This window comes from Apium graveolens, chromosome 1 (genome assembly GCF_009905375.1).
Source record: "Apium graveolens cultivar Ventura chromosome 1, ASM990537v1, whole genome shotgun sequence".
Taxonomy (NCBI): Eukaryota; Viridiplantae; Streptophyta; class Magnoliopsida; order Apiales; family Apiaceae; genus Apium; species Apium graveolens.
In genome coordinates, this window is record NC_133647.1 from 151,015,969 (window position 1) to 151,088,057 (window position 72,089).

Below are 72,089 nucleotides of genomic sequence, written 5' to 3' on the forward strand. Positions count from 1 at the left end.
TATTCATGGTGAGCCAATTATTCCTAAGGATGAGGCAGTAGACTGAGATAGTTTATCAATTCCTGAGCTAAACTTACCCATTTTCAAGCCAAAGAAGACAAAGACAAGAGCAAGCAAGAAAGTGAAGCCTGTGATTCTCAAATCCAAGACCTCAATCAAAGCTAAGTCTACAGTCAACAAGGGAGACATGTTGTTCATCTGTGACATCAAGGAGTTTTCTAAAATAAACCTTTACTTAGATGAATTGGAAAAAGTTAGAGGAATTGATGCTCACAGACATCTCCCTGAAAGGCTAATATTCAAATACAAGGGTGGAAGAGAGTTCATATGGCCACTTCACAGGATTCTCCAAGAAAGCCAATATGTTCTTATTAAAGTCTACTCATCCTTCAAAAAGAACTTTGGATACAATATGACTGCAAGAAGAATAGTTCTAAAGAGGATTGAGGAACTAAGGATTACTTGTAATAACTCGAATTTTTGAGACCTTGTAAAACGTTTAATGAATAGTAACCCTGACAGACGGGAAATTTTTTTGAGCCCACACTATATAGTGCATGAGAAAATGAGTTTCGGAATTGATATTACGACTATACTTACCAAATGAGTGTATGTAAATGCTATTAGTTTTCGAAGAAAACGAACTTTGAAAAACGACCGTATTTACGACTTATCGAGGATTACGGGAATCACAATATAATTACGAGATTAAAATCCTACGGATTTATACTCAAGTAGGATAAATAAAAATATAAGAAATAAATACGAAAGGAATTACATTGCGAACCATTTACGAGTAAGTATTACGGAGAACGTTTAAGTAACCGAGCGAACGCGTAAACGATTAATTAAACGTAACGCACTAACTAAACCATGGTAAGGAAGTAACCATGGTTACTTCATCAAATAGTGAACTAACCATAGGATGACCAAGCTAGCTAGAAAATAGTGTGCTAAGGAGCTAACCTTGTAGTTTAGCTTGTAAGCTAGCAAGCTACAAAGATATGTCAATGGATTTGGCAACAAAGAATAAACCTAGAATGCTATCCTAGGAAGAATAAAATCAAGTTGCAAAGATATCAAGTCACCTTCCAAGAAGCAACCATCCAAGCATCCAAGAGAAGCAACCAAGTACTATAAATACCCCGCCACCCCCATTTTTTCTTCCATTCGGCTATTTTGAAGAAAAGAAGGAATTGGAATTCAAAACTCCAAGTTCAAGCTCTTGTAAAATCACCCAATTAATTTCCAAGCCTCCTAGCAACTAAACTAAGGTAAGAAAAATCTTTCATCACTTTTTATCAAGGTTTAATGGGTGGAATAAATTCAAGAAACTCACTAGTGAATAGTGTGAATAGTAACCTCTCCTTGATTTCTTGATTTCAATGGTGGTTTTAGGTTCTAAAAATCATACCAAGCACTTCCAAGCCTCCACCATCCTCAAGAACACATCTCAAGCTTTCAAGAAAGGTAAAAATCTTTGGCCTAACTTTATTTAAGGTTCATTTTTAAGATCCATTTAGTAGGTGTTAGTAAACCTAGCTTACTAAGTGTTATTGATGAAATCTTGATGATTAAGTAAGTAGATTTAAGGTTGGTTGTTGTTGCCTCAAGAACATGATGTTCTTGAGAGTAGTTTGTGTGTTGATGATGATATGATGATTGTTGGTGGTTGTGTTGATAGTTAATGTTAGAAAATGGAAAGTTTGAGGCATGTTTTAGACATGTTCTTGATGTAATTTCCTAAAACTAATTGTTGGAAGTAGTTCCTTGTTATGAGGACTTAAACTTTCATGTTTGGATCTAAGTCATTTTCTTAGTGTAATCCATAAAGAAATTGAGTTTAAGTTAGTAGCTTGAAATGTTTAATTAAAATATTTACTGACTTATTATATTGTTTTAATGTGAATATTGTATCCGTTGATGAACAGTGTGGATTATCCGTTGAAGTTCAATTTGGATTATCCGTTGATGCTCAATGTGGATTATCCGTTGAAGTTCAATTTTGATTATCCGTTGAAGTACAATGTGGATTATCCGTTGATGCACAATGTGGATTATCCGTTGATGTACAATGTGGATTATCCATTGATGCACAAAATGGATTATCCATTGACGGAATTGCTGAGTGCATTATCCATTGATGCTAAGTGTAAATCCTGATGGGCTAAATCCTGATACCGACTGTTACGTTTCTGGAAATATTCATTAAATGGAATTTAAGTCTGAATATTTATTTTAATTAATGTAATATATTCAGTTATGTTTTGGGATGTAATATATATACTGAACAAAACATTGTGGAATATAGAGGTTGATTGACGTTGTAATATACATACGTAAAAACCCTAGCTATCATCTTCTTCCTCTTTTTCTCTCCTCCAAACTTATACAGATTAGCATATGTTTTATGGCGACTGAGGTCTGATCGCTGTTTGTACATCGAGTTGCTGTGAACCGGTGTGCTGTTGCTATTTTATCCTGGGAGGGTTATTGCGGTCTCTGAACACAGTAAGTGAGGGCAATAAACTCTTCAAGAACAGCCTCTTTCTCTCGAGGGATTGGTGACTCAGTTGTGATTGAAAGCTTCTTTACGCTAAGCTTTCTTTCCCTTCTTAATTTTCTTTTACAGTTGCTGATTATATTTTATTTACGACCTTCGTGTTTTGTTTTCATTATTGGTACTATTGCCTTGTTCTTGTTATTGATTATATAACTGTCTCATTGTGTTAGTATAGTAGTTATATACTCTTGTTGATACTTTCCCTACAATCTTGAAGAGTTTATTTGTTATATAGCTATTTAACGAGATGGTTAACGAAACTGATACTCCTGTTGGTTAGAGTCCTGTTATTGTTGGTTCTGGTTCTGGAGTTACTGCGTCCACCATAGATTGGACCAAGTACAGATTTCCACAACCTATTGATATATCGGGCATGCCGGATAAATTCAGTGGGGGGCTTCTTTTTCTCGCTGGCAGAAAAAGATGAAGCTCTGGTTAACTGTTAAGGGTCTATGGCCGGTGGTACAGTATAATCCTCCTATTGTGGATCAAGAAAAGCCTGAATCTATGACTGTTTATGCGCTATGGGCTGAGAAGGATGGGGTGGCTAGGGCTGCCATTCTGGCTGCTTTAGCGAACACTCTGTTTGATGTTTATTCATCGGATGCTTATAGTGCTAAGCAGTTGTGGGAAAAGCTGGACCAAACCCATAATACTGATTCTCAATGTCTTGAGAAGTATTCTGTGGCGAGGTTTCTTGAGTTCAAGCTGGTGGATACCAGGTCCATGACTGAGCAAGTACATGAGTTTGAGATGTTGGTGCATGCTTTGGGTGAGTCTGGAATGGACTTATCTGAGAAGTTTAAGGTGATGGCTGTGATTAAAAAACTCCCTAAGTCTTGGGAGGAGTTTGCTCTCTCCCTGAAAAGACAGAAAGGAGAGATTACATGGACAAACCTTATGTTGGACATCTCTGTGCAGGAACAACACAAGTCCAAACAAGGACATGTGATACCTGTTGAACATGGGAGTAGTTCAAAGGCGAACGTAGTGACTGTTGGGCAGAAAAGGAAATCTGTCGGTAAGAAGGATAACACTAACACGAAAAATGACAAGAACAAGGCTAAGAAACCAAAGACAAACAAACCTTGTTGGTCTTGTGGACAGGCTGGTCATTGGAGTAAAGACTGTCCTGTGAAGAAAGCAAAGAAAGCTGGAGTGGTAGCTCAAGCAAACACTGTGCTTGGACTTGCAACTACTAGTGGGCCTGTGGCTAACATGGTTGTTGGTGAGGTTGTTGCCTCTGAAGCCAACAACGGGTATGTTAACTACAACCCTGAACTACTTTCCACTTATCTGTCTAATGAATGGTTGATTGATACTGGAGCTAATGTGCATATTTGTGCTGATATTACTCTGTTTGTATCTTATCAACAGACTCATGGAGTGACAGTGACGATAGGGAATGCTAGTGCTGCTCAAGTGCTTGGAATAGGAAACGTGGACCTGAAGTTTGCTTCTGGGCGGATTCTATCTCTCACTAGAGTGCATCATGTTCCCTCTATTCGTAGAAATATTATTAGTGGAAGCATTTTAGTTAAAAATGGCTTTGAACATTCTCTCAAATGTAATAAAGTAGTTATTACACATACTGGTTCTTTTTATGGCAAGGGTTACTTGTCTGACGGTTTATTTTTAATAAATTTGGAGCCTGTTTTGGGCAGTTTTATTAATGATAGTGTTGCACCATCTGTTAATTGTGTAGAATCATCTGATTTGTGGCACTTACGACTTGGTCATTTAAATTTTGGTGCTCTAAAGAATATGATGAATTTAGAGTTGATTCCAAAGCATGCCATTGATAAGAAAACTAAATGTCAAGTATGTGTGACTGCTAAATTAACAAGGAAACCATTTCATAATGTTGTTAGGGATTCTGACTTGTTAAATTTAGTACACACAGACATATGTGAATTTGGTGGTGTGTTGACTAAGGATCATTGTAGATATTTCATTACCTTTATAGATGATTGTAGTAGATATTGTTATGTTTATTTGCTTAAACATAAAGATGAAGCACTAGATAAATTCATTATGTTTAAAAATGAAGCTGAAACACAAACTGGCAAAGTACTTAAAAGGTTGAGGTCAGATAGAGGTGGTGAGTATACGAGTACCTCATTTAATGAATTTTGCGCAAGCAATGGTATAGTTCATGAGGTGACTCCTCCATACACACCTGAGTCTAATGGGGTGGCAGAGCGAAAGAACATAACTTTTAAAGATATGATTAACAGTATGCTGATTAATTCGGGGTTGCCTAAGTACATGTGGGGAGAGGCTCTGAATACGGCTAGCCATATTCTGAACAGAGTCCTCTGAAACACATGGATAAGACTCCTTATGAATTATGGAGAAAGCGTAAAACTAGTTTGAGTTATCTTCGTGTGTGGGGGTGCCTTGCCAAGATGCTTGTCCCTGAACACAAGAGAAAGAAACTAGGACCGAAAACTGTTGATTGTGTCTTTCTGGGCTATCTTGAAACCACAATTGCTATGAGATTTTTGGTTTTAAAATCTGACATAGATGGTATTGTGGCGAATACGATCGTTGAGTTTCGTGATGCAACATTCTTTGAGGATGTGTTCCCTATGAAGACTGGTATACCACAAGATACTTCTGATGATGATCCCACTCGCACATCGAGTTCCATTCCCGATCATGTGAAAAGGATGACGAATGTGGGGGCGGATCCTAGTAGTAGCTCTACTCCTAACGAAGTAGAGGAACCTAGAAGGAGTAAGCGTGCAAGGCTAGTCAAGGACTGTGGAAGTGATTACATCACTTACAATGTCGAGGACGAATCTTTAACTTTCCGTCAGGCCATGGATTCTTCGGAGTCAAGGCACTGGAAAGGCGCTGTGAAAAGTGAGATGGACTCTATTGTTTCTAATGGAACATGGGAGTTAGTCGATCTCCCTCCTGGGTGTTCTACTATAGGATGTAAGTGGATTTTCGAGAGGAAGTTAAACCCTGATGGTTCAATAGATAAGTACAAGGCTAGGCTAGTTGCTAAGGGCTTTAGGCAAAGAGAAGGAATTGACTATTTTGATACATACTCTCCTGTTGCTAGAATGACAACAATCAGATTGCTTATTGCATTGGCTTCCGTACATGGTCTTATCATCCATCAGATGGATGTAAAGACAGCTTTTCTTCATGGTGACATTGAAGAAGAGATTTATATGGATCAGCCTGAGGGATTTGTTGCTTCTGGTAACGAGAGGAAAGTATGTAAGTTAGTCAAATCCATTTATGGCCTAAAACAAGCTCCTATAGACTGGCACAAGAAGTTTGATGAAACTGTTTTGAGCTTTGAGTTTTTAGTTAATGAAAGTGACAAGTGCGTCTACTATAAGGTTAGAGGAAATGAATGTGTGATTGTGTGCCTATATGTGGATGATATTTTGTTGTTTGGAACCAATATTGAGATTATTAACGAGACAAAGAGTTTCTTAAAAAGGCATTTTGAGATGAAGGATATGGGTGAAGCTAGTGTGATTCTTGGGATCAAGTTGACTCGATCAACCGATGGAATAACCTTGACACAATCTCATTATATAGAGTAATCTATACTTGAGAGGTATGGTTATTCAAATTGTAGAATCGCTTGTACTCCATTCGATCCTAAAGTTGGCCTTATCAAGAATAGTTCAGGTATTCCTGTGTCTCAGTTAAGGTATTCTCAGATTATTGGGAGTTTGCAATATCTTGCTAATGTGACTAGACCAGATATTTCTTATTCTGTGTCTAAGTTAGCTAGATATACAAGCTGTCCAAACAAGACTCATTGGGAGGCACTGGATAGAGTTCTTAGATATCTCAAGGGAACAATTTCTCTTGGTTTGCATTACCGGAGATTTCCGGGGGTACTCGAGGGGTACAGTGATGCAAGTTGGATAGCTAAGAAATCCGGGTCCAATGGAGTGACTGGATATGTGTTTACCTTTGCGGGTGGAGCAGTGTCCTGGAAGTCTTCTAGACAGACTTTGATTACTCGGTCTACTTTTGAGGCTGAGTTGTGTGCACTTGATGCCACAGGGACGGAGGCTGAATGGTTACATGGACTCATGAGCATGTTACCTGTAGTAAGCAAGCCGCTTCCTGTCATTTCTGTTCATTGTGATAGCCGTACAACTATCGACAAAGTTAGAAGTGTTAAGTATAATGCTAAAACAAAGAGACACATCCAAGTTAGGCTTAAGTCTATAAGGGGTCTTGTGTCTGATAGGATTATTGCTATAGAGTTCATAGGAACTCAGAATAATATAGCTGATCCGCTGACTAAAGAGCTTGAGCATGCTGTAGTCCTTAAGTCTAGGTTGGGGATGGGACTGATAACCCATCATAATTCATCAACAGCGGGAACCCAATACACCTGAGAGGAGATCCCTCGAAGTGTATTCAATGTGGTAATAACAAGTTGTAAGGATGAATTGGTAGTATCTCTACCATATACATTTAGATACTTATGTATCTAAGTTTATCCCCTGTAAACCTTTAGAGGTACTTAGACTGCTAGTTAGCAAGAGTTTTAAACAAACTCTGATTGTAACAGTTTTGTTCAAACCCGGGAGGGTACCGACTCTGAAAAGCAAGTCATGATAAAATCTGATATGCAATTCTGTATGGATTTGTGGGGGATTGTTAGAAAATGGAAAGTTTGAGGCATGTTTTAGACATGTTCTTGATGTAATTTCCTAAAACTAATTGTTGGAAGTAGTTCCTTGTTATGAGGACTTAAACTTTCATGTTTGGATCTAAGTCATTTTCTTAGTGTAATCCATAAAGAAATTGAGTTTAAGTTAGTAGCTTGAAATGTTTAATTAAAATATTTACTGACTTATTATATTGTTTTAATGTGAATATTGTATCCGTTGATGAACAGTGTGGATTATCCGTTGAAGTTCAATTTGGATTATCCGTTGATGCTCAATGTGGATTATCCGTTGAAGTTCAATTTTGATTATCCGTTGAAGTACAATGCGGATTATCCGTTGATGCACAATGTGGATTATCCGTTGATGTACAATGTGGATTATCCATTGATGCATAAAATGGATTATCCATTGATGGAATCGCTGAGTGCATTATCCATTGATGCTAAGTGTAAATCCTGATGGGCTAAATCCTGATGGGCTAAATCCTGATACTGACTGTTACGTTTCTGGAAATATTCATTAAATGGAATTTAAGTCAGAATATTTATTTTAATTAATGTAATATATTCAGTTATGTTTTGGGATGTAATATATATACTGAACAAAACATTGTGGAATATAGAGGTTGATTGACGTTGAAATATACATACGTAAAAACCCTAGCTATCATCTTCTTCCTCTTTTTCTCTCCTCCAAACTTATACAGATTAGCATATGTTTTATGGCGACTGAGGTCTGATCGCTGTTTGTACATCGAGTTGCTGTGAACCGGTGTGTTGTTGCTGTTTTATCCTGGGAGGGTTATTGCGGTCTCTGAACACAGTAAGTGAGGGCAATAAACTCTTCAAGAACAGCCTCTTCCTCTCGAGGGATTGGTGACTCAGCTGTGATTGAAAGCTTCTTTACGCTAAGCTTTCTTTCCCTTCTTAATTTTCTTTTACAGTTGCTGATTATATTTTATTTACGACCTTCGTGTTTTGTTTTCATTATTGGTACTATTGCCTTGTTCTTGTTATTGATTATATAACTGTCTCATTGTGTTAGTATAGTAGTTATATACTCTTGTTGATACTTTCCCTACAGTTAAGGCGTAAACGAAACCCCGATCGTAAACGTAACTTCGTTAAAATCAACAAACCGTAACTTCAAGTTTCTGCAGAAAGTCCCGAAGTTGTAAACTGTAGACTCTTGAAAAATAAGTTTTGTTTAGGATAGACAATGTTATAAGGATCGTTTAGGCGCTTGAATCTCTTGATTCCGATTTACGAATCAAAAGTTATGGTCGTTTTAGTAAAGGTGATTTACGCGACAAAAACTGCTGCGAATTACGAACTTTGAAAATATAAAGGATAGACTTAAAAGTATTCATAAATCATGAAATTTTTACAGAGAGTAACATATTGAGTTTCCTAACTGTCATAAAAATTTCAAGTGAAAATAATGATTTTTCAAGTTTATAAAAATGTCGGAGCCGAGACCGCGCGAGTAGAAACCGTAAGAATCTTTAAGCGGAGCCAACAATGATAATGAGAATGAACTCAAGATACTTAGGAAAATGAAGTGACCATAAAGTGATTATGACTTAAAAGAAATGTTGAGGGTAGTATGAGTTGAGAGGGTGTATAATGAGTAGCACATGAGTGCGAGTTACCGTAAGTTAGGACAGAACCTAACGAAATGAAATATGTTTATGGTTATAGATTTCCGAGCGGAACCTAGAGCATCCTCCACCTCGAGATACCCAGGCAAGTTTACAAACCTAACTCCATTTTTACTGTTGTGTTTTGAAAGGATTTTTTTACTATCATCGCTTAAATACCATGTTTGCCATGATGCGTAGTTGTTGAATTTTCGCATTATGTAGCGATGTTGTACAATAGGTATATATTGTGAAATGTTATTTCGCTTTAAGCGTGACATATTATATAAGACCGAGGGTCGGTCAGGATTTAAGATAAAACCCGGAAATCATTCCGGAGATATTATAGGACGGGTATAAGTCCATAATAGTACGTTTTAAAGGGACTCATCGTCCATTTACGAAACATTAAAACACCTCGAACTTTTAAAACGATTTCCCAACGAGCATATTCCCTCAACTATATTTTATTGATTTGGATAATAAAAATTATATACGTATCCCTTTATTATAGGAGTAGTATACTTCAACGTTTATTTATTCAAATCCGATTAATCATTATAGATTATTAATTATGTAAACACAAACTAGTTGAGGAATATTATTTAAATAAACCTTTTAGAGAGTAAACTCATTCGAGGTATGATTAATATCAATTATCATTTAATTAATTATAGACTATTATTTAATTAATTATTATTTATTAAAGGATTGTCGTTGATTTAAAGATCATAGATCCTGATATAAAACATACTTTCTGATTTAGAAGTATTATTCGAATAATTTCAGATCGTCGGAGAATATTATCCCGACTTATTATTATATTGAATATAGTTTCGAGAAGAAACTTTTCCCCTTATTAATTATCTGTTGACAACGGTCAACTCACATCCTTAGTACTTTCTCCGAAATTCTCGGAAGTACGTATATACATATATATACACTTATATCTTAAAGAGATAAACTATTTCTATCAACAAGAAAAATGCTTGGGGAACTTCGATGTGGTTCGAGTTCTCGAGATTGATAGAATTCTTTTAAAGGACAATGGAGGGGTAGACTCTGGTACTATGTGTGCTAGATGGGCTACCAAAGGTACCGCAGGCGAAGGTACTCAGTGTACTCAGGAACTTGTGAAGTATGTGCATACCCGAAAATGGGACACGTAGCCCGAATGCGGCTAGGGTGATACCCGAGAGATGACGGTTTCGTCCTTTTACTAGTAAAGAAGGTTACTTCCGTAGTACGATTGATCATCGTATGCGGTGGCTCCAGCGAATATCCAAATTCTTCCAATTGGAATTGAGATGCAATACCGTAACCCAAACCTAGGTGCTGGGATTACTACTAAGGTATTCGCAGGTTATAAAAACCCCTTAAAGAATTGTTTTTGTAAGAAGGTGTGTGACACCAAGGAAAAAGTATTTTCGAATAAAACATATATATAATATATGATGTTATCATACAGTCATTTTCATACTGTACATTATTATGCTGAGCATTATAGCTCACACTTGTTTTCTTAAATTGACACAACACAATAGTGAATCAAGATGCCTGCCATGAGAACCACATCCAGGAAACGGGTAGGAAATGGTCAGCTCTTCCGTAGATTGTTTGGTGTTGTACCTCAGGTAGTCAGAATAAGCTGGATTAGTTTTCAGTTGTTTAGAGTTCGACTTATTTATAAGTATGGTTTATGTAAGATAAGAAATAAGAAACGTATATTTGGTCGGCGGACTAACCTTACCTAAAGGTCACTCCCCGGTAAGACTAATTATATTTGGGTTGTAATAAAATTTCTTAAGTAATGATGGTTCATTTCCAAGACAATAACCTGTAAGTGTGTGTGTGTGTGTGTTAAGTGTGGGGTCGTGAAGCGTGAGTATGTACATATTATAGTGTGAGTTGTGCAAGTTTAGATGGCGTGGCTTCCGAGACTCCTGACCCCGGGTTTTGGGGCGCCACATTACTAGAGCCAAAGATGCACTTCCAAAAACTCTATCTATTCCCTTTACAGGAAAAAGAGTGCATCTAAGGCCCTATTGGCTGATGGAATTCATATAAAGGTGTTAGAAGATTCTTCAGATTGGAGGACCAATTGAGTAACTCAAGCAATGAGACTCTTTTGGAAGTGCAGGAAATGTTAAATCTCTTAGAACTGATGAACTTGAATTCCACAGACAACTTCAGAATTAAATTGAAGAAAACAACAGAAGGCTTGGGAAGAAATCCAGACAATCAAGGAAATAGATCTATCTGCTCAGACTAGAGGAGCATCTTGATAACAATTGTGAGCAATTTCTTTGTGTACTTTGCATTGTTCAATTTTCAGCACTTTGTAGCACTTATCAGTTTTATCTACTATTTTTCAATCTGTAATTTTAGGATGTTTTGTTATCATTAAGTTTCTCTTAATTTATGGCTACAATTCCAGTAGACATAAATTGGGGGAGATTGTTAGGAATATGTTGTGTACTTGATGATAAGCTAAACAAAATACCTTAGTAGATTTAACTTAGTGAAATTTGTAGCACCCGACAGATGATCGATTATAGTCCCGACGGATGATTCAATATAATCCCGACGGATGACTAATTGATATCCACCGGGTGAGTAGCTTATATAACAATAAGTACTGTAGCACATTTCTGCAAACAACTTTGTATAGATTCTGTAGCAGCTTATGAATCATGTAGACAACTAGTAGATGTGCAGAATAGGTTGATTAAATGTAAATGTAAGACATCTTGTAATTCTGCACAAATAAAATGGAGTCAAGTGATAAATGGCTACCCGACGGATGATCAACAAAGCTACCCGACGGATGATCAACAAGGCTACCCGACGGATCACAAGCATGTACCCGACGGATGATCAATTCAAATATCTGTTGGCAGTGACAACACAGTCACATGCATTGGGTGGTTGCAAAAGGAATGTGGCAGCCTGTTTAGCAGGGTTTTGAGAACAAAGAAGCATTACCATTTCCATGCTATTATGAAGATATTCAAAGATGCTGGAATAGAGTAGTGAAGTAGCATGGAGTTAGACTTGATAGGTTTTGTTTTATTATCCTGTCTTATTACCATGTAAACTTGGTGATATATAAACCAAGTGTAGCTAGTAGAACAAACAACTAAGCAAACACATTTTTAGCAGAGAAATATTTGTAAGCTGTATTCTGTAGAATTTCTCTGTAGTTTGTTTGTTCACTTGTACAAGTAGCTGTGAGATATTCAAGCTTCACAGGGTTCTCTTGATATATATATATATATATATGTATATATATATATCTAGTGGATACATTCAAATCCACCAGAAAGTTTTAAAGACTTGTGTTTTGATTTATATAATTCTTTCATTCCGCACTTTGCAAATCAAACACTGAGATATAAATTGAGTTAGAACCATTTTTCATAAATCCCAAAAAGTAGCCAGAATTATATTCAACCCCCTCTTCTGTAATTCTTGTTGTATTGTTAGGGAATAACAAAAATCATATAACAACATATAAATTGGTGGAAAAATATCAAAATTATCTATACTTTATTTTAGACATATAAAAATCAAAATTCTCAAATTTTATCACATATAGGCATCAAACACAGATACCAATTACACATAAATCACCAAAAATTCACATAATAATCACATAATATTTATTTATTGATAAAAATAATTACATGTCATATCCCGGATCTTACAGCTGGTACCCGTCGTGTCATCGTGTTCCCAAATAAAGGTATCCATTATTTTTGTTAGAGAATCAATCAAGTCAGACTCTATTGGTGTCACGTCCTGTCCAATAAGGAACTTCATGTCCCCTATCATCAACTTACATTAAACAAGTTTTTTAGAATAATCATGACAACTAGTGGGTGTTTTGGCTTGTGTCATCATGTTTTTTGTTTTCTTTCATGTAAATATTGTATTCGACTCGGGTTAGAGCTGTTGGACACCTCTGAAAATGTCACTAACTTTTACTGAGTCGTCGCATTGATCTTCATGTAAATATATAATTCTATCAAGCTGATGAAGTCGGACACAGTCATTGGGTGCACATCATGTCGGTAGGTGGACATGTTATAAAAATATGTATGTCTTTGCATAAAATTGATGTTTTCCTCTTATCGCTTGTCGCTAAAATAGCCTCATGCCCATACTCACGAAAGACAATATCCTTTCGACTTGTGTGTCATCGACTTCTTACTAAAATGATAGTAATTTTCAAATCTTCATGTCCATATTCTTCAAATCAGATTTGAACAATAACAATGGCTTGCATATCTTTCATTGTTGTAATTCCTCTTTTGTAATCTCATTTTTTGTAAATTAGGAACCTTAAGGTCGATGATAAAAATCTCCTCATTTTGGTTTGTTTTTCATCATCGTAGATGTCGTCAACATCTAGTCGTCGTACCACGCTTTGTATTATCAACCTTTTCATTTTTGATAATTTCAAGGAGTCAAGCTTCGTCTTGAGTGCCTCCTTTTCTGAATAAATAAATTCCATGTCATATTAAATCAATTCAATATATGAAACCATGTCCCAATTCATATCCACGTCATTACGTTGATTTGTCGTCGTACCCTAATATGTAGAATTGTCATCCATGTTAAAATCTAGACTCCTAGCTAATTTCCCGCAGATGGCGCCAATTTTTTTTACCAAAATTTGCGGGATAAAAGTTAAGTCTAATATGATTTAGTGTTTAAGTAATTAAAGCAAGAAATTAAAGATAAGAACGATAAACGTAATCAACACAAGCAAATGGTGACGCGGAAAACCCCCGTGAAAGGGTAAAAACCGCGGGTGGGATGATACCCAACCGAAATAATTCCAATATAACAATGTCAAGATGATTACAAGCTATTACTTGAAGATACAATACAAGTATTATGAAAAATATGCTCCCAATGCCAAGTTCTTGTGTATAGTTGTGGAGGTTGAGTATTAGTGATGTTGTAACTTATGTATGTGACGTAGAATTTGTATAATTATATAAAATATATGAATTATGTTGAATAATATATAGAGTACCGTGGCTAGATGAGAAAATGAAGAGAGTAGTGGTAGAAGATGAAGTTATAGAATTGTAGTCTAAGTAGAAGTGTGTAGTGAAATTGTAGATAATGAAAAAATAGTGTTTTATCTCATCTCCACCACTTATGTACGTTTTTTATTGTTCTCCCACGTTCTTCACTCATTCCTATAGTTTAGGGATAAGGAATAACCCCTCCTAACTTTTAGGAACGTTTTAAGACTAATTCTTCATGCATTTCTGTTCCCCTCGAGTACCTTCACGTCATGTCTTAATCAAAGTGTCGATCATCAGCTTTGTGTATAGCTTAAATATATCATGTGGAGAATGATTAATTAGCTTGTAATATGATGATATATTACTCCCCTGACTTTCATAAACACATACCTTAATTATAGGAGTCATATTCTCCATGATCCAATCTTTTAAGGATAAAATTGTTATCACATCCTATTTTTTAGGACGTTTGATGACCAATTCTTGAAACTGTTACGTTAACATCCACGAGCTCTGCTTCTATCATATCCACTCAAGTTGATGTCGAGTACTAACGTGTGTGTCCCTTGTATCAGCAACAACTCTTCATGTCGATAATATAGTCGTCATGTTTAGAAATCTTCATGTCATGGTGGATGAAATTCTGGCCACAACAACCATACATCTATAACCGAAAATGAATATGACATACATCTATAACCGAAAATGAATATGTAAATTGAACAAATAAAATTATATCATATTTATTAGGAATATTTATATGATATAGGAGACGGAAAAAAATGATACACAACTCATTTAAGATATTCTAGTAGTTACGTGAAAATATATGAGAAGAGATGTAAATACATATCAAACTTAAAAATAATATATAAAATTATGGGTGATATATTAATGAATCGGGTTGGGTTGGTTTAGGGTAAAAATATTTGTAACCCGTACTCAACCCATTTATGTCAGGTTGACTAAGAAACAACCCATTTATAATTCGGTTTACGCTGGGTCGGGTTTTTCGTGTTAAAAAAGGGTTGAGTTGGGTCAATTTAATCGGTTTACTCAACCCATGTGTATCCTTAAATACAGGGACATACACATACATACTCGTATATTCTTATTTGTCATCAATATAAATTGGTCATCAAACATACTGAATTCACGAATATTATATTAATTCAATGATATAAAATATTAAATAAACTATTTATACAGATATATACGATTCATACTTCACTATTAATCATTCTATGCCATATATTATATACTCTCACCGTCCCATAGGTTGTTAAAATCGTTGTTAGACACATTGATTAAAAAAAGTTGTTGAAGAAAAATTAAGAAAGCGGAGGTAAATTTTGGAGCTAGTATAAAAATAATATGTTATTTTAGGAAATGTTAACAATATGTTGGAACATTCTAAAATAGAAAATTATTGGAATAAAGAGTATCATATATCTTCGGTGATTAAACTCACAATACGAACATCAATTGTCTATATAGCATGACTAATCAATCACATTTCTAATACATAAATATATTAAATAATTATTTTATATTTAGAGTGATTGATATATATCATGCATATATAATCACGTATATTTATTTACTTCATAAACATTAATATATTATAAATATTATTTAATTATGGAGTGACAAAAAATATATACTAAAATAATTTATTACTTACTCTAAATGCATGATTGGAATATATTGCAGAGGTAACAGATTAATCGGACATCTCATGTGACCTTAATCTAGTTTAACTAGGAGCATAATAAGTCTTGTTTGTCCACCGAACAACTGGGTTTTACTACACACTTTAGCTCCACGTGTCATTTCACCTGTTCACGCTCCTCTGGGCCCAAACATCCGTATCCGACCCGTATTATAAACACAAATTACTACAACAATGTCTCTCCTCTAACGTCTCTCCGTCGGCGATCAACACCCAGCATATATACACACAAAATTGTATCTAATTTATCTCCAATTCAATTTTGGTTCACGCTTCAATTCTAACCGTCAGATTAACCTCGTGATCGATATTATCGAGGTAGTTCAATTGCCGAGCTTAATTGATCAAAATATAAGATAGTTACAACTTCAATTTGTGAAATGTAGTTTACTTAGTTGCTGATTTTGTGTTGTTTTGGTTCAGGTGATTGTGGAACTTAGGTCTCTTTTGATTTGCGTGAAAAAGTAAAGTGATGTCAGGACCTCTGGATCGATTTGCTAGACCTTGTTAGTTTACTTTCTTTCGTGATTTTTATAGTTTGATGTAATTATACTCTGTATGTTTGTATGTATCGGTTCGGTGAGGTTAATTGTATGAAATTGTGCTGTTTTATTGTTGGAAATGGAGTTTTGTTGTGTATGTTTGGTTTAATTGATGTGAAAGTGGAGCGTATTATAGTAGTTACTGAAAGAATTTATTTCGGAATAGTTGCGATTTTTTCATTTATTTGGAAATTGAATTCGAAGTAGGGGTTAGTTAGGTCCGCTGGTACTTTATACTTTGATTTAGATGATTTTGTTTGTTCAAGTAGGATTCGTTTGTAGTTGATTTAGGCCAAGTGTAAGTGACTCGAGATTTAGTAAGTACAGGAAGAAGATTAATTAAGAGAGTATATCTATCATCGAACTCATGGAGCCATGTAGCCTTTGTAGACTTGGTTTCTCATAAATGTCCCTTCAAACTCGTTCGTGGTTCTCCATACTGTTATAGTATACAGTGTAGAATGTAGTATAAGATATTTCTGGTGTCACAAAATATATTGCCAGAGTTTTGTACGCGGTTATGCATGTTTACTTGTACTTATCCAAGGTCAATAGAATAATTTTGTAGCAGCTAGCGTTCTTCCTACGATATTATTGTAATTTGTCGACATTTTGAATATGTCTCAGTTTACTACAAATTTTATCTTCAAAAAGCTGTTGCTTATATAGTGTTAATATAGATAAACTTTTGCTGCTTCTTGTAATTTCGTGTTTTGTAAGCAAGTTCAAAGTTTTAGCTATATAATATTTTTGGACTATTTGATAGGTTTTGAGGGGTCCTCTGCTAATGAGGAGAGAAGAGAAAGAAAGTCTGACTATGAATGCTCAGAGGATGAAAGAAGGACGAGAATTGGTTCTTTAAAAAAGAAAGCACTAAATGCATCTTCCAAGTTTAAGCATTCTCTCAAGAAAAAGGGCAGTAGACGAAAGAGTGATGGCCGAGTTAGTTCTATTTCTATTGAAGATATACGGGATGTTGAGGAGCTACAAGCCGTGGATGCATTTCGCCAAGTACTTGTTCTAGATGAACTGCTGCCTGAACAATATGATGATTATCATATGATGTTGAGGTACTCATATATACTTTATTTTGTTAAGTTTTGGATGTATGGAACACGTATTATTTTACTTAAATAATATTTATGTTGGAAAATTATGTTATAATGTCAAGACTGCATTGAACTTGATAGTACAGACTTCTGTGGTTGGTTGTTGCCTCTAGAGGTGTTACGATTAATTTATTTACAGAATATGAAGCACATGTTAGTCAGTGCTCTTACTATCTACTGTTACTGATATTTTGAAGATCTCCTCTCATGTTTTGTTACATTATTCAAGAACAAAATGTGCTTCTTATTTGTCCCTTATACATAGAAAGTGGAGACAATGCATATATGATTTCACATTGATGTCCGAGACATTATTTGTTTCCAATAAATTTGAAGTTGCTGTCGGAAATTTCCCACAATGTATCACCAGTGATTGAGAAAGGACATTAGATTGCGATTTTCTGTAGCAGGACGAAGGGACGGGCTGTCCCCGCTCTTGGATAATTAGACAATCACCCATTTAATTTGTTTTTATATTCATCCTAAGGATTCACTCACATGCTAAGGAGCTTTTATCCTAGATGTGCGGTGTACAATTTTTCCCATCCACAATTTTTAAATCTTTAGCATGTATCCCATCCACGTTTTATTTGTCTTTGCGGGCCTGATAGTCCAGTTTTTATTGGCACCACAGAGCTTTTTATCGCTTCATTTTATACATCATTGATATAATATAACACCCTAAGAAGGTGTGAAAACCATGCAAACTAACAGTAAATTGATGGTAAGACACAGAAGAGCTGAGGTACCTTGCATGGTTAATACACTTCTAACTTAATAATTTTTAAATTCACCCCCTTCCTTTAGCATTTTCTGGTTCAGCATTGGTAATATCTGGAGAATGCAGAGAGTGTTTAAAGTGGGACAACGGGAGTAGCTTTTAAGTAAATGCCATATTATTTTTTAGTGTAACTTTTGTACTGGAAAACCAGTACTTAGTTCATCTTAGTATCTTCATGGGAGCTTGTCTTAAAAAGGTTTTTTTAATTATTGATGTCATGTTTATGTTGATGGTGTTTCTGCTATGCTCTTTGCTGTTTTATCTTTGATGCCTTGTGCATAATATAATTTTTTTTCTTTCGGCTGAATTCCTTATTAATCTTGTTTGCAATGACAGGATATCACATTGCCTGGCCTGCCTTTTCCTTGTATAAAACTATATTTTGTGGAACAAAGTTCATCCTCCATTTCTTTTCCTGTATTAGTTACATCGAATAAAATCTGCAAAGATTGCGAAGAATCTAAATATCTTTACAATTTCATTATGAGCGACATCCTGCATCCTTTGTATGACCATATGCCAAGTATAACATGGGAGGAAATCTTTACATAGTATATTTGTGAAATGTACTTGCAACTCATTTGTGGCAAATTTGCAAAAAACTGAGATGGGTCATGTTATCTATCTCCATTGTTCTAAATAATCAGGATTTCAGTACTTAAGTTGGACAAATCTAGAACTGTGACTTTACATGTCCAATTTCTTTTGCCAATTTGTGGGTTGCTAACTTTATATATATATAAAATGTATATATTCAGATTTTTAAAGGCGAGGAAATTTGACATTGAAAAGGCGAAGCACATGTGGGCTGAGATGATTCAGTGGAGGAAGGATTTTGGGGCCGACACAATTTTGGAGGTATATCGACCTAGATTTTCCTCATCTTTGCTTTTTGTCTACCCTTGTCAGGATGTTGAACCGTGAAGTACAATTTTCATCATATGGAATCTGTATTGCCACTTTGCTTATTGTTTCTACATTAACACTTTCACTTTGTTAATATTGTACCAGGATTTTGAATTTCACGAGTTAAATGAAGTTTTAAAGTATTACCCTCAAGGTAATCACGGTGTAGACAAAGAGGGAAGACCTGTATACATGGAAAGATTAGGAAAAGTTGAGCCTAACAAACTTATGCAAGTAACAACTATGGATCGATACATAAAATACCATGTAAGGGAGTTTGAGAAAACTTTCAGAATTAAGTTTCCAGCATGTTCCATTGCTGCAAAAAGGCATATTGATTCAAGCACGACAATATTAGATGTTCAGGGCGTGGTAAGAGTTCCTCAACACTACCTCTTTTTTCATTTACTGATCTCTTGATGTGTAGTATCATTGTACATATGGATTTGTAATCTTGATATATTTACTGTTAAATGATGAAGGGGTTGAAGAATTTCACGAAGGTGGCACGGGAACTCGTTATGCGGCTTCAGAAAATAGATGGCGACAACTACCCTGAAGTAATTATTTATTAGATGAAAACAAACACACACACACGCATACATTACACACCCATTTTGTTTTCTCTGTAAAGCAAGCAGGTGAGATACCGCTAGGTCTAGAGGTCCTTGGTGACTATCATTTTTCATTCAGTTACATGTGCTTAATATATTATGCTAAAATTTTTAATGCAAGGAGCCCATCTCTGTTGTCTAATTTTATTAACTTACTACTTTTTTTTGGGCAGTCGCTACATCAAATGTTTATCATCAATGCTGGTCCTGGTTTTAGACTGCTCTGGAGTACTGTCAAGTCATTTCTGGATCCCAAGACTACTTCAAAGATTCATGTAATTTGAAATACATACTTCCCCAAGTTTAGAAAATTGCTTTTCAATTCTTCAGCTCTCCACCACCCTTGACCTAATTACTCTTGTTTTTGAGTTATAGGTTCTTGGAAACAAGTATCAAAACAAATTACTTGAGATTATAGACGCCAGGTAAGTCACTTGAGTCATCCATCCTCAAATTAATTAAAATAATTGATTCTGTATTTATTTGCATTTACCTTTCTGGAGTATCTCTATGTAGTTTCATATCTCAGGAGTGTTTTTTTTCCAATTCTACAGTGAATTACCAGAATTTCTCGGTGGTACCTGTACTTGTGCAGATCAAGGGGGATGTCTTCGTTCTGATAAAGGACCATGGAAAAACCCTGATATCTTAAAGGTTTTCCACTAGTCTGAGTACACGAGTTTTTTTTATACTTCCCATTATAGCCTGTTGGTATTTACAGTGAAGTCTCATAAAATATAATATCTTTTGACTTGTACTGAAGTCTTATAAAAGATTTTTCAGTTTTTCTAGTTATAAAATTCCATCTTGATATATATGATGCAGATGGTTCTTAGAGGGGAAGCCGGACGTGCCAGACAGGTTGTTAAAGTCTTGAATAGCGAGGGAAAGGTTGTTGCTTATGTTAAGCCTCACTACCCAATGGTATGATTTATTTCTTTTATATTGCATTTTCAAAATACAGACGTTGCATCTTCTTTCAGTTAAGGTAATTCATTCATTCTCTTTTTTTCTATTAAAGCAGGTAAAAGGCAGTGATACATCCACTGCTGAGTCAGGATCTGAAGCTGAAGATATTGCTTCTCCAAAAGCAATGAGGAGTTACTCACATCTTCGATTGACTCCTGTTCGTGAAGAGGTAAATTTTTAAATTTAATCTTTTAATGGGTGTAAGGATTTTTAATTTTAAGGAAAACAAGGCAGCACGCTTTGTATAAACAGTTTTATTTTGGAGTACTAAAACTGTCTCACTGGGATAAATTAGCAAGTTAAGTTTGGATAATTTAGACAATTGCAGTTTTCTTCTCTTGTCCTAGTTTTCTTCTTTGTACTAAAATGTTTTGTTGGAAAACACAAAAATAGGCCAAAGTACTAGGATCGGCTATTCATTCTAGTACCTTCTTGGGATATGATGAATATGTACCCATGGTTGACAAGGCTGTTGATGCTGAATGGAAGAAGCAATCATCCTTTAAAAAGCCGGCCTCTTCTAAAGGTTGGAATTAAACTGACTGACATTAAATATAGCGCTCTAAGTGTTTACATGCTATTGTAAAAAAACAAATTAAAACATTGTTTCAGCTACAGTCTACTCCGCATTATTATTCACTGGTATTGAGCTTGTTAAAATAGGTTTTAATGATGTTTTTCTGATTGGTTAAGGTACGCCAGTGCCTACACCTGCACCAACTGCCTCTCAGAAGACCCCAGAAGGATATCATGCAAGGATCAAAGCAATGCTGATGACTTTTTTCATGACCCTTTACACACTCTTTTACTCGGTCTCCAGGCATGTTAAAAATGTACATCCCAGAATATTTTCCCTTAAGAACCAAAATGCTCAGGAATTTGCCAATGATCCAATGGCCAAAATTGAACTATACCCCCATTCTCCAACTTCGAAATTTACAGAGACAGAGATGCTCTCGTCTGTTCTAAAAAGACTAGGTGAACTTGAAGAAAAGATGGATACACTCAAGGCAAAGCCCTCTGAGATGCCACATGAGAAAGAGGAATTACTCAATGCTGCCGTTTGCCGTGTAGATGCTCTAGAAGCAGAGTTAATTGCTACTAAAAAGGTGAATTTTATCGCTACTAGAAAGGTGAAATCAGTAATGAAAAAATAGAAATTCTCCCTTCTCATGCTACTACTGGTTGCTGTCCAAATTTTCCTGGAGCTGTCCTTGAGTGTATAATGACGTGGATGACTAATAACCAATATACCATATATATGCCTTTAATTTGGAATTCTAGTTGTAACACTAAATTGCATGGTTGTTAATATTTAAAATCTTTATACTTTGGTACTTATTTTGTAAATGCATCCTATACACACACATCCATCATGTTTTATTTGTAGGAATGCTTTTATAGCTTTCCACCATTGCTTTTTCGTATTGGATGTTTGTTTTCTATGAGTTCAGAAATTATTCAAATCTAGAGTCTAGGGGGCTTTGAATTTTTTAGGATGGATTTGAAAATTAAATCCTGCCTGGCTCGTGAATTTTGCCTTAAAATATTTGCAAAGTTATGTTGGTAGCAATTTTTCATCTTCGAGCATTTAAGGTTTACAAATACTTTTATCAGAAGGACCTCGTATTCTCGTTGTTGAATTAGATTTGGTATTCTATTGAGTCATTACTTCTTCCTGGACAGGCTCTTCATGAAGCTTGGATGAGGCAAGAGGAATTGCTTGCTTATATAGATAGTCAAGAAGAAACTAAGTTCCGGGTAAGTTATTATTTCTTAAATTCCCCCCCCCCCCCCTGGTCCCCCCCTCTTCCGCTCTCTCCCCACTTTATAAAATGCATACCTGCTTGCACACTTAATAGAGTTTTTTTGGCATGCATGAGCAGAAGAAAAAGTCTTGCTGGTAAAAGCTGGAAGTATCCTGTTCAAGGATGTGCTTGGCTCATGTATGTCGATATGGTTTGACTGACACCTATCCAGTTCCTGTTTCTATACACGTTTAATCTTGCTGAGGATTTTTCCTGCCGATGTAGGCCGGCACTGTGATGAAGTACATTACTTGTATAAATTGAATGTGTGTACCTAATGTTTGTACCAATCCATAAGTTAATGTATTCTTTTTTGCTTGGAGCAAAATGTCGTGTTGTTTAGTACTGGTGCTCTACTTGAAACACATCTCCTATTTGTTTTATTTTTATATTATCTTTGTGCCGGTGTTTTCCTTTTTCCGGTGAACTAGATACGCAGTGATCAGTCTGAGTTGGGTATATGAGTTGATTTTATCTAGCTTGTTCACGCGAACAGCCTCGAACTCGGGATGGTAAGGGCTCGGTCCGGCGTTCATCTAAAACTCGAGTTCGAACACAAAAAGTGTCGGTCCTCGAGCCGAGCTATATGTGTGGGTCTCGAGCTCAGTCTGTTAACTCGATTTTTTTTTGACATATATCATGAATATTTTCCTTAATTTTTAGCAGTTTAGGAGTAAATTTACGATCTATAATTGCAATATCCAACCCAAACATGCAAATATGAGTTGGGCTTGCATCAAATACGGTTCAATTTAGTTGGGTCAAGAGAAATTGAATTTATTTATTTGTCTGTAAAAGTTTATTTTTCAAAGAGTTGTTTGTGTCCGGTTCGGTTCGTCTTATAATTGTTCGATAAAAACTCGTATTGGAAAAAAATATCGGTTCGGTTTGTATTAAATTTAATCGTTCTGAAATATACTTTTGAACTCTGCTTATAGATTATTCCAGGGCTAGGCAGAGCTTGGTGTGATTTAATTGCTAGTGTTGGCTCAACGGTTTCAGACTTTCAGTACTACTCACAAGGAATTCCAAACATATGGCATTGGTTTAGACGGAACCAAAAGTGCCGAAGGATTGAAGTAACTCTATGTGCCTGGCTTTGGCTCATTAATTTTGGCTGCTAAGGATTTAGGTACTGCGAGTGCTTCGTGTTGGCTCTAAAATACCTTTACAATGCGCTAGCTTTTCATAAGCTTGTGAGAAGAATATCATTCATAATCAATCTCTGGGATCCTGATGTTACAGCTTGGCTAAAAAATTTAGTGGTGTCAAAATTTGTCGAAAACTTCGTACAGTTGTAAAACAGCGGTCAAGTACGTATTTTTCCTATATGAAAGCTTTGTAAAATTTGGTTGGGAATCAAAAATTTTGCCATACTTTTTCGCACTATAAAAACCTGTTGCTTACAATTACAACATTCTACAAACTACTACTGACATTACTGGACTTAATGCTAGAAAGCAAAAAATTTCTTTTTCTTCTTTTTCTTCTCGAGGTACGCTAGAAATTCTTCTTGCTGAGCATGAGAATCCTCCAGAGCCTGCAAAGGTACCAAGATGAAGGTTTTAAAAATTAGAGAAAAAAATTAGTAGAAGCAATACGCATTTTCATCTATTTGCTACCTTCTTGGTATCTGTAAGCTCTTGCTCTAATTTATCAATGCGAGATATTGCAGCATTTAGTAAATTTTGCGTCTCTGGAGCCACTTTCGCTGGTTTGCGACTTAGAGCTGCGAGTTTTTCTTCCAGTTCTTTCACCCGCTTTACTATTGATTCTTCAGAGAACTTTCCAGAAGTTGACTGATTTTCGATCATCAGGCGATTCTGTACTTTCATAGAGGGTTGACTTTGGGGCATGTTGCGGGTCATTCGTACCATAGTTACGATGCCCATAACAAACGTCATCATCCCGGTAAAAATCTGGTTGCTCGTTCTATCAGGCTTCAAAGGATCACAAATGAAACAGAGAATTTTCACTTACAGAAGGAATAGAGAAAGAAGGAAAATATAATTCATAGAGAAACATTAAACAGCCTTCATAAACCTCCGATAAAGTCTGATAGAGAAGTATAAATTTTCAGTCCTAACTTGTAGCGATTGGAGTAAAGTAATTATTTTGCTTCTTTTTTCTTCTTCCCTATATTTGCTTGTAGATCATACTCAGTTTTTAAGTACATTTTACTCCTGTTAAAGCAATAATTTTTGGAGGTATTCATAGCTTGAAAGGCTTCCTTGGCCGAGATATTTGTGATAACCCTTCTATTATGACTAATAGTGTATTTTCAATATTATATTTCAACTTTTCTGAAAGAATATTATTTAAATTATTGTGAGCTAAATAAGATAGATGAATATTTTGCCGCCCAAAATAGTACTTCTTTTTGACATAACAAATAACAAGAGAAAATTGGTATACCTGTATGGCTATCTTGTCATTGGTCCTTACTTTTTGCCAGCCTGAATCGCCGCCTTTATTATCAGCCGAGGGTGTGGTATTCTTGCGTTCACGTATGCTAGAACGTCTACTGGTTAACTGCTTGGGCTGCAGAGGAACATATATGCTATCATAGTAGAGAAGAAGATATTATATTTGCAATTGTCCTCACAGAAAAGGTAACAGTTACTACGAATATGACATTGCAGTCTTTTGTATGTTGCACACTAAATAAAAAGCCTAAAATATGTTGTGAATATTACAAAATTAATGTTCTCGTTAAGTTGACAAAATACAATTATAATGGTTCGTTTTTATAAGTCCTAATCCTACCTCTCTTTTTTTTACAGCAAGTTCGTATCCTACCTAAGCATGAGCATCATAAAACATACTAAAATAAAGAGAAGTTCTTAATTTTGATCTAAAGTCGCATATGAAGAGGGGATTACTTGAGTTGCTTCTTCATCGACAGTAGAGGGCCGTGGTTGTGGAGAAGGCGGTGGTAGTTCACTTTGATCCTTTGAATTCGTGGATTTTTCTGTTTCTATCTGGAAAGAAACACTCTACAATGAGGAAAAAAGAAATTATGCCAGTTGTAGGAGAAACTGCAGTAAAAGTATGTTAACTGAAAAGCGATATTCCAGCAAGATAGATACCTTTCGATTAGATTGATCTTCCTCAGATGTTTTTTCATCAATAGCTGGCTTTGCAGCTTTAGCGTTACACTTGTGAGCGCCACTACGTACCAGCTTGTTCATTACAATACGAAAATAAGTTCAGTATATATAACTATAAAAATATGAAAGACATATAAGACATAAAAAAATTGGATCAAACAGAAACTATAGAGAAACCTTTATTATTTCTGGATCTTGCCATGGTCCCTTATCGGAATTCATACAACCACCTTTATCTGCACATGTACACGTACCACCCAAAATTTCGGGGAGCTGGCTGATACAGATGCAGGAAAATGAAGTTTGTGAGGCACCGAAAGAAGAACAAGTTGACAATGGGTTCACTGTTGGCAAATTATATATGGTATACCATTTCAAAATATAGATTTTTCCTTCTTCCAAAGAGAGCAGTACTATGATGCAAGATTATTTGATAAAATTCTAATCATCATTACGCTCGCTTGTATTATTGAGAAGTAAAAACAGTTAAAAGAGTTGTATTATAGAATTCAATATGTGTATACGCTTATTATATATTAAGAAATTCATATTACTTTATCAAATACTGGAACATATGAAGTTGCAGGAGGTATGTCGAACAGAAAACATGTACCTGTCATCAATTATCTCGAGCAATTTGCTTTGATATTTGTTTCCAAGAACCTGGTCAATCAAACTGAAGGGTTAAGTAGACGATCTTACCACATTAGTACATATATTAAGCACATGATATAGACTTGCATGAATCTTGGATGTGGTCTTTGGATCAAGAAATGATTTTATAGTGTTCCATAGAAGCCTAAATCCGGAGCCAGCATTAATGATGAACATGCGGCACAGTGTCTGCAGTGAACAAAAAGGGAGTAAAAAACTGGCCCCGGTACAAGACCGATAGACCTAGGAACTATTGGCAGGTATTAACCAAAATGAGTACCTCAGGATAATTGTTACCATCGACTGCCTGAATACGCATAATAAGATCTCTGGCTTGTTTGCTTAAGCTTTTCAATCCCTGTACCATCAATCTTGTTACTACTGAACTCGTATTATATAGCATACTAGCTCTGCATTATGCCTTTTTATGTTGAGATCACATTAAAAGAAAACTTTAATTTTTTTTAATAACTTCCAAGACATAAGCAACCACTTTGAAACAATGATTCTATTTCATATAATTGGTTCTTGTATGATAATTCTCACATACCACTCCTTGTACATCAAGAATAGTTGTGCTCTGATCAATTTGCTTCTTTGCACTAATAGTACAGGCTGGGAACTTGTCGATAAAGGTCCTCTCAAACTCCTGTACATGGTACTGAAGATAGCGCTCAAGGGTTGTGGCTTGCAGAATCTTGGTAGCATCAACTTTACCCAGCAATTCGATATAAACTGGCCTTCCATCCTTATCAACACCGTGATGTCCTTGAGGATAATGTTGAATGACCTCATCTTTTTCCTTGAATTCAAAATCCTAACATAATCATTGATAAACAGAGTTTTCAGATGCATACAAGAGGCTTTTAAAAAAAAAAGATCCATTATACACCAACAATCAAGCGCAGTGAATACGTACCTCGGTAATTGTGTCAGCACCAAATTCCTTTCTCCACTGGAGCATATCAGACCACATTTGCTTTGTCTTCTCCAAGTCAAATTTTCTGGCCCTCAAAAACCTGTATACAATGAAAGTTCTCACCCCATCAATTATCTTAATTTTTAAATAGATAACGTAATGTATCAGAACAATCAATCATTGTGTCACAATAAATATAAAAATCAACCTTAGCATCATGTGATAATCATCGTGTTTTGATGGTAACAATTCCTCCAAGATAAGTGCTTGGCGAAATGCATCAACTGACTGCACTTCCTCTGGGTCATGCTCATCAACAATCGCAATAGACGCAACTCTGCTGTTTCTCCTTCCCTTCTTGGCGAAAGAACCCCTAAACTTAGTAGATGCACTAATTGCTATTTCCTTGAGAGACGCAAGCCTCGCCTTCCTGTCATCTTCACTAGTTTCATTGTCATTCTTTTCCTGACCTGTTTTCCGATTGCAGATGTAAATTATCTCCTCAAAGCAAAACATACAAACTAGATTACTGTACATTTACCACTACAATCCAGAACATATCAATAGTTCACAAGATTTATAATCTTGAAAAATGTAGTCTAAACTATCTGTACTAATTTACCATATCTAAACAATATCTTTACTTTTATTTTAGAGATCAATACCACACGTTAAGCGGAATACAAAACCAGAAAGTACTTTGGATTCTAGTAGATTTTCCATAATTCAGAGAAATAATATGAGTTGAGGAAGAGTAAATTGATAGAATGAATACTAACTTGTAACTTGAGGCTTTTGAACTGGTTCAGACATTATGTCCCTCAAGACTGCAAGTTGCAAGTTTGATCACACCCGAGTTTTGCCCTTGCAGAGTTCCTACACCTTGTACAAGGGGATGCAGTAAGGATAAAACCAAACATTACGATTTTCATCTGCAAGATACCATCTAATTGTAAATAAAACTATCAAAGCAAACAAAAGAAAATCTGCAAAGAAGCTAATTACATAACACATATAAACATAACTTTCTATAATCTTTAAGATAATACATCCTATACTTGTTAGATCCTGTGCTAGTTGCTAAATAACGAAATGATAAAACTTATACAAAACAAAATGCGAAAGCATAAGAATTCAGAAATTTCATTAGCCTTTGTCTAAATGCAGAACAAGCTTCAGCATTACAGACATCATATATTTAATCAAATTTTAATTACAAGTGGCCATCAAAAATCCACATTTTAAGATGAAAAACCAAAAACTACCCATCTCAAATGCTTCAAGGAACATTCTAAAGAATTACATAATGTAATTGCATCTCACACATTAATCAAAACCATAATTTCTTCTGCAGAAACACATGATTCTAGCCACACAAACCAAAAGAAATTAAAAAAAAAAGATTTAATTTAACAAATAATGTAAATTAACATGCATGACAGAAATTAAAAAAAAAACAAGACTTTGTATGATCTTACCTGTTATAGATGCAGGGCTTTGAGGCAATCAGTTTCAACGCATCACCAGAATTATAGATATAAATGCATCATAAACATATAAAAATTGATAAAAAAAAATAAAGAAGAAAAGTAAAATGGAATTGGCCAAACAATCCTCTAAATTTAGACAGAAAGAAGGAGAAGAGATATGAACGGAGAAATGGACGAGGGCTACACAACACTAGCATTTGTCTTACAATATTAGAAAACAGGTAATTAGCTGAAATATTACATATTTTACATGCAGTATGATTTTAGTGAGAGAGAATTACAGGAAAATTGAGCGAATTGTTAGCAAATCCATTCAAGTTCCACACGTGTTTCCAAGGAAGTGAACTACAATGGCCACTATGTTGTCAGTTGTTTCTTCTTTGCAGTGAAAAACGCATTTCACTTTTATTTGCTTTTAGGTTGGTGCATGTTTTTTATTTCGAAAGTAACGTAAGTTATTAATATCATTTATTACTAACTAACAATATTGCACCTGCTTCACGGAAGAAATTAATAAATTAATTTAATATGGGAAATAATTTCGTTTCATTTATATATTTTTTTATCAGATCACTTTCACCTAGAAAAATCTTACGGGTTCAAATCATGAGTCGTGTCCTTACACTTAGATTATGTAGTTTTCACGAATCGTAACGAAGTTGTGATTCCGAATCGTAACGTAGTTGTGATTACGTTATAACAAAACAACAATTACAGTTATGTTATGAACAGACTCGGGTCGTTCAACATACATTTATCTGTATTTCAAAATTGATAACTAATATGGTTAATTGAACTCGTATAGTTAATATATTTCGACAAATATAGTGGATAAAAAATATTGTTTACCTTTTCATGAAAAAAATGAAATTTAACATTTTAAATATATAATGAAAAGGTTCAGTCTCAATTATATAAATGTTTTTGAAAATTAAAATTATGTATTTTAACCGGTTAGTACTTTATATATAGTGAAAAGACTGAGTCTCGGTTATATAAAAGTTTTTAAAAAATAAAACTATGTATTTTATTATAATTTATTAAATATTGGTGACTTAAATAAACTATTATATTTATTTATTGTTATATAAGTGAATCATAATAAATCTTTATTATATTATATAAGCACCTAGAAATATATCATAAGGGTTTAGAAACCTAACCGGTCCCCTTCCTTAATTTGATACTTTTTACATAACAGAACCGGATCAATCTACAACTCCGGTACGACAACGAAGCACGGGCATGGAGGTAATTCCGATTAATTGATTTATGAGTTGTTTACATGACTTCAATTCTTTCACAATATTAGTATTCTTTTAGTTTATTAGATCAATATACACAACTAATTGGATCAGTACATTGAAATTATAGAATTGCAATTTTAAATTCTTAAGTTATATGACTATCTTTACATTGTTTCTGAAATCTCTGCTATAATAAGATTGCAAGGCTTCTGCTTTAATAAGAATTATATTGATATGGTTTAATTGAATTGGTTCTACTTTAATAAGATTGTGAGGCTTCTACATTGTATACTTTAATAAAATTTTTATTAATTAGAACTAAATACGCACAACTTTTTCAATCATAACAGGCAAATACAATGTTGAAAAAAAAATGGGCTGCTGTTGATAATGGGAAAAGTAGACGAATGTCAAGCTTTATTTCCGCAAAAATTGATTTCGACAACATGGGCACGTTTGTAAATTGTTATTCCCAGTGGACTAACAATGAGATTTACAGAAGGGGGTTGAATGTAAATCTCAAAACTTTTCAAGTTTTGAGCAGTTTGTAAGACTAAGTGTTTGAGTGATCAAATGTGTGTGAATTGCTTGGAGCTGATGCAGACAAATATATATTCAAACACAAATGTAATGAACACAAAGAACTTAAAAACTTTTCTGGTGGATTTGTTGTTCCACCAGAGATGTGTTGTTTCTGGAAATCTGTGATTCAAAACTAAATCACAGCTGCTTCCTAGTACAAACTAGATGATTTTCTCTCTTGATATTTCTAAACAGCTCAGGAAAAATTCATATCTAATTACTAGCTACTACTTGGTTTATATAACACCAAGTTTACAAGTGAAGACAAAGATAAAGTACAATAAGACAATAGTTCTCCACTTGTTTCTGTTCCATTTTTATCCAGTGTAATATGGAATTATCTGTTGACTTTCCATTTTGAACCAGACTAAAAACGGCTGCTTTTTCTGCTGTTCCTGAAATAGGCTACCACATCTCTGTCAATCCATGTGCCTCTGTCAGCTTTGTTAACTGTCACTATCAACTGCTATGAGACTGAGCATCCGTTGAAGCTTTCATCCGTTGATGGCTTTATCCGTTGATGCTCTAGCAGTGCATCCGTTGAAGCTTTCATCCGTTGATGGCTTTATCCGTTGATGCTCTAGCAGTGCATCCGTTGAAGCTTTCATCCGTTGATGGCTTTATCCGTTGATGCTCTAGCAGTTGAAGCTTTATCCGTTGAAGCGTTAGAGACATCCGTTGAAGCTTTGTTTCTCATCCGTTGAAGGTTTTCAATATCCGTTGACACTTCTTCACTTATACAAAATTACAAGGCATGAAATATTTACAATTAGCCCTCCTATTTGTACATCCATTAGTAGTCAACATGACTGATTATCTCCTAACAACATCTAAGAATTACAGCTTGAAACCAGAGAGTGAGATGTGCTACAATACCAAACTTATTGCTAAGTAAGACTACTCCTTCAACGGATAGCCAAGATGGTCTTATCCGTTGAGGCTACAAACACTAGATTTCTACTTAAGTGTTTTGCTGAACTTATCATCAAACTAATACACATATTCCTAACAATCTCCCCCTATTTATGTCTACTAGAACTGTAGGCATAAATTTGGGTTTAGCTTGATGATAACAAAACACTTAACAAATATATAAACTGTAACAAAGCAGAAATTCAAAAGTGCTGCAAAAGTGTATATGCTGAGATGAAATTGAAGAAATACATTGTTTCCAAGGGTGCTCCTTTAGCCTGAGCAAATTACTTTCTTTTCCTTTGATCCCTGGTTTTCTTTCCTAGCCTCCTGTCATTTTCCTCTATTTGAAGTTGAAGTTGTCTGTAGAATTCAGCTTCATCTTCTTCATTGATATCTAACTTAGATTGCATATCCTTGAGAGTTTCATTACTGGCAATCTTTAGCTGATCTTCAATTCTGAAAAATCTTCTGACTCCTTTGTTGTCTCTGAACTCCATCAACCAATGAGGTGATTTGTAAATTGTAATACCTCTCTCTTGAATGAGTAAAGTTCTAGGCAAGGCATTGGGCTCCCTCCAAGTTTTCCTTATATTGGCAATCTTGTTGAGAATCTCAGTCCTGGCAGTTCTGGTAAAGCCATAATCCTTATGTATGGTTGAGTAGACTCTAATCAAGGTAGAGCAGCCTTCATTCAGAATTCTGTGAAGAGGCCATGTTCTTTCCCCAGCTCCTTTGTATTTGAACACTAGTCTTTCTGGTAGCTGTCTGTAGGCAGCTATTCCCCTTACATCCTCCAGCTCATCCAGATAGAGTTCAATGTCTGAAAATTCTTTTATGTCACAGATGTGAACATAATCATCTTTAGAGGTTTGAGGTTTAGGCTTAGGCTTCTGTATGAATTTGATTGAGGCTTTAGAGGGTGTTGATTTGATTCTTCTTTTCTGCTTCTTTGATGGTGGAGAAGAGGTTAGGAAGGTGGGCAATTTGATGGTGTCCCAATCAATTGGTTCCTCCTTGGGAATGATTGTTTCACCATGAATGTTCATGAAGGGGTCAGGTACAATGGGTTCAGGAATAGAGGGTAGTCGTTTTGATATTGATTGGGTTTCTTCAGTCTTATCTACCTTCTTTCTCTTTGCATTGACCTTCTTTCTTTTCCCTTTCTGCCATTCTTCCTTACTTCTTTCCTCCATCTCAGTACCATCCATGTCCCCCATAGCTTCATCTTCACCTTTGTCTTCAATTTCTTTCTGTTCTTCAGCCTGACTTGATTTTAGCTATTTTTCAAGCTTTGCTTGTGCTCTTTTGTCAGCCTTTAGCTGTTTGGCTTCTTCCTTCAACCTTTTGGTTTCTTCCCTCTTGGCTATTGAGAATTTGGGATGTCCTTGCATCACACATATGCTCTTTCCCTCTCTGAAGATAATAGCCATGTTTCTCCTTACAGCCTCATCCATGGTCTCTTTGAGATATGCAATACTTCTACCTAAAAGCATGTCCTCATCAGCTTTTGGAAGAGGAAAATCCACCTCTTTTAGAGGATTCTTTGTAGAGTCCTTATTGGATATGTTGTTGGGCTTGAGAACCATAGGTTGCAGATCTTTGGAAGAAGTTTCTCCATCCTTATGCCTCCCTACTGGCTTGAGTTCCATAATAATTGATTCCACTTTTGTGCTATGCTTCACAGATTGTGATTGAGAAGTTGTAGAACCAAATATTAGTTACATCTTTTCATCAATCTTCTTCCTTTGCTCTTTGACTTCAGCTGCTGCTATCTGGATTAGATCAATTCCATCTAGCTTTCCTTTGACTTGAATTGGTGGAGAAGTTGTGATGACAGGAACTAGCACTTGAGAAATCTGAACTGTTGTAGATGGCTCTCCTTCCCCTTCCCCTTTATTCTCCCCCTTTTTGTTATCATCAAGGGTAGGGGTCAAGCCTTGTGCTTGTGCCAGCTGCATGAGTAGATTTGTTTGAGTTTGTTGATTCTGAAGAATGGTGACCATAAAGTCTTCAATGATTTGAACCCTATCTTCCAATCTGGCCAGCCTCTTGTCAGCATCAGATGCCTTCCTCAGTCTCCCCAACAAATCTTGCATAGTACCATAGGGTATAACTGAATCCAATTTCTCAGCATTATAGGATTTCAGATCAGCAATGTCCAGCTTGAGCTTATCCACACTTAGATTTTGCTGGTAATACTGCAACTGCAAGAGATGCAGAGATTCCAGATGAGCTTGAAGAATTGCCTTGGTACCAGCATCCTGAGTCTCCTGAATGGCCTGCTGAATTGTCATGACTTGTTTGACCAAAGTGACACCAAACTCTCCTGGTGTTGATGGTTTTGCCCATGCCCATGCAGGAAGATTAGGAACAGAACTTGGTCCTGCTACTCCCCCTAAGTTCATGCTCTCATTCAAAGAATTAGAGTCATCATCATTAGAATTTACTCCAAATTCTTCAGATGGCTCACCAGCTTGAGAAGGCAGCCTGTTGACAGCAGCTTTGTCTCTGAGAAGAGATTCTGAAGTGTGTACAATGTGTAGTGTCTGTTCTGCCTCCACATTGCCCTGTGCAGCCAATAATTGATAGGCTGAAACAGGGTAAGTAAAAATGTCAGCATCCAAGGAAATGTTATCAATTACAGCTTTGTAGTGTTGCTGAAATTGTCTTTCCTTATCTGCATCATCCACTTTCATTAACTCACTAGCAATGGCTGGATCCACCCTTATAGCTTCTGTACCTGCCTTTCTCTCAATTTCTCTCTGTTCTTGCATCAGGGGCTCCCCCTGGCTCACACACACCCTCACACCCTCACCTTCACCTTCTAAGGTGGCACTCCTCTCACTTACTTTTGCCATGCCGGAAGAAATAGCATGCATTTGGTGACTCTCAACCTCTCCTTTTGCCTGGGAGCAACCCAGCCTCTCACTCAAAAAATCACTCCCTTCCCTCAAGCTTAAAAGTGATTGTACAGTTGCCATGTCCTCTACAGTTGGAGTTGTTTCGGTTAAGTGTGTAGAGGCCATCAACGGATAGGGAGTATCCGTTGAAGTAGAAACTGATGGTATCAACGGATAACTGCTGTTAAGCTTATCCGTTGAAGAACAACCACTTGTCAACGGATGAGAGATATCCGTTGAAGAAGGAAATGATGTAGAGATAGAAAGTGATATAATTGTTGAATCTGTGTGGATTGATTTTAAGTGTGGTGACACAGATTTTGCAACTACATCTGAAAGAATTGGCTGATGATCCAACAGATCATCTAAAAGATGATGATCACCAGGTTTTGAGTGGGGCTCCTCCCTGAGTTTTAATGAGGGAGAATCAGGAATTGATGTGAATATCATATCCACATCCAGAGAGGGTGTTGGAGAGTTTGAGGAATGGTGTGTTTCTATATTGAGAGAATGGGGCTGTGATTCCACATTTGCTGGAATCACATCAAGCTGAATTTGAGAAGGCACAAATACTGGTGGATGTATCTGTGCTGTGTGTGTCCCTTGTGTCGAAACTAGGGTTTTGGCCTTCTTCTTCCTTGAAAAGGCTTGAATTGGTGAATGTGTAGCTTCAGTGTCCCTCCCTCTTTTGTTCTGTGTCCCTGGTTGGGGACTATTTTCAATAGTTGCATCCTTTTGGGAGGATACAACTAGGGATGTGCTGGACTCCTTTTGAACCACTACAGTCTTTTGAGAGACTGTGGCTTGGCTGGTTTGGGTACCACTCACCTCTCCCACCTTATCCTGGGGGGCTTTTTGATGTTCACCCCTCCCCTCACCACTCACACCCTGTTCACTCCCTTCAGGGTTTATGGTAGTTGTTACAACTGTTGTCTTTTGAGAAACAACAGAGGTAGGTTTTTTTGACTTGACTTTGGAAACTTTAGATTTGGTGGCTTTGGTAGGAGCCTGTTTGGACAATGACACAGGTTCCATACCCACACTAGAAGGCAAAGAAACATTGGGGTTGGAAATAGTAGGAGTTATAGAAACATTTACCTCACTTACCTGTGGTGCATTCATGATTGGCAAGTATACCAATGGCACCTGGCTGTTGAGGTTCATTCTCAAAAGGTCTGCAAGGACCCTTTTCTCTTGTGCCCAGCATTTGAGTTTATTATTCTCATTGGATATAACCAAACCTTCAGCAATATGGTTAGCCAATAACATAAAGAATCTAGCAAAGTAGATGTTATGTGGTCTATTAGCTTTGTTGCCTAATCTGGAACCTAATTCTAGCATAACACAGTTGCTAAAATTAAAGTACCTATCAGAAACTAGCATATAGAGCATATTAACAAGAGATGAAGTGATAGCATCAAAATTGCTAATCTTCCCAGAGAAAACCTTAATAAAGGCATCTCCAAGAAAACTCCATTCTTTCCTAAGGCCTTTCCTTCTAATACTACCTAAACTAGCAGAATCAAAAGCATAGCCTATGGAATCTAGCATTGCAGAGACATCTTTATCATTATGTGGTGTCATGGCATTATTCTCAGGCAACTTAAAGCAAGATTGTATATCATCACAATTAATGCAATAGTCCTTACCTTTGAGAGAGAAGGCAATAGTCATATCTGTGGAGTTGAACTCTGCAGTTGTCCAAATCTCCTCAATCACTTCACAGTAGATGGTTGGGGCTTCCAGCATTGCATAGCTCAGTTTGCAGTTCTTGATGAAGTCCATCATCTTGTGATAATCAGAATGGGCTTCATTCTTTTCAACCAAGACTATGAAATTATTCTTTTCATAAACAAATCCTGTTTGAGACATAATTTTGACTACTGGTGCCATTGTTGTGAGTAGAGGTTGCAGAGAAAAACTTGAGAATTGAGAGAGAAAGAGAATGATAATTGCAAGAAAGCGTAAAGTGAAAATAAGAATTCAATTGGGCTTTTATACTTTCTTGAATTGAAACACAAATAAAATAATTAAATGATACTTTTAAGTAAGTGATAGTCGTTCAGGAATAAATGAAACTGTAGAAATTCTGAAAACTACCGTAAATACAAATACATACAACACTGTATATCTGTATCAACGGTTGAGTAAAAGAATCAACGGCTGTGACTCACTGACGTGACACATCAGCGGATAAGGTATATAGTTATCCGTTGATGAACAACACTATTTTGTCCGTTGAAGGATAAAATTACCAGAAATGTATTTGTCTTTCAACGGATAATGAATATCCGTTGATAGAACAATTTTGGCTTTCAATGGATAGGGAATATCCGTTGATAGGATAAGTCTTGATTAAAGCCAACTTTTTCTTGCAGCAAATTCATTTCAGGCTACAAGACAAATTACATAGATGACATAGATTATGAATAGTTAAGCATACCTAACTCACTTACTAATCTTGTGAATGTTGATTCATCAAGTGGCTTGGTAAATATGTCTGCAATCTGCTTTTCACTTGGAACAAAATGAAGTTCCACTGTACCTTTCATCACATGTTCCCTAATGAAGTGGTACTTGATATCAATGTGCTTGGTTCTTGAGTGCTGCACTGGATTTTCAGTAATGGCAATGGCACTTGTGTTGTCACAAAATATTGGAATTTTGTCAACAGTTATACCATAGTCAAATAACTGGTTCCTCATCCACAGTATTTGTGCACAGCAACTACCAGCTGCAATGTATTCAGCTTCAGCTGTTGATGTGGAAACAGAATTCTGCTTCTTGCTGAACCATGATACAAGCTTGTTTCCTAGAAATTGACAGGTGCCTGTTGTGCTTTTCCTGTCTATTTTGCAACCTGCATAATCTGCATCTGAGTAGCCAATTAGATCAAAACCAGACTCTCTAGGGTACCAAATTCCTAGATTTGGAGTCCCCTTGAGATATCTGAAAATTCTTTTAATAGCCACTAAGTGAGATTCTTTAGGGTCAGCTTGAAATCTAGCACAGAGACATGTAGAAAACATAATATCAGGTCTACTGGCAGTTAAATATAAAAGTGAGCCAACCATGCCTCTATAACTTGTAATATCCACAGACTTTTTAGCCTTGTTTAATTCAAGCTTGGTGGCAGTGGCCATGAGAGTTTTTGCAGGTGAACAATCCATTAAGTCAAACTTCTTTAAAAGATCATAAATATATTTAGTTTGACTAATGAAAATTCCACCACTAACTTGTTTAACTTGTAAACCAAGAAAGTAAGTTAGCTCTCCCATCATGCTCATTTCATATTTACTTTGCATTAATTTAGCAAACTTTTTACAAAGTTTATCATCTGTAGATCCAAATATAATATCATCTACATAAATTTGTACAAGTATCTTAGAGCCATTAACATTTCTAAAGAAGAGAGTTTTGTCAACAGTACCTCTTGTGAAGTGATTATCTAGAAGGAACTTTGATAAAGTCTCATACCAGGCTCTAGGTGCTTGCTTTAGTCCATAGAGTGCTTTCAACAAATAATACACATGGTCTGGAAAATTTGGATCTTCAAAACCTGGAGGTTGGCTTACATAAACTTCTTCCTCCAATTCCCCATTTAGAAATGCACTCTTGACATCCATCTGATAGACTTTGAAATTGGCATTAGCTGCATAGGCTAGAAAGATTCTGATGGCTTCAAGTCTTGCAACTGGAGCAAATGTTTCATCAAAATCTATTCCCTCTTGTTGAGAATAGCCTTTGGCAACCAATCTGGCTTTATTCCTTATGACAATGCCATTTTCATCTATCTTGTTTCTGAATACCCATTTTGTGTCAATAGAACTCTTGTTCTTTGGCTTGGGTACCAGCTTCCACACTTTGTTCCTCTCAAATTGGTTTAGCTCCTCTTGTATTGCTAAAATCCAATCTGGATCCAAAAGAGCTTCTTCCACTCGCTTAGGTTCCTCCTGTGATAGAAAGCTACTATACAGACATTCATCTTGAGTAGCCCTTCTAGTTTGTACTTTAGATGTAGCATCACCAATGATCAGTTCAAAAAGGGTGATTCTTGGTCCATTTCCTTTGAGGTGGTAGATTAGCCCTTGATGAGGTTGCCTCAGTATTGTCATGATGTGAGATAGAATGTTGATTTGTTGAAACTCCCCCTGAGTTGCTGATCCTTTGAAAGGAATTGGGAGTTCTATCAACTGATGAGGTGAATTGATTATCCGTTGACAGACTATGATCAACGGATGCTTCGTTATGAACTTCAACGGATGATGCACTTTGTCTTTCAACGGATGCTGCATTGCTTCTTTCAACGGAAGCTGAATTATGACTTTCAACGGATGCAGCATTCTGTGCATTATCCAAAGGCAGACTCTGGTTTCTTCTTGAGATGCCTTCTTCATCATTCTCATCTTCATTATCATCACAATATATCTCAATATTGTCAAATTTGAGTCCTTCATGATGTCCCTCATCTGTTAGTCCATCAATCTTTTTATCATCAAACACAACATGTACAGATTCCATGACAATGTTGGTTCTTAGATTGTAGACCCTATATGATTTTCCAGCAGAATAACCAACAAATATTCCTTCATCAGCCTTTGCATCAAACTTTCCTTTGTGATCAGATTGATTCCTTAAGATGTAACATTTGCAACCAAAGACATGTAGAAAGTTTAAAGTTGGTTTTCTTCTCTTGAATAATTGATAGGGAGTCATGCATTTTGCTTGATTGATTATAGAAATATTCTGAGTGTAACATGCACAGTTAACAACCTCAGCCCAAAAATAAGTTGGGAGTTTTGACTCCTCAAGCATTGTCCTTGCAGCTTCAATTAGTGATCTGTTCTTCCTTTCCACCACACCATTTTGTTGTGGAGTTCTTGGAGCTGAGAACTCATGCATGATCCCATTTTCTTCACAGAACATCTTCATGGTTGAATTCTTGAACTCAGTTCCATTGTCACTCCTAATATTCCTTACTTTGAAATCAGGATGATTGTTGACTTGCTTGATATGATTGATGATGATTTCACTAGCTTCATCCTTTGATCCAAGAAAATAAACCCATGAAAACTTTGAGAAATCATCTACAATCACTAGGCAGTATCTTTTCCTTGAAATTGACAATACATTGACTGGTCCAAAAAGATCCATGTGTAGAAGTTGTAGTGGTTCATCAATTGCAGATTCAAGCTTCTTACTGAATGATACTTTCTTTTGCTTTCCTTTCTGACAAGCATCACACAGTCCATCCCTTGTGAATTCCACTAGAGGCATTCCTCTAACTAAGTCCTTTTTGACTAGATCATTCATTGTCTTGAAATTCAAATGGGACAACTTCTTGTGCCATAGCCAACTTTCAACTGGACTTGCTTTGCTGAGAAGACAAGTAATGGATTCTGCATCTGTAGAGTTGAAATCAGCTAAGTACACATTCCCTTTTCTAACTCCAGTTAGAACCACTTTATTGTCCTTTTTACTTGTGACAATACAGGCTTCAGAATTGAAGGAAACAGTATTCCCTCTGTCACATAGTTGACTGATGCTCAATAAATTGTGTTTGAGACCATCAACCAATGCAACTTCATCAATGATGACATTTTCTTTTGAAATCAAGCCATATCCCATAGTGAATCCTTTGCTGTCATCTCCAAAGGTTATGCTAGGGCCAGCTCTCTCCTTAAACTCTGTGAGCAGGGTGAAATCTCCTGTCATGTGTCTTGAACAACCACTGTCCAAGTACCATAGATTCCTTCTTTGTCCCTGCACACAACAAAATCAATCAAGTTGATTTTGGTACCCAAGTTTCCTTGGGTCCAGCCTTGTTAGTCTTTTTCCTAGACTTCATTCCTCCTGCATCTTTTGACTTAGGTAACTTTGGGTCAACCTTGGTCTCAGATGTGGTTGGTTGAAGTGTAGGGTTAGTCACAGAATCATTTAACACATTTGATTGAATTTGATAAGGCATAGGTTGTGCAAACATGTTATTCCACATAGGCATATTGTATGGCATTTGAGGCATACTAAATGCAGTAAAGTAAGGATTGTTAATGTATGGCATGTTTGCAAAATGTGCATGGGGATTCTGGTGAGACATAACAGGCATAGCATGCAGAGGTGACATAGACATGTTAGGCATGGAGGGATTTGAAGGCATGGGAGCATTTTTAACAGATTTGCAATTATCAGATAGGTGATTAACACTTTTACAATGTACACAGCTTTTTCTAGGAGCATACCTATCAGGTGTGTAATTGTTATGTTTATTAATCTCTACCTTCCCATTTCTTTTAGATTTTCTTTTAGTTTCCTTCTTATCCTCAACCAACTTAAGCCTATCTTTCAACTGATCTAAAGTCATGTGTCCTATATTCACCTTACTGACATCTCTGGATGTGCTAGCTCCTTCTTTGACAAAGTTCTTGAGAGTTGAATCATTCTTTTTATTTTTAAAAGAACTTGCCTGTTTTAATTGATGAGCCTTCAACGGATGCTCCTTTTCTTCCTTCAACGGATAACTTTCATCATCCGTTGATTCCATATCTGTTGACAATCCATCAATTAATTCTAACTTCTTTTTGTTTTTCTTCCAGGCATCCTCACAGAATGATTCAATTCCCTGAACCTTGGCAATTTGAACACCAACATCCCTAGATGTTTTCCAGGCCTTGATTACCTCTTGCTCACTTTCTAACTGTTTAGAAAGAATTTCTACTTTCTTAACAGCTTCTTCTAGTTCACTCTTAACAGTCAAGCATTTAAGTTTAATCTTTTCAAGCTCAATTACCTGACTCTCTAACACAGCATTCCTATCACTTAAAAACACATTATTTTCTTTGATCCTAGTGTTTTCTTTAGCTAGTGATTTAAGAGAAACACGCAAATGATATAATTCATTGGACATATCATTTATGGCTTCATTGCATTCATGTTTAGAAAGCTGAGAGAGATCAGTAGTAATTACCTGGTTGCTTGATGAACTAGTTTCATTTTCATCAGAATTAGCCATCAGGGCTAGGTTGACATATTCCACATCATCATCTTCATTTACCCCATCTGCTGCCCAATCATCTTGAGTGAGAAAAGCTCTTTCCTTTTGTTTGAGCAAATCAAAATACTTCCTTTTGTAATCAACTTGCTCAAATTTCTTTTTATCAGAATTTGGCTTCCTACACTCACTTGCAAAGTGTCCACTAATGCCACAGTTGTAACATTTGAACTTTGATTTGTCCACCATGTTCTTGTTTGGCTTCGTGAATTTTGTGTTTTTCCTGAACTTCATCTTTGCAAACCTCCTGGACAGAAAGGCCAGATGTTCATCAATATCATCAGATTCATCCTGACTGGAATTGTCTTCATCCTCAGCAACTTGCTCTTTACCCTTGCTTGATTCTGATTTGCTTGTGCCAATTTTGAGACTTGGCATTGTCTTTTCCTCATTTCTGGCTTCAACTTTTTCACTGTCAGCTACAAGTGCAACTGATCCTCCTTTTCTCTTTCCCTTTTCCAACAGCTCATCTTGCTCCATCTCAAGTTCATAAGTCTTCAAAATCCCATATAATCTTTCAAGTGTGAAGTCCTTATAATCTTGAGAATTTCTTAGAGAAACAGTCATAGGCTTCCATTCCTTTGGTAGAGACCTTAGAAATTTTAAATTGGAGTCCTTGACTTGGTACACTCTCCCATACAGCTTTAATCCATTCAATAGTTTCTGAAATCTGTTGAATGTATCATTCAATGATTCTCCTTCTTCAAAATGAAAATATTCATATTGTTGAATGAGAAGCTGCATTTTGTTTTCTCTAACTTGCTCAGTGCCTTCACAGATAAGCTGCACAGTATCCCAAATTTCCTTAGCAGTTTGGCTATTGATGACATTGTCAAACATATCTTGATCCAGGCCATTAAACAAAATGTTCATGGCTTTCTTGTCCTTGTGGACCTCTTCAATATCTTCAACAGTCCATTCTGCCTTTGGCTTGGGAATAGACTGTCCAACAGCAACTGTAGCAGTAGCAGCTGTGGCCACCTTGTGTGGGATGTGAGGACCATTCTCAATGCAGTTGATGTAGCTTTCATCTTGAGAGAGAAGATGTAAATGCATCTTCACCTTCCAGTGATGATAGTTATCTCTTTCCAGGATTGGAATCTTTACACCAATATCCTTCTTACTCATGATGTTAGCAGAATAGATCTTTAAACTCTTTGTATGTTAAGAGCTTGCTCTGATACCAATTGTTATTCCCAGTGGACTAACAATGAGATTTACAGAAGGGGGGTTGAATGTAAATCTCAAAACTTTTCAAGTTTTGAGCAGTTTGTAAGACTAAGTGTTTGAGTGATCAAATATGTGTGAATTGCTTGGAGCTGATGCAGACAGATATATATTCAAACACAAATGTAATGAACACAAAGAACTTAAAAACTTTTCTGGTGGATTTGTTGTTCCACCAGAGATGTGTTATTTCAGAAAATCTGTGATTCAAAACTAAATCACAGCTGCTTCCTAGTACAAACTAGATGATTTTCTCTCTTGATATTTCTAAACAGCTCAGGGAAAATTCATATCTAATTACTAGCTACTACTTGGTTTATATAACACCAAGTTTACAAGTGAAGACAAAGATAAAGTACAATAAGACAATAGTTCTCCACTTGTTTCTGTTCCATTTTTATCCAGTGTAATATGGAATTATCTGTTGACTTTCCATTTTGAACCAGACTAAAAACGGCTGCTTTTTCTGCTGTTCCTGAAATAGGCTACCACATCTCTGTCAATCCATGTGCCTCTGTCAGCTTTGTTAACTGTCACTATCAACTGCTATGAGACTGAGCATCCGTTGAAGCTTTCATCCGTTGATGGCTTTATCCGTTGATGCTCTAGCAGTGCATCCGTTGAAGCTTTCATCCGTTGATGGCTTTATCCGTTGATGCTCTAGCAGTGCATCCGTTGAAGCTTTCATCCGTTGATGGCTTTATCCGTTGATGCTCTAGCAGTTGAAGCTTTATCCGTTGAAGCGTTAGAGACATCCGTTGAAGCTTTGTTTCTCATCCGTTGAAGGTCTTCAATATCCGTTGACACTTCTTCACTTATACAAAATTACAAGGCATGAAATATTTATAATTAGCCCTCCTATTTGTACATCCATTAGTAGTCAACATGACTGATTATCTCCTAATAACATCTAAGAATTACAGCTTGAAACCAGAGAGTGAGATGTGCTACAATACCAAACTTATTGCTAAGTAAGGCTACTCCTTCAACGGATAGCCAAGATGGTCTTATCCGTTGAGGCTACAAACACTAGATTTCTACTTAAGTGTTTTGCTGAACTTATCATCAAACTAATACACATATTCCTAACATAAATTTAACTCTAATGCACTACTTGTATACTGACGTATAATTTTAGAAATAATATATTTATGGCACTGTATTTCTTTTTTTGGTAGTGTAATCCAAATATGTTTCATATCAAATTCCGGAACCAAATGCCTCAAGAGTTGATGTTTCGGTGTGAAATATATATATATATATATATATATATATATATATGGAAAAGTCAATATGATAAAATTTTGAGGATGTTTACAGGACTTAAGCTATTTATGGAATATTATAAAATTCCACTTTTTGTTCTAGTTTATTTCGATTATTACGGTGATGATATGTTCAAAGTCCGAATATTCAGAAATAGTGCCATCGAGTGTGATTATCCCAACTCCGATCCACAAGATATTGTTATCAAAGAAGATAATAAAGAATATAAAGCAAATCTATATTTGATTAATGGTTCATCATTAGAGTTTGAGAAAACTATTGGAATATGGGGATTTAACGCATTTAGGAACATCCGCGAGAATTACTCTATTAAACTGTCAAGTTTTGACGTCAATCCTGAAAATGGAAAACTGGTATGTACTTTTTAGTTGTCTTTTATAGATTATTCTGTAGTATAGATATGCAGTTGTTAAGAATAAAATTAAAATTTATGTTTCTAATACAGCGATTGAGTAGAGATTTGGAAGGTCTATACAAAAAATGGGTTGATTGTACATATGTTATACTGATATTTGCTTCAAAAAACTGGTAGATTGATATCAAATGAGTAGGGGAAGGATATCTGTTTGGAACTGGATGCTATAAGTTTACAGAAGAAACAAAGTTTGTAGCCAGCGATACACTTGTATTGTTCCCAGCTGGTGTACATGACCCTAACTATGTGAATATATGCATTTTAAGGCCAGTGATTATATAATTGATTCACGTCCAGGTTGATAACTATCATAACAAAGATTATTATTGTCGTAATTATACTTAATTTGTTTAAATATACTAATTCTACATTATCTTTCTGTAGATAATGGTGAGTTTGAGAGATCTTTCTACAAAATTTTATCTGAATTTTTGCTGGATCAGAAAATAATGGTATGTATTTTTATTTAATGATAAGTATACCTACTCTGTGTTGTTTTATTCTTAACCATTAATTATTTAAGTGTATATAATAATAATATTTCTTTTGTTGAGAACAAATTGTTCCTAAAATGATCAAAGATTTTTATGGCGCCCAATTAAATTTTGTGCAGACAATAGAAGTTATAAGAAGACGCTGGTTTGTTTCTTATAATGTTACTGGTGGTTATATTAGCAATATTGGTGAAATGCTGAAGTCGTTCAAAGTGATGTGTAATGAAATAATAATTTTTACTCTTAATGATAGTAATACCATTTATGCAAGAACATTTCAGGAAGATGGAAAAGAGGCCGATTATGTGCATCGTTATTTTAGAGGCGGTGCTATCGAAAGATGCAATAATGGGGCCTGGAGTCTGAATTGGAAACAATGTGGTATTATAATTTGATATAATTTACATAGTCTGATTTGCAATATAAGGAAGTTAAGTTATATTATAAGCTATATAATTTGTTAACATCACTATTTTTTATGTTCTATTCACAGAAGAAGAGGTCGATAATGATAAAGGATTGGAAGGAATGCTTACAGAAATCAATGAATTTTTTGGTGTGAATTTTGCTGGGAATTTTTCCGATGGAGGTAATTTAGCAACAATATGATTACACATTTATTATATGTAGTTAGAATCATATATTACAAATATATATAGTGATAGTACTTCTAATTATAACATTTTTACTCAAAACAGAATTATATAGGACATTAGAAGGTCATGTTTCAGATTGTCTAACAATTGAATGTGCAAGAGCTGAAAATGACCTTGCTGCACCAGGTTTGAACATAAGTCAAGTTTGGAACTTATTTGTGATTCATGTCAAAATTAATATAATTCTAATTTTCTCATGCTAATTAAAATATGAAGACTCAAGCCAAACTGGGATACCTGAAGTTGACGTAATTAGAAATAATATTGAAAATGATGCAATTGTCACAGATAACGATATCCTACAGTTCTCTTCCAAATTGACTGAGTGTAACGTTAAAAACACAACAAAATGAATGGTAAGAAATTTACATGTTAAATCTAAGCACGTACGTGTAATCTGAAACATATAGAATAATATGATGTATAGATTTGTATTTTAATTATGTAATTATTCTCCACAGTTTATTCCAAGGTTTATATCCCCAGCTCAACGAAAGTGGAGACGCTGTGAAAGAGTTTTGTTTCGAACACAACTTGGTACGTGGAGAGTTGGAATAACTTTAGGCGGTGAAAGACCGATGTTTTCTGCTGGTTGGAAGGATTTTTCAAGAGGAAATCGGCTAAAGAAGAATAAAATTTTGGTGTTTTCCATGGCTGAAGAAGATCAAGGAATTGTCTTCCAAGGCACAAAACATGATGGTTGACTGTTTTTATACTTAAATTTAGAAAATGTTGGCTGATATGAAACTTGAGAATGAGATAGTGCACATTAGTTTCTAAATTAAATGTTAAATACATGAAACATGGTTGCAAACCTGGAGATAAATTCTTAAGGTCTTTAATTATTTAATTTGTATGTACATTTTTTAAGAATCAAATTTCGTAAGCTGTGGTCCATTATAAGGAATAGCGGTAAACAACAAAATACACCTTTAATGATACTCGTAAAATGTTATCTAATAGTATTTGATCATATTACTGTTACTGTATTCTTTATTAAAAATCACGCCTTAATCAATAATGTTTTAACAAGATACACGAACTACTTGATTGTGCTTGAGATGATATATAATATAAAGACACCGTTTAACTATTCCAACACTTAATTATATTCTACAACATTAAATTGGGTTTATGATATTATAATAAGAAAAATAATATTTTCAAAAATGAAGAACTGTATTAAAAAGTAAAGCCATCTATAATTTTTAACAAATGTGATCTAATAAATATATTTTTGTAAGATATACATAAATTATTTTTCTCTTAAGTACGATATGTTGTGTGTGCATATATATAGGCCTAGTAAAATAAAATAACGAAATTTAAGACAATTATTAGATAAATAAAAATTTAATTTAAAAATACACATGTTCTATTTAAAATTATTTTAGATTTCACTAATTGTGTTGTTGTGAATATATATATATATATATATATATATATATATATATATATATCTCCAGAATGAATATAATTCCTGAAAGTAGTGTATGTTTTTAAATATTCACAACACTTAACTATTCCAACACTTAATTATATTACAACACTTAATTATTCCAACATTTAATTATATTCTAACACTTAAATATATTCTACAACATGGGTTTATGATGTGATAATTATAATATTAATCCAGTTAAATAAAATAAAGAAATTTCAGAAAAATAATAGATAAACCAAAATATATTTTAAAAATATATATTCTTTGTTTTAAAATTATTTTAAATCTGACTAAATAAGACAGTATAATACTAACTTGATTCTAGACTCTAATAGATATAAAAAATAGAGTGCTATGCAGATCTAAGGAGAAAAGGGGCGGAAAAAGGTGAGAATCAATACACTGTCAATTCAAACCGCCCGGAAGTCACCCATTCACGGAATCATCAAAATAACGGTATTTGAATTTGACTCTAATGAACTTACAGTCGAATTAATTAGTTCTTTATCAACTTAATTATAGATTTGCTTATATTTAGTAGATACAATAGATAGTTTATAGAGTACATGTTATTTAGTGATTTTAATGAATCAAGTTGTTAATCTTTGACTAATGTGTATTATCCGATATGAAATATACATATAAAAGTAGTGCATGTCGATGATTTAGGCATTTCTTCTACTCAATTTCGGAAAATTGTATTTTAAGCATATTTTTGTAAAAATATGCTTGTTTTGAGTTTGATTATGTGATTAGAAAGATATTTTTTTATTAGATTTTGTTAATTTGTGATTAATGTGTATTGTTAATGTACTTGTATATTATAAATATGAGTGGAAGTAATGTAATAAGGAATGCAAATATGCAGGCTTTGAAAGATGCCAATTTGGTACAATCTTTAATCTTTCTTAAAATTGTGTTTTTTTTGTGTTACACGTATATTTCCCACCTAAGCGTAGAATCTTATACTGAATTTGCAATTGACAGTTTAAGTACTTTAGTGAGATCTATCCTTCATCTATCATTTTCCTCACAGAAGAGGATTGTGGATCAGAAGTTGTGGTATGATTAATTTAAACTTTCTGTTTCTGTAACAAATTCATGTACTCATTTAACATTTTATTTATAGAAAACCTTGAAATATTTCAGAAGATTCCATTGGTTCTTGAATGTCCGGTGCGGATACCTAAAAACGTTACTTTAGAGTTGCCAAATGGACATGAGACACTTGTCCATTACAGTCGTTCAGACCACTCTCTCTGTCATGTTAAGGAGTTTAATAGTGCTTGTAAAGGTTTACTTGGTTCCATTTTGATATACTCTTATAAGGGTGCTGGGAGATTTGTTGTGAGCTGTTTAGGCCAAAATTTTAATGAGGTCATATACTTTTTGAATAGAAATGTTCCTCGTGGTACAACTTTTGATCAAGGTAATCCTCAAAATGTTATCTTTAATATGCATAATCAATGAGTTTTCAATTCTGATATTATTTTCGAATTTGATTTGCACATTAAATGTTTTTTGTTAATTATAGATCTTATTAATGGCACAGGATGGAAATTTTTAGTTAATGCATCGAACCCAGTTATACAGTTTGGAGAAATAGTAAGCCACAGTTTTATTATAATTGCACATCATTTTTATGATTGTGTCATTTGACTTGAATAATATTTATTCATCCTGTTCCAGATGATTTTTGGAGAATGTATGGGAATCAACTTTCACAGACAATAAAGCTCTATATGAGAAATGGTGTAGTGTATGAAGGAACATGTTCACGAAGTTAGAGAATAATGAGTGAGATAAGTGATGTTATTGTGAAATATGGTATAACTGGCAGTCAAAAGTTATTGTTTACATATTTCGGGTTAGGAAACTTTTTTGTGATGGTATTTGGCAATTCTGATATTTAAAGCATGTTAATTCTCGACACAGACTCCGATTCAGGTACACAATGATTATATTGTTACATGCTCAGATTCTGACTCTAATATAAATACTTATAGTCACTTGTATTTGTGGAGTAGATTCTGAAGAATCTGAAGATATTGAGGTTAATGTGCAAGCGATGGTGGATAACTTTGATATACAATTTGACCATGAGGATTTGATCTTTACTTGCATTCTGAAGCTTTCCAATGTTAACAACTCAACCCATGGACCAGTAATATATTGTTTTTTAGTATTTTTAAGTAGATTTAGATTACACTCATTTTTCTTATGCAAATTAACCATTTTATATTTCAGTACATTCCAAAAAACATAAAGCCTATAAATAGAAGTTGGATCGCTGGGGATATGGGTATTTTGAGAACTAGACTTGGAGAATTGAAAGTTAGCATATCTCCGATGTTAAATTCTGCACGTTTTTAAGGAGGCTGGAACAATTTTTAAGAGATAACAACCTCGAGTTAGACGAAGTTGTAGTGTTTAACTTTGTTGAAGAAGATGATGGATTTAGTTTTCTTGTCAATTTTCCGGGAAGGAATTAAGTGACTAGTTGAATCGCATGACTTGTGTTTAAATCACTCGATTATGTATGATCTCGATAAGACATTTATTTTTTTAAGCTAAATCTTGTGCTCTGAACTTATCTAGTACTTTGGTCATGCAATGCAATTATATTTTGGGTTATGTAATGTATTGACATTTAATCTAAATATTTGGGTTACCACCTCTGTTTCTCCTTTTTCATTAGTTCAATTTTTTATTTCTGGTTGTATGCATATAAGTACAAAAAAGTTTAAATAATTTGGTTTCATTTCCTCATATAAAGACATTATATAGATTACATTAAGTTACTATCATATTTTCATAATAACTGGAAAAAATTGTTGCATTATAACTATATTCGAAAAATAAAAAAAACAAAACAAATAAACACCACTTTGCGTTCACCAAACATGAAACATCCATAACATGCAAAGCAAATATAATCGGAAAAAACTTCAAAATTTGAAAACAGTAAATGTGGCCAGAAATTGCAACAAAGTCCATAAAACTCTATTTATTCATTGTCCCTAAAATAGATAAAAGACTCCAAAATTATGGTCCAAGCTTTGCAGTTTGTAAAAGATCCATGACAACAATTTACCTCAAGCTCAAGCATAACAGAGATTATTTTCCCTGTAATGACAATTAAAACGTGTGTAAAAAAATTGACATATTAAAGAATCAATTTAAAAATCAACTCAATGAAAATAGTAATCTCACTAATTTGATCTTCTTGGTTGTCGAAAATTGGGACTCTGGTGTGTTGCCTGAATCGTCCAAATCTACCATATTGTTATGGGTAAAAAAAATAAGAATAACAGTACTTTAGTGAGTACAAAATAAAAGGCATTTAAAAGTAACTGAAGAAATGATAAACCGAATTGAAGTACTCACACCATTATAACTCACACTTTTGATACCACTAACCCCAGACATCCCGGATACAGAGTTTGAGGAATCATAAGCATCAATAGCATAAAAGAGCCGACTGCCTGACTTAATATTATCATTACAAATCTGAATTTTAAGCTTGATTTCTTTTCCATAGACTTGCTTAATATATACGGGAAAAGTAGTACTTGACTGATTCATTTGTAATAAGAATATTGAATGTTTGATTAGAAGGCTGATGCTCAAAAATTTAAAAAATTTATTAAAAAGAAACAATAATAAAGAGATACATTACATTCAATGATGCAATTATCTTGGTAACAGTCATTCCCATCAATCTTTTGACAGCGTGATCCATCAAAATGAAGTTAAACGCTTCAGTAGAGTCTTCGTCAAGGCTGACAATCCTATATCTGTTGTGATACCATTTTATACAACAGTAAAAATCCCCACATAATAAATAAATTCACATATGTAAACTATAGATTGCTGATCAAGGTTGATATGATACCTTTTTTCTGTAACATACATTACTTTTGGGCACAATGTACACTTAAATCCAGTACTAGATTTCTCAACTTCTCCTTCACCATCAATGCATCCACTATACCACCAATTTGTTTCCTCAATACTTTGAACTTTCACAGTTGAGAAAAAAAGCTTCTGTACCAAAACCAGGATCATATACAAAGATTATAATTTAGTGTGATAATTTTTTATGTTTACCTAAGAGTTATAAGAATAACAAACTTAATAAACCTTGGCAACAACTGTGCTTGCTTTCTCACTTAATTCAGTCAATGTCTCGATACCGGGAGTAACAACAGATTTGGGCAGTGTTGGAACTATTTGTTGGGAAGTAGTATATCCTTCTTCATCAAGCCTTCGCAAAGTGATTATCTAGATAAGTATAATGCAAAAATAAATTTTAATCCATGGCAAAGTTTGTACGTGTGACGCATTGCAATCACAAAATCATTGTCCAGATCCAAGGACACCTTTAGAGACGGTAAGGTACTAACCTATACCAAACCTGAAAATATTCATTACTATATCAGTTTGTTAAAATCATAATAAACACCAAAATAATATTCTTGATTATATCTAAATTCATATATTTGTACACTTTCAGCTTCGCACTTGTCAAGATGACAATAATTGGATGAGTCAAAATGTTTTTGAAAGCAGCATCAGTTTTCACAGCAAGATCTCCCACATAGTGACGGTATGAGAGTTCCTGAAAATTTTATGAGCGTTCTATTTATGTTAAGAATTTTAAAATAAATAATGTTATTAAATAAAAAGAACTAAAAGGTAAATGTTATAATCAATATAAAACAAAGTTTGATATATGACTTTCCATATGTAATAGGAAATTTAGCTATTTTCTTCATGCCATGCTTGGTCTTGATATCATCGACTAGTATGAAATCTTCCAGTACTCCAATCATATCTAATTAAGTATTTTCACACAATCAAATAAATGTCATTCTTAATTGGCAATTGTTATAAAAGGTAATAATTAACAAATATGCAGAAAGAAAATTGGATAAATTTTTTTATAGAAAAACCTGTTGAATATTCAACAAATTGATCATCTGGTGTTTTACTTGCAATACTTAGCAAGTCTCCCAAATCGACAAACTCAAACTTGTGACATGGTATCATAAAATCATCCTCAAGAACTCTTTCAACAGTGGTCGAGTGAGAAAAGTTGATCAGAATTTTTATCGACACCGGTTTTACGTTTTCTTTTGCCTCTTTAGTATAGAAGTTTGTTATCACATAAAGAGCTCCCTCATCTACTTTGTCTTTAATAGCTTTCCATTGATCAGCATAGACAAAGGCCATGACAGTTCTATAAAAACAAACAACAGTCGTGTTCAGCTATGATAACATAATTACATTTACAAAATTATTAGATAAAGCCAAACATAAGTCTGAAATTTATAATAAATACTGTCATGTTTTTGTACTTACATCTTCGTCAAGTAAGATCAAATTGTAGCCTTTAAGTGTTTTTCTCTGCGTCTTCGTTGCAGATGAGTTGGATGGCCACATTCTTGTAACCCGTACCTTAATTTTCCAAGAAGTTCGTGTTGTATCAAGTGTTGATAACTGATCAAACATATCCACCAACTTTCTAAAACTTTGTATTAAAAAGCAAATAATGAAAAATGATCTTGCACAATGTTATAAAGCAAAGAAAACGAATAGAAAAATTTATACAAAAAATTGTAAGACATACATTGAAAGGTAATCTTAGGATGTGGAAAGTGAGTAGAATACTCCCAAAGAACTGATATTTGTACTACTGATGAAGCAGAAAAGATTGCATTAGTAATCATCTAATCTCAACAACCTAACAAATTAAAAAATATAATTGATGATAATTGATATGTGAGGTCCTTTAAAATATTTTAACACATCATATTAACTTCACGACCAAATAAAGTATTGATCTCGTTTTTAATATTACATGTGGATCATATATGTTAGATATATTTGTGATGTCATGCCTAATAATGATTTGAGTTTAATTTTCAGATCTTGACTAACAGGACAAATCAGGACTTAACTGAAAATCAGTACTTATACTGAAGTCAGAACTTAAGATATCAGAACTTAAGTTATCAGAACTTAAATTATCTGAAGATATTCATCAGGAGATAATATCGGGACTTAAGAAGACATTCAGATAAGGAAGGCGGCTGATTGGAAGGAAAGAAGATCAAGACTAAAATAAGAAGAGATATGCATGGAGAAAAATTCTATGAAGAATAGAAGACTTGGAGGAAAAGACAACTAGTTGATATATTTTAGGATGCAAAATCATATTCGATATCAATTAGAAGATTATCTTGTAACTGTGTGTCTATATAAACACAACATAGAGTTTACACTAAAAGTATTATAATTATCGAGAATATTATTCATTATAACCCTAGCAGCTCTCGTGATATATGTTCATCACTGAGAGAGAACGGTTCCATTGCAATACTATTTTATTAATAAGATTATTCTGTGTTTCATACTTGTGTTCTTAATTCGATTTGATTGTAGTATACACTGTATTCAACCCCCTTCTACAATGTGTGTGACCTAACAAGTGGTATCAGAGCCTATCTGTTAACACATATACAGTAAATATCCAAAACAATCATGCCTGAAGAAGAACAAACTCCAACCAAGCCCACCAAAACTGAAGAAACTCCAAAGACTCAAATTCATAATCGATATGAGACTATTAGGGTTCCCATACTGAGACCTTCTGAGTATCCCATATGGAAAGTGAGGATGGCTATGTTTCTGGAAGCTATAGATTTAGAATACCTTGACAGAATTAATGAAGGACCACATAAGCCAACTAAGCTCTCTGTTGTAGTTGCAGATCAGCTAGCAAAGACTGTACCAAAGGAGAAAAGTGAGTATACAGCTGAAGATATCTCATCTATTGCCAAGGATGCAAAGGTAAGGCATTTGCTGTATAGTGCGATTGATAATGTCATGTCAAACAGGGTAATTAACTGCAAGACTGCAAAGGAGATATAGGATGCCTTGGAAACAAGATGCCAGGGAACTGATGCAATTAAGAAGAACAAGATGACTACACTCGCTCAAGAGTATGAGCACTTTGACTCAAAACCTGATGAGTCATTAATTGGTTTATATGACAGATTTGTCAAACTCTTGAATGATCTGTCACTGGTGGATAAGGAATATGATCTTGAAGATACTAATCTTAAATTCCTTTTAGCTCTTCCTGAATGTTTGGATTTGAAGGCAACCACTATAAGAGATAACTATACTCTTGATGAAACTACTCTTGATGAAATTTATGGTATGCTCAAAACTCATGAACTTGAGATGGATCAAAGAAGTAAGAGACATGGGAGAAAGTCAAGAACATTTGCTCTTAAGGCTAAGGAGGAATCCCCCAGAGTGGATGTCTCAAAGAAAGGCAAAGGAAAGGCTCTCATCACAAAGTCTGATTCAGATTCATTAAGTTCTGATGATGATGATGAGGATTCAGAAACTGAAAGTCTATCTGAGATGGATGCTGATGAAGAGATGATGAGATTGTGTGCTCTTATGGTGAAAGGCATCACAAAGATAGCCTACAGGAAATTCAGAAGGGGAAAGAAGTTTTCCAGGAAAAGTGGAAGTTCTGATAAGAAGGGATTCAGAAAATCTGAAGACAAAGCAGGAAAGTCTGACAGAGGGCTTTACTCAAATGTTAAATGCTACAATTATGGTGAGAAAGGCCACATATCTCCTGATTACAAGAAAGGAAAAAGTAACAAAGGCAAGGCACTTGTCACAAAGAAGAAAAGATGGTCAGAAACTTCAGATTCTGAAAATGAGGTGAACTATGCCTTGATGGCAAATGCTGATAGCAGTTCTGATGCTGCTGAGTTAAAGGTACCTCAAACAAATCATGCTTTTCATACTGATGATATTACTTGTTACGACCGGCATTTTGTGTAATATTATTTGTGAACTTTGTATAATATTAGAGCCGATTATAAATATACGTAATGATTATATGTTTGTGTGAATGGAATTTGCCGCGTTATAAGTTGCTTTACGTAGATTATAAATTTTTCAAAGCAAGAGTTTTATTATTTGCCTTTATTTTTGATTTATAAGGAATATTCTATACCTTGAAAAATTTTCTTTTAAAAATTATTTCATTCATCAATTTCAAAAGTGATCTCATAAATTTTTTGAAAATCCAAGTTATTTTATGGTACAACTTTTATAATTTTCGAATTATTAATTTTATTTATAAAAATTATTCTTTACAACTAATTATTTATTTAATTTGCATTTTACTCTTTTGCCCATGCATGCAAATCACTTCTAATTCAACTCAAGGGCACTAGAGTCAATAAATACCCCACTAACCACTTCTACCAAGGCCACTTTACCAAAATACCCTTGCATGCATTTTTACTTTCAATAAGAGAAGGGAGATAGTGGTAAAAGCACACTCCACTCACCAATTTGCATAAGTGTAATGATTTAACCTCAATCAAACTCACACTCAACCACATTCACTTCACTCCAACTCATCTCTCTCTTTTTTCTCTCTTTCCCCTCCCTCTCTTTGCTCTCGGCCGAAGCCCCCTCCCCACTCCCTTCCATCATTTTTCCATCCCATTTATCATCTTTCCTAGTGTAATTCTCCTACCTACATTTATTTTATATACTTCCCAAGAGTTTTATGAATGGGAGATGAAGTTTCATGGTTGCATGTGTAGCTTTTGTGTGATCTCCAAAGAGAAACTCTTGATTCTTATGAATTTAAGAGCTCTCTATGAGATACATTTCATATATGTTTTAAACAAGTGTTTTATGGAGAAACCATGCCTTAAAAACCTTTGCATGCTACTGAAATTTCACTATATAACCATGTTTAGCCATGCATGCTAGTTTTAAGATGTTAATATGATGATCAATCATGTTGTGTATGCTACTCTTCTCGAAATCATGTTTTCATGTTTAAAAGTCGATAAATTCGAATTATTTGTGCTTGAAATAGATTTTTTCCATGATATATTGCTTAATAATAGTTAAGAGAAGATACATTTCATGATTATTAAGGTTGGATTATAGGTTCAAGTCGAATTTACCAGAATATAAACTCCATGTTTAGTCGAACCCTTGTTAAGTATTTTTCTTGAGTTGCATGTTGTATTTTTTTTATTTGCATGTAGGTTTTCTAGGGCATGGATGATCTCCACTCCTGTTGAGGCACTATTTTAGGATGTTGATGCACTAGGTTTGCTTTGGTAAAGGTTGGATGCTTGGTTAATAAGTGAGAGTTAAGGTGGAAAGGGTTTGGTTAGTGTTAGTATTTTTCCAGAATTTTGCACTAGTTTGTGGGGAAGTTTTGATTGGGCATTTGTTGTGCACTTTGAGGTCCAAGCCACCAGAAGCTAGCACTAGGAGTATATAATAGGTTTTAGGTGTTTTTTGGAGGTTTGTAAGACGTTTGGTTAGGTGCACTAGTGGAATCACAAAATCTGTCCAGCAGGGGACAGTTTTGTTGCAACTAAGAAATGGGAAGTTTTGACCATGTCATAGGTAGGCCCTCATTAGGCCCTGTTGGGCCTTAGTTAGAGGGAGTGTCAGAGGAGTTTTTCCAGCCATAGTTCATAGAATTTGAGTTAGAATAATGTGTCACAAGTTAGTTCAAGTCAGGACCTTTTCTGCACAGAAAAACAGGGGAACCATGGACTTTAAGCTTAGGCCTAGGGAGGCCCAAGCTAGGCCCTTGAGCCAAATCAAGTTTGGGAGTTGCCTTATGATCAGAAGAGTCTAGTGTAGAAGTTTTGGAGGAAATATTGTAGTGTAAGAGTGTCTAATGCAACCAAGAAATCATAGATGTCATTCTGAAATTTACCATAATAAGCACCTTCACTTACCACATAGTTTTAGAGCACTTATGAGTGAGGCCTAGGTTGACCACTATAGTTGCAAGATAGCATAAAGCCAGTAGAGTGAAATGCCCAAGTTAGGGTCAATAGGATTTGGATGGTTTAGTAAAGGCACATCGAGTTAGGAGGCCAAAATTTGGAGATTTTGTCTAGTTTAGCGATCAAAGTACTTAAGTTGTAGAGCGAGATCATCCAAGCCTAGTGTTGCAATATGGCGTGTGTGATATTATTTGGTACTTAAGGTGATTATAAATTGCATGCATATAGGCCTAAGTGCCATTTGTGTTTAATTTCGGGTTATAAATAGGTTGAGTTGGTGAGAATATATTATAATGAGATTATTATTAATTGTGTAGGATCTCGAGACGAGGGTAAACTTGCCATAAAGGTCGAGTAAAGCTTCCAGTTGCTCCTACCTGCCAGTCCAGTCCAGCCTTTCTCAAGGAAAGTGATTCAACCTGCTTTTAGTTTACACTGCAAATGTGTGATACTAGTTACCATATATGATACGAGTATTCTGAAATGCCATGAACCCTCAAGTGTCTATTGAAAGTAATTTAACCTTATTGGAAGATTGTTATACAAGTAGATCAAAAGTCATACCATGCTAGTATACCAAAGTAATGGTGATGCCATGATAAAGTAGAAAATTGTTATAATGCTTTATTGATCCTTTTGATTAATATATTATTTATTCATGAGAAATCTTGATATTGCACCCTGATACTTTGATTCAACTCTTGTAACCACCTCGATAGAAACTTTATCTTGATACCTAAAATCCAGTTATTCCTTAAAGTCGTTCATAATTGTTTGATAACCCTATTCTTACCCCAAAAACATGATACCCTGTTATACCTCGAATTGATACTCACCTTCTTTGTATTTTAATACCTATACCTTATCTGGAACCATTACCTTAAGCCTAGTTTAGCTTTATTCTTTCATATTATTCGATAACCTTACTAAATCTCCTTGTCAAAATCTTTGTAAATAGAAACTGTTCAAGTACCCTAATAGAGTAAAGTCTAGTGAATCATGACCTTGAGATTTAGTGGATATATTTCCAGTATTTTAAAATTTATCTATAATCCCTTGATAAAGATGTTTACTATTTAAGAAATTAATTATCAATCGGCTTCAGTTTTTGAAATGATTAAAAATTTGAATTTTCAGTCCCAAACGGGGATAAATGTTTTCTTTAAATAGTGGATCTAGACTGAGACGCGAGTCCTTTCCACACTTATATTGTAGGATGAAAAGTTGCCTAGGGATCCCATTAATGTTTTAGAACCCAACGAGGTTCGGGATTACTTCGCGGCTGATCACTGGCTGTAATCCGTAGCGTCATAAAATAGTTTTTGATTAAGAATTGATTTTGGAAATGTTTTGATACAAACAAATGATGCCATCACCCAAAAGTCCATCTCTTATTATTATTAGCTCTATCTTCACAATGTTATATCTCGATTTATGTTTTGTATCGTATTGTTTAGCACTTGTTGAGCATTTGGCTCACTACTTGCTTTCACCCTGATATTACAGCTAGCAGCGATGGTTAGATTCAAGTAGACAGCACGTAAGACTTGTGATGCCGATGCGTATGTTCGAGCTCAGGTAGAATAAGAGATAGTTTTGTGTGAGGACTTGATATTAAAACCCGTTGTAATAGTTAATAGTGTTGGGTTGTTCCAAACCCTAAACTGTAAGATCTTGGATTCAGTTGTATTTACTTTCTTTTATCTATTGTAATATTTTTATATTATGTATTGTTAAGTTGGGGGTGTGACAGGTTTTGGTATCAGAGCTACGGTTTAGAGTCCCTGGACAGCCCAAATAGGTTATAAGATATATGTATAAGGTATAGATAATATGCAAGAGAGTAGGTTAGGTAAATTTATTATTAATACTCCTCTTATATATCTATGTATGGTTTGTCAGCAAAGGGCGCACTCCTCGTCATCCTCTCGGTCGGACGACACTATTGCTTTCTCCGTGTATGTTGAGTTGAGGCGCGAGTTTGACATGCTTCAGGGCAAGTACGACCGACTGATAGACCGATTGAAGAATGTGTATCCGGACAGCCGAAACTATGAAGGGAAGCCTAAGGAGCAGATGACTGCGAGACTTGAGACTTTGGTTCAGTACGTCAACACTAAGCTTGAGGAGATGCCATCGCACCGAGACCATACCAGCCAGTATATCATCCAGATGGTGGCGGATGAGCTCCAGAGTATTGTGAAGATGCTTCGAGAAGAGAAGACTACCAAACCCCGTTCCGATGGAGTGGAGCCTTAGTTCTTTCCATTATCTACCTTTCATGTTGTTGTATTATCGGACTATGTAGAACTCCCTGTTGTTCCTTTAAATAAGCATGTTATTTCTAAATTCAGACCTTATTCTAATCTTGATGTATTGTGACCTTAAATTTTAATGCACTATCATTCCGTTTGCTTTCAATTGTTTATTTTACGCCTTTATATGCATCACCCTATTTGTTTAATTTGAAACTTGACCTCATATGTGAATAAGAATGCCATGCGACACCCTCGAATTATTTCATTATTCATACCTGTTTTGACGTAACTCTTATTTCAGGATCATGCCACCCAAAAAGAAGAACCTGTTAGGAATATGTGTATTAGTTTGATGATAAGTTCAGCAAAACACTTAAGTAGAAATCTAGTGTTTGTAGCCTCAACGGATAAGACCATCTTGGCTATCCGTTGAAGGAGTAGCCTTACTTAGCAATAAGTTTGGTATTGTAGCACATCTCACTCTCTGGTTTCAAGCTGTAATTCTTAGATGTTGTTAGGAGATAATCAGTCATGTTGACTACTAATGGATGTACAAATAGGAGGGCTAATTGTAAATATTTCATGCCTTGTAATTTTGTATAAGTGAAGAAGTGTCAACGGATATTGAAGACCTTCAACGGATGAGAAACAAAGCTTCAACGGATGTCTCTAACGCTTCAACGGATAAAGCTTCAACTGCTAGAGCATCAACGGATAAAGCCATCAACGGATGAAAGCTTCAACGGATGCACTGCTAGAGCATCAACGGATAAAGCCATCAACGGATGAAAGCTTCAACGGATGCTCAGTCTCATAGCAGTTGATAGTGACAGTTAACAAAGCTGACAGAGGCACATGGATTGACAGAGATGTGGTAGCCTATTTCAGGAACAACAGAAAAAGCAGCCGTTTTTAGTCTGGTTCAAAATGGAAAGTCAACAGATAATTCCATATTACACTGGATAAAAATGGAACAGAAACAAGTGGAGAACTATTGTCTTATTGTACTTTATCTTTGTCTTCACTTGTAAACTTGGTGTTATATAAACCAAGTAGTAGCTAGTAATTATATATGAATTTTCCCTGAGCTGTTTAGAAATATCAAGAGAGAAAATCATCTAGTTTGTACTAGGAAGCAGCTGTGATTTAGTTTTGAATCACAAATTTTCTGAAATAACACATCTCTGGTGGAACAACAAATCCACCAGAAAAGTTTTTAAGTTCTTTGTGTTCATTACATTTGTGTTTGAATATATATCTGTCTGCATCAGCTCCAAGCAATTCACACACATTTGATCACTGAAACACTTAGTCTTACAAACTGCTCAAAACTTGAAAAGTTTTGAGATTTACATTCAACCCCCCTTCTGTAAATCTCATTGTTAGTCCACTGGGAATAACAATTGGTATCAGAGCAAGCTCTTAACATACAAAGAGTTTAAAGATCTATTCTGCTAACATCATGAGTAAGAAGGATATTGGTGTAAAGATTCCAATCCTGGAAAGAGATAACTATCATCACTGGAAGGTGAAGATGCATTTACATCTTCTCTCTCAAGATGAAAGCTACATCAACTGCATTGAGAATGGTCCTCACATCCCACACAAGGTGGCCACAACTGCTACTGCTACAGTTGCTGTTGGACAGTCTATTCCCAAGCCAAAGGCAGAATGGACTGTTGAAGATATTGAAGAGGTCCACAAGGACAAGAAAGCCATGAACATTTTGTTTAATGGCCTGGATCAAGATATGTTTGACAATGTCATCAATAGCCAAACTGCTAAGGAAATTTGGGATACTGTGCAGCTTATCTGTGAAGGCACTGAGCAAGTTAGAGAAAACAAAATGCAGCTTCTCATTCAACAATATGAATATTTTCATTTTGAAGAAGGGGAATCATTGAATGATACATTCAACAGATTTCAGAAACTATTGAATGGATTAAAGCTGTATGGGAGAGTGTACCAAGTCAAGGACTCCAATTTAAAATTTCTAAGGTCTCTACCAAAGGAATGGAAGCCTATGACTGTTTCTCTAAGAAATTCTCAAGATTATAAGGACTTCACACTTGAAAGATTATATGGGATTTTGAAGACTTATGAACTTGAGATGGAGCAAGATGAGCTGTTGGAAAAGGGAAAGAGAAAAGGAGGATCAGTTGCACTTGTAGCTGACAGTGAAAAAGTTGAAGCCAGAAATGAGGAAAAGACAATGCCAAGTCTCAAAATTGGCACAAGCAAATCAGAATCAAGCAAGGGTAAAGAGCAAGTTGCTGAGGATGAAGACAATTCCAGTCAGGATGAATCTGATGATATTGATGAACATTTGGCCTTTCTGTCCAGGAGGTTTGCAAAGATGAAGTTCAGGAAAAACACAAAATTCACGAAGCCAAACAAGAACATGGTGGACAAATCAAAGTTCAAATGTTACAACTGTGGCATTAGTGGACACTTTGCAAGTGAGTATAGGAAGCCAAATTCTGAGAAAAAGAAATTTGAGCAAGTTGATTACAAAAGGAAGTATTTTGATTTGCTCAAACAAAAGGAAAGAGCTTTTCTCACTCAAGATGATTGGGCAGCAGATGGGGTAAATGAAGATTATGATGTGGAATATGTCAACCTAGCCCTGATGGCTAATTCTGATGAAAATGAAACTAGTTCATCAAGCAACCAGGTAATTACTACTGATCACTCTCAGCTTTCTAAACATGAATGCAATGAAGCCATAAATGATATGTCCAATGAATTATATCATTTGCGTGTTTCTCTTAAACCACTAGCTAAAGAAAACACTAGGATCAAAGAAAATAATGTGTTTTTAAGTGATAGGAATGTTGTGTTAGATAGTCAGGTAATTGAGCTTGAAAAGATTAAACTTAAATGCTTGACTGTTGAGAGTGAACTAGAAGAAGCTGTTAAGAAAGTAGAAATTCTTTCTAAACAGTTAGAAAGTGAGCAAGAGGTAATCAAGGCATGGAAAACATCTAGGGATGTTGGTGTTCAAATTGCCAAGGTTCAGGGAATTGAATCATTCTGTGAGGATGCCTGGAAGAAAAACAAAAAGAAGTTAGAATTAATTGATGGATTGTCAACAGATGTGGAATCAACGGATGATGAAAGTTATCTGTTGAAGGAAGAAAAGGAGCATCCGTTGAAGGCTCATCAATTAAAATAGAAAGAATGATTCAACTCTCAAGAACTTTGTCAAAGAAGGAGCTAGCACATCCAGAGATGTCAGTAAGGTGAATATAGGACACATGACTTTAGATCAGTTGAAAGATAGGCTTAAGTTGGTTGAGGATAAGAAGGAAACTAAAAGAAAATCTAAAAGAAATGGGAAGGTAGGGATTAATAAACATAACAATTACACACTTGATAGGTATGCTCCTAGAAAAAGCTGTGTACATTGTAAAAGTGTTAAACACCTATCTGATAATTGCAAATCTGTTAAAAATGTTCCCATGCCTTCAAATCCCTCCATGCCTAACATGTCTATGTCACCTCTGCATGCTATGCCTGTTATGTCTCACCAGAATCCCCATGCACATTTTGCAAACATGCCATACATTAACAATCCTTACTTTACTGCATTTAGTATGCCTCAAATGCCATACAATATGCCTATGTGGAATAACATGTTTGCACAACCTATGCCTTATCAAATTCAATCAAATGTGTTAAATGATTCCGTGACTAACCCTACACTTCAACCAACCACATCTGAGACCAGGGTTGACCCAAAGTTACCTAAGTCAAAAGATGCAGGAGGAATGAAGTCTAGGAAAAAGACTAACAAGGCTGGACCCAAGGAAACTTGGGTACTAAAATCAACTTGATTGATTTTGTTGTGTGCAGGGACAAAGAAGGAATCTATGGTACTTATACAGTGGTTGTTCAAGACACATGACAGGAGATTTCACCCTGCTCACAGAGTTTAAGGAGAGAGCTAGCCCTAGCATAACCTTTGGTGATGACAACAAAGGATTCACTATGGGATATGGCTTGATTTCAAAAGAAAATATCATCATTGATGAAGTTGCATTGGTTGATGGTCTCAAACACAATTTATTGAGCATCAGTCAACTATGTGACAGAGGGAATACTGTTTCCTTCAATTCTGAAGCCTGTATTGTCACAAGTAAAAAGGACAATAAAGTGGTTCTAACTGGAGTTAGAAAAGGGAATGTGTACTTAGCTGATTTCAACTCTACAGATGCAGAATTCATTACTTGTCTTCTCAGCAAAGCAAGTCCAGTAGAAAGTTGGCTATGGCACAAGAAGCTGTCCAATTTGAATTTCAAGACAATGAATGATCTAGTCAAAAAGGACTTAGTTAGAGGAATGCCTCTAGTGGAATTCACAAGGGATGGACTGTGTGATGCTTGTCAGAAAGGAAAGCAAAAGAAAGTATCATTCAGTAAGAAGCTTGAATCTGCAATTGATGAACCACTGCAACTTCTACACATGGATCTTTTTGGACCAGTCAATGTATTATCAATTTCAAGGAAAAGATACTACCTAGTGATTGTAGATGATTTCTCAAAGTTTTCATGGGTTTATTTTCTTGGATCAAAGGATGAAGCTAGTGAAATCATCATCAATCATATCAAGCAAGTCAACAATCATCCTGATTTCAAAGTAAGGAATATTAGGAGTGACAATGGAACTGAGTTCAAGAATTCAACCATGAAGATGTTCTGTGAAGAAAATGGGATCATGCATGAGTTCTCAGCTCCAAGAACTCCACAACAAAATGGTGTGGTGGAAAGGAAGAACAGATCATTAATTGAAGCTGCAAGGACAATGCTTGAGGAGTCAAAACTCCCAACTTATTTTTGGGCTGAGGCTGTTAACTGTGCATGTTACACTCAGAATATTTCTCTAATCAATCAAGTAAAATGCATGACTCCCTATCAATTATTCAAGATAAGAAAACCAACTTTAAACTTTCTACATGTCTTTGGTTGCAAATGTTACATCTTAAGGAATCAATCTGATCACAAAGGAAAGTTTGATGCAAAGGCTGATGAAGGAATATTTGTTGGTTATTCTGCTGGAAAATCATATAGGGTCTACAATCTAAGAACCAACATTGTCATGGAATCTGTACATGTTGTTTTTGATGATAAGAAGATTGATGGACTAACATATGAGGGACATCATGAAGGACTCAAATTTGACAATATTGAGATATATTGTGATGATAGTGAAGATGAGAATGATGAAGAAGGCATCTCAAGAAGAAACCAGAGTCTGCCTTTGGATAATGCACATAATGCTGCATCCGTTGAAAGTCATAATTCAGCTTCCGTTGAAAGAAGCAATGCAGCATCCGTTGAAAGACAAAGTGCATCATCCGTTGAAGTTCATAACGAAGCATCCGTTGATCACAGTCTGTCAACGGATAATCAATTCACCTCATCAGTTGATAGAACTCCCAATTCCTTTCAAAGGATCAGCAACTCAGGGGGAGTTTCAACAAATCAACATTCTATCTCACATCATGACAATACTGAGGCAAACTCATCAAGGGCTAATCTACCACCTCAAAGGAAATGGACCAAGAATCACCCTTTTGAACTGATCATTGGTGATGCTACATCTAAAGTACAAACTAGAAGGGCTACTCAAGATGAATGTCTGTATAGTAGCTTTCTATCACAGGAGGAACCTAAGCGAGTGGAAGAAGCTCTTTTGGATCCAGATTGGATTTAAGCAATGCAAGAGGAGCTAAACCAATTTGAGAGGAACAAAGTGTGGAAGCTGGTACCCAAGCCAAAGAACAAGAGTTCTATTGACACAAAATGGGTATTCAGAAACAAGATAGATGAAAATGGCATTGTCATAAGGAATAAAGCCAGATTGGTTGCCAAAGGCTATTCTCAACAAGAGGGAATAGATTTTGATGAAACATTTGCTCCAGTTGCAAGACTTGAAGCCATCAGAATCTTTCTAGCCTATGCAGCTAATGCCAATTTCAAAGTCTATCAGATGGATGTCAAGAGTGCATTTCTAAATGGGGAATCGGAGGAAGAATTTTATGTAAGCCAACCTCCAGGTTTTGAAGATCCAAATTTTCCAGACCATGTGTATTATTTGTTGAAAGCACTCTATGGACTAAAGCAAGCACCTAGAGCCTGGTATGAGACTTTATCAAAGTTCCTTCTAGATAATCACTTCACAAGAGGTACTGTTGACAAAACTCTCTTCTTTAGAAATGTTAATGGCTCTAAGATACTTGTACAAATTTATGTAGATGATATTATATTTGGATCTACAGATGATAAACTTTGTAAAAAGTTTGCTAAATTAATGCAAAGTAAATATGAAATGAGCATGATGGGAGAGCTAACTTACTTTCTTGGTTTACAAGTTAAACAAGTTAGTGGTGGAATTTTCATTAGTCAAACTAAATATATTTATGATCTTTTAAAGAAGTTTGACTTAATGGATTGTTCACCTGCAAAAACTCCCATGGCCACTGCCACCAAGCTTGAATTAAACAAGGCTGAAAAGTCTGTGGATATTACAAGTTATAGAGGCATGGTTGGCTCACTTTTATATTTAACTGCCAGTAGACCTGATATTATGTTTTCTACATGTCTCTGTGCTAGATTTCAAGCTGACCCTAAAGAATCTCACTTAGTGGCTATTAAAAGAATTTTCAGATATCTCAAGGGGACTCCAAATCTAGGAATTTGGTACCCTAGAGAGTCTGGTTTTGATCTAATTGGCTACTCAGATGCAGATTATGCAGGTTGCAAAATAGACAGGAAAAGCACAACAGGCACCTGTCAATTTCTAGGAAACAAGCTTGTATCATGGTTCAGCAAGAAGCAGAATTCTGTTTCCACATCAACAGCTGAAGCTGAATACATTGCAGCTGGTAGTTGCTGTGCACAAATACTGTGGATGAGGAACCAGTTATTTGACTATGGTATAACTGTTGACAAAATTCCAATATTTTGTGACAACACAAGTGCCATTGCCATTACTGAAAATCCAGTGCAACACTCAAGAACCAAGCACATTGATATCAAGTACCACTTCATTAGGGAACATGTGATGAAAGGTACAGTGGAACTTCATTTTGTTCCAAGTGAAAAGCAGATTGCAGACATATTTACCAAGCCACTTGATGAATCAACATTCACAAGATTAGTAAGTGAGTTAGGTATGCTTAACTATTCATAATCTATATCATCTATGTAATCTGTCTTGTAGCCTGAAATGAATTTGCTGCAAGAACAAACTTGGCTTTAATCAAGACTTATCCTATCAACGGATATTCCCTATCCGTTGAAAGCCAAAATTGTTCTATCAACGGATATTCATTATCCGTTGAAAGACAAATACATTTCTGGTAATTTTATCCTTCAACGGATAAAATAGTGTTGTTCATCAACGGATAACTATTTACCTTATCCGTTGATGTGTCACGTCAGTGAATCACAGCCGTTGATTCTTTTACTCAACCGTTGATACATATATACAGTGTTGTATGTATTTGTATTTACGGTAGTTTTCAGAATTTCTACAGTTTCATTTATTCCTGAACGGCTATCACTTACTTAAAAGTATCATTTAATTATTTTATTTGTGTTTTAATTTAAGAAAGTATAAAAGCCCAATTGAATTCTTATTTTCACTTTACGCTTTCTTGCAATTATCATTCTCTTTCTCTCTCAATTCTCAAGTTTTTCTCTGCAACCTCTACTCACAACAATGGCACTAGTAGTCAAAATTATGTCTCAAACAAGATTTGTTTATGAAAAGAATAATTTCATAGTCTTGGTTGAAAAGAATGAAGCCCATTCTGATTATCACAAGATGATGGACTTCATCAAGAACTGCAAACTGAGCTATGCAATGCTGGAAGCCCCAACCATCTACTGTGAAGTGATTGAGGAGATTTGGACAACTGCAGAGTTCAACTCCACAGATATGACTATTGCCTTCTCTCTCAAAGGTAAGGACTATTGCATTAATTGTGATGATATATAATCTTGCTTTAAGTTGCCTGAGAATAATGCCATGACACCACATAATGATAAAGATGTCTCTGTAATGCTAGATTCCATAGGCTATGCTTTTGATTCTGCTAGTTTAGGTAGTATTAGAAGGAAAGGCCTTAGGAAAGAATGGAGTTTTCTTGGAGATGCCTTTATTAAGGTTTTCTCTGGGAAGATTAGCAATTTTGATGCTATCACTTCATCTCTTGTTAATATGCTCTATATGCTAGTTTCTGATAGGTACTTTAATTTTAGCAACTGTGTTATGCTAGAATTAGGTTCCAGATTAGGCAACAAAGCTAATAGACCACATAACATCTACTTTGCTATATTCTTTATGTTATTGGCTAACCATGTTGCTGAAGGTTTGGTTATATCCAATGAGAATAATAAACTCAAATGCTGGGCACAAGAGAAAAGGGTCCTTGTAGACCTTTTGAGAATGAACCTCAACAGCCAGGTGCCATTGGTATACTTGCCAATCATGAATGCACCACAGGTAAGTGAGGTAAATGTTTCTATAACTCCTACTATTTCCAACCCCAATGTTTCTTTGCCTTCTAGTGTGGGTATGGAACCTGTGTCATTGTCCAAACAGGCTCCTACCAAAGCCACCAAATCTAAAGTTTCCAAAGTCAAGTCAAAGAAACCTACCTCTGTTGTTTCTCAAAAGACAACAGTTGTAACAACTACCATAAACCCTGAAGGGAGTGAACAGGGTGTGAGTGGTGAGGGGAGGGGTGAACATCAAAAAGCCCCCCAGGATAAGGTGGGAGAGGTGAGTGGTACCCAAACCAGCCAAGCCACAGTCTCTCAAAAGACTGTAGTGGTTCAAAAGGAGTCCAGCACATCCCTAGTTGCATCCTCCCAAAAGGATGCAACTATTGAAAATAGTCCCCAACCAGGGACACAGAACAAAAGAGGGAGGGACACTGAAGCTACACATTCAACAATTCAAGCCTTTTTAAGGAAGAAGAAGGCCAAAACCCTAGTTTCCACACAAGGGACACACACAGCACAGATACATCCACCAGTATCTGTGCCTTCTCAAATTCAGCTTGATGTGATTCCAGCAAATGTGGAATCACAGCCCCATTCTCTCAATATAGAAATACACCATTCCTCAAACTCTCCAACACCCTCTCTGGATGTGGATATGATATTCACATCAATTCCTGATTCTCCCTCATTAAAACTCAGGGAGGAGCCCCACTCAAAACCTGGTGATCATCATCTTTTAGATGATCTGTTGGATCATCAGCCAATTCTTTCAGATGTAGTTGCAAAATCTGTGTCACCAAACTTAAAATCAATCCACACAGATTCAACAATTATATCACTTTCTATCTCTACATCATTTCCTTCTTCAACGAATATCTCTCATCCATTGACAAGTGGTTGTTCTTCAACGGATAAGCTTAACTGCAGTTATCCGTTGATACCATCAGTTTCTACTTCAACGGATACTCCCTATCCGTTGATGGCCTCTACACACTTAACAGAAACAACTCCAACTGTAGAGGACATGGCAACTGTACAATCACTTTTAGGCTTGAGGGAAGGGAGTGATTTTTTGAGTGAGAGGCTGGGTGGCAAAAGGAGAGGTTGAGAGTCACCAAATGCATGCTATTTCTTCCGGCATGGCAAAAGTAAGTGAGAGGAGTGCCACCTTAGAAGGTGAAGGTGAGGGTGTGAGGGTGTGTGTGAGCCAGGGGGAGCCCCTGATGCAAGAACAGAGAGAAATTGAGAGAAAGACAGGTACAGAAGCTATAAGGGTGGATCCAGCCATTGCTAGTGAGTTAATGAAAGTGGATGATGCAGATAAGGAAAGACAATTTCAGCAACACTACAAAGCTGTAATTGATAACATTTCCTTGGATGCTGACACTTTTACTCACCCTGTTTCAGCCTATCAATTATTGGCTGCACAGGGCAATGTGGAGGCAGAACAGACACTACACATTGTACACACTTCAGAATCTCTTCTCAGAGACAAAGCTGCTGTCAACAGGCTGCCTTCTCAAGCTGGTGAGCCATCTGAAGAATTTGGAGTAAATTCTAATGATGATGACTCTAATTCTTTGAATGAGAGCATGAACTTAGGGGGAGTAGCAGGCCCAAGTTCTGTTCCTAATCTTCCTGCATGGGCATGGGCAAAACCATCAACACCAGGAGAGTTTGGTGTCACTTTGGTCAAACAAGTCATGACAATTCAGCAGGCCATTCAGGAGACTCAGGATGCTGGTACCAAGGCAATTCTTCAATCTCATCTGGAATCTCTGCATCTCTTGCAGTTGCAGCATTACCAGCAAAATCTAAGTGTGGATGAGCTCAAGCTGGACATTGCTGATCTGAAATCCTACAATGCTGAGAAATTGGATTCAGTTATACCCTATGGTACTATGCAAGATTTGTTGGGGAGACTGAGGAAGGCATCTGATGCTGACAAGAGGCTGGCCAGATTGGAAGATATGGTTCAAATCATTGAAGACTCTATGGTCACCATTCTTCAGAATCAACAAACTCAAACAAATCTACTCATGCAGCTGGCACAAGCACAAGGCTTGACCCCTACCCTTGATGATAACAAAAAGGGGGAGAATAAAGGGGAAGGGGAAGGAGAGCCATCTACAACAGTTCAGATTTCTCAAGTGCTAGTTCCTGTCATCACAACTTCTCCACCAATTTAAGTCAAAGGAAAGCTAGATGGAATTGATCTAATCCAGATAGCAGCAGCTGAATTGCAAGTCAAAGAGCAAAGGAAGAAGATTGATGAAAAGATGCAACTAATATTTGGTTCTACAACTTCTCAATCACAATCTGTGAAGTATAGCACAAAAGTGGAATCAATTATTATGGAACTCAAGCCAGTAGGGAGGCATAAGGATGGAGAAACTTCTTCCAAAGATCTGCAACCTATGGTTCTCAAGCCCAACAACAGATCCAATAAGGACTCTACAAAGAATCCTCTAAAAGAGGTGGATTTTCCTCTTCCAAAAGCTGATGAGGACAAGCTTTTAGGTAGAAGTATTGCATATCTCAAAGAGACCATAGATGAGGCTGTAAGGAGAAACATGGCTATTATCTTCAGAGAGGGAAAGAGCATATGTGTGATGCAAGGACATCCCAAATTCTCAATAGCCAAGAGGGAAGAAACCAAAAGGTTGAAGGAAGAAGCCAAACAGCTAAAGGCTGACAAAAGAGCACAAGCAAAGCTTGAAAAACAGCTAAAGTCAAGTCAGGCTGAAGAACAGAAAGAAATTGAAGACAAAGGTGAAGATGAAGCTATGGGGGACATGGTTGGTACTGAGATGGAGGAAAGAAGTAAGGAAGAATGGCAGAAAGGGAAAAGAAAGAAGGTCAATGCAAAGAGAAAGAAGGTAGATAAGACTGAAGAAACCCAATCAATATCAAAACCACTACCCTCTATTCCTGAACCCATTGTACCTGACCCCTTCATGAACATTCGTGGTGAAACAATCATTCCCAAGGAGGAACCAATTGATTGGGACACCATCAAATTGCCCACCTTCCTAACCTCTTCTCCACCATCAAAGAAGCAGAAAAGAAGAATCAAATCAACACCCTCTAAAGCCTCAATCAAATTCACACAGAAGCCTAAGCCTAAACCTCAAACCTCTAAAGATGATTATGTTCACATCTGTGACATAAAAGAATTTTCAGACATTGAACTCTATCTGAATGAGCTGGAGGATGTAAGGGGAATAGCTGCCTACAGACAGCTACCAGAAAGACTAGTGTTCAAATACAAAGGAGCTGGGGAAAGAACATGGCCTCTTCACATAATTCTGAATGAAGGCTACTCTACCTTGATTAGAGTCTACTCAGCCATACATAAGGATTCTGGCTTTACCAGAACTGCCAGGACTGAGATTCTCAACAAGATTGCCAACATAAGGAAAACTTGGAGGGAGCCCAATGCCTTGCCTAGAACTTTACTTATTCAAGAGAGAGGTATTACAATTCAAAAATCACCTCATTGGTTGATGGAGTTCAGAGACAACAAAGGAGTCAGAAGATTTTTCAGAATTGAAGATCAGCTAAAGATTGCCAGTAATGAAACTCTCAAGGATATGCAATCTAAGTTAGATATCAATGAAGAAGATGAAGCTGAATTCTACAGACAACTTCAACTTCAAATAGAGGAAAATGACAGGAGGCTAGGAAAGAAAACCAGGGATCAAAGGAAAAGAAAGTAATTTGCTCAGGCTAAAGGAGCACCCTTGGAAACAATGTATTTCTTCAATTTCATCTCAGCATATACACTTTTGCAGCACTTTTAAATTTCTGCTTTGTTACAGTTTATATATTTGTTAAGTGTTTTGTTATCATCAAGCTAAACCCAAATTTATGCCTACAGTTCTAGTAAACATAAATAGGGGGAGATTGTTAGGAATATGTGTATTAGTTTGATGATAAGTTCAGCAAAACACTTAAGTAGAAATCTAGTGTTTGTAGCCTCAACGGATAAGACCATCTTGGCTATCCGTTGAAGGAGTAGCCTTACTTAGCAATAAGTTTGGTATTGTAGCACATCTCACTCTCTGGTTTCAAGCTGTAATTCTTAGATGTTGTTAGGAGATAATCAGTCATGTTGACTACTAATGGATGTACAAATAGGAGGGCTAATTGTAAATATTTCATGCCTTGTAATTTTGTATAAGTGAAGAAGTGTCAACGGATATTGAAGACCTTCAACGGATGAGAAACAAAGCTTCAACGGATGTCTCTAACGCTTCAACGGATAAAGCTTCAGCTGCTAGAGCATCAACGGATAAAGCCATCAACGGATGAAAGCTTCAACGGATGCACTGCTAGAGCATCAACGGATAAAGCCATCAACGGATGAAAGCTTCAACGGATGCACTACTAGAGCATCAACGGATAAAGCCATCAACGGATGAAAGCTTCAACGGATGCTCAGTCTCATAGCAGTTGATAGTGACAGTTAACAAAGCTGACAGAGGCACATGGATTGACAGAGATGTGGTAGCCTATTTCAGGAACAGCAGAAAAAGCAGCCGTTTTTAGTCTGGTTCAAAATGGAAAGTCAACAGATAATTCCATATTACACTGGATAAAAATGGAACAGAAACAAGTGGAGAACTATTGTCTTATTGTACTTTATCTTTGTCTTCACTTGTAAACTTGGTGTTATATAAACCAAGTAGTAGCTAG

At 35.6% G+C, this 72,089-nt stretch overlaps 2 protein-coding genes across 4 annotated transcripts; one reads left to right on the forward strand and one right to left on the reverse strand.

Moving 5' to 3' along the window:
* Positions 1-15,700: 15,700 nt before the first annotated feature.
* LOC141668220 (phosphatidylinositol/phosphatidylcholine transfer protein SFH6-like) lies at positions 15,701-22,784 on the forward strand. Of its 2 annotated transcripts, none has more exons than XM_074474999.1 (15): positions 15,701-15,955; positions 16,061-16,143; positions 16,946-17,249; positions 18,828-18,927; positions 19,081-19,347; positions 19,458-19,535; positions 19,763-19,864; positions 19,965-20,014; positions 20,144-20,243; positions 20,415-20,513; positions 20,611-20,727; positions 20,952-21,084; positions 21,252-21,667; positions 22,245-22,319; positions 22,445-22,784. In XM_074474999.1, the coding sequence occupies exons 2-15, from the start codon at positions 16,110-16,112 to the stop codon at positions 22,463-22,465; spliced, it is 1,896 nt and encodes a 631-aa protein (XP_074331100.1). In that variant the 5' UTR covers positions 15,701-15,955; positions 16,061-16,109; the 3' UTR covers positions 22,466-22,784. The 2 variants fall into 2 exon arrangements, with proteins under 2 accessions (XP_074331100.1, XP_074331108.1); XM_074475007.1 differs by having other exon boundaries at positions 15,702-15,955; positions 20,614-20,727.
* Positions 22,785-23,647: 863 nt separating this feature from the next.
* Positions 23,648-28,693, reverse strand: LOC141668234 (phosphatidylinositol/phosphatidylcholine transfer protein SFH3-like). Of its 2 annotated transcripts, none has more exons than XM_074475025.1 (14): positions 28,528-28,693; positions 27,829-27,981; positions 27,258-27,519; positions 27,050-27,149; positions 26,681-26,947; positions 26,411-26,488; positions 26,218-26,319; positions 26,090-26,139; positions 25,654-25,753; positions 25,456-25,548; positions 25,249-25,347; positions 24,782-24,907; positions 23,989-24,306; positions 23,648-23,906 (listed from the first exon to the last, which is right to left on the reverse strand). In XM_074475025.1, exons 2-14 carry the CDS (start codon positions 27,860-27,862, stop codon positions 23,820-23,822), a joined length of 1,716 nt encoding a protein of 571 aa, XP_074331126.1. In that variant the 5' UTR covers positions 27,863-27,981; positions 28,528-28,693; the 3' UTR covers positions 23,648-23,819. The 2 variants fall into 2 exon arrangements, with proteins under 2 accessions (XP_074331126.1, XP_074331118.1); XM_074475017.1 differs by having other exon boundaries at positions 23,654-23,906; positions 25,249-25,362; positions 28,528-28,691.
* Between the last annotated feature and the right edge of the window lie 43,396 nt (positions 28,694-72,089).

Excerpts from the sequence above, each read along its gene's own strand:
- LOC141668220 (XM_074474999.1), top strand. The coding sequence starts at position 16,110 with ATGTCAGGACCTCTGGATCGATTTGCTAGACCTT. Across the intron at positions 20,728-20,951 it reads TGACTCCTGTTCGTGAAGAG|GCCAAAGTACTAGGATCGGC; the intron begins GTAAATTTTTAA and ends ACACAAAAATAG. Across the intron at positions 21,085-21,251 it reads AAAGCCGGCCTCTTCTAAAG|GTACGCCAGTGCCTACACCT; the intron begins GTTGGAATTAAA and ends TGATTGGTTAAG.
- LOC141668234 (XM_074475017.1), bottom strand. The coding sequence starts at position 27,862 with ATGTCTGAACCAGTTCAAAAGCCTCAAGTTACAA. Across the intron at positions 26,948-27,049 it reads GTGCTGACACAATTACCGAG|GATTTTGAATTCAAGGAAAA; the intron begins GTACGTATTCAC and ends TGATTATGTTAG. Across the intron at positions 26,489-26,680 it reads TTCTTGATGTACAAGGAGTG|GGATTGAAAAGCTTAAGCAA; the intron begins GTATGTGAGAAT and ends TTGATGGTACAG.